The 72,089-nt window shown below is 40.0% G+C and overlaps 1 protein-coding gene and 1 long non-coding RNA gene across 2 annotated transcripts; one reads left to right on the top strand and one right to left on the bottom strand.

Annotated features, from left to right (window-relative positions):
- The first annotated feature begins 14,509 nt into the window (after positions 1–14,509).
- Positions 14,510–46,662, top strand: LOC133477303 (uncharacterized). The gene is made up of 4 exons (XR_009788288.1): positions 14,510–14,642; positions 20,916–21,019; positions 46,282–46,355; positions 46,528–46,662. It is a non-coding gene; the product is annotated as an uncharacterized LOC133477303 (long non-coding RNA).
- Positions 46,663–56,278: 9,616 nt separating this feature from the next.
- Positions 56,279–59,093, bottom strand: pou4f2 (POU class 4 homeobox 2). Its single transcript, XM_061770931.1, has 2 exons — positions 58,778–59,093; positions 56,279–58,564 (listed from the first exon to the last, which is right to left on the bottom strand). The coding sequence occupies exons 1-2, from the start codon at positions 59,042–59,044 to the stop codon at positions 57,524–57,526; spliced, it is 1,308 nt and encodes a 435-aa protein (XP_061626915.1). The 5' UTR covers positions 59,045–59,093; the 3' UTR covers positions 56,279–57,523.
- Positions 59,094–72,089: the final 12,996 nt, after the last annotated feature.

Raw genomic sequence — 72,089 nt, 5'->3', positions numbered from 1 at the left:
GCATGCATACAAGTTGATGTAATACTCCGATTTGGCCAACAGGTGCTGCTGCACACTTACAAAAACTGCCATTTTTTCCCTGAACACTTGTCTTATTTTTGTGTCTGTGTCTGTTAAACATTTATCATAGTATTCTTCCCCATAATCCTACATCAAATAGTCATGCATCGGTATAAGATTTTCACTATTTTGGCAATAAGTAACTGCCTGTATTAAAGTATTGATTGACGTGTTTAGAATTATAATGTGTGGCCAATCATTTTTGCCGTTAATTAAACAAGTGGGATGCATGGGGAAACTGTCACACTTGTTGAATTGTCCTAGAAACGTACAAAATTAAAAATAACTTTACATGACATTAAAAATGAGAATAGAGCCTGACTGACTGACAAATGTCACGTTTGCAATATTGTAGCAGAGTTGGACGCACATTTATTACTTTATTTTATTTAGTTTTACTGTATGATTTTTTTTTTGGTCTTAACCATTGATTTCTTATGATTATTATCTTTTTTTTCATTTTTACTCTATGGTTTTATAGTATTGACTGTATTTATTTTATATATATATTTTTTTCCCATATGGTTGAATGTTAATAACCATATTTATTTTCCATACAATGTATATACTTTTACCACTTTTGTTCTTAACGATATTTAGGTTTTACTATTATTATTTTTTGGCTATATGCTTTTTGTATTAGTCATATTTATTTATATTTTTTAACAACATGGTTTTAGCGTATTACTCCTTATTCGTTTATCTACTGTATATTTATTTCTATGGTTATATCTTTTTAAAGTATCTTTTTGGTATTTACCATATTTTTATTTATTTTACCATATGATCCTAAACCATATTTATTACAGTATTGTTTATTTTTTACTATATGATATTATGGTAACGATTTTTTAATTCCTTATACATTTTATTTAAGCTATTTTAAAAGGAGTGGGAGAAGAAAGCATTCCATTTTATAGCGTGTATTAATATACTTCGAAGAAAATGATAAATTCTGCACATTTTCCGTTGTTCCTGTTAGTGCATACTTTACATCATTATGTTTAACTTTGCATGTCGAATGAACATCAACTCCATACTTGAGAACATAGGGAACAAGTAAAACATATTTGTGTTCCGTTAAAGAAAAATATATATTTTGCAGTTTGTGCAAGAAGTTTAGTCGGATTTTGCACAAGTAATGTATCTCTGTTTTGAGTGCAACGCTATTTGTTCACACACTCGCACTCTGGTGTACTTGAGCATGTAAGTGAGACCCCCCCCCCATGGGAGCAGCCCTGGCACATAAATAAACATACACAAATGAGATAATGAGGTAGCCCACAACAAGACCTCGCAAGCTCTTTGATAGCGAAGTGCCGTGCTTCAGAGGGTTCTAATAGGGCAGCTCCCTTCTTGTTCTTGCTCCTGCTCCTGCGCTGCCATCTGGTCCACGGAGCGGTGTTTGCCCCTCGAGGCCTGCAAATAATGACTTTCCGGGGTTCCGGCAGCGGCGGCTACGTGACACGTTTGCGTCCCAAGCGTTTGGAGGGCGGAGCGAGGCGTGGGTGGGGAGGAAAGACAAGAGGGGATTGGACCTCGTTGTGCAGGAGGCAGGAACAGGGACTGAGAACAAATTAGGTGGTATTAAGAGGCTGCTTTGACTGGTAGCAACTGTTGGCTTATTTTGCCTTTAGTCAGTGCCGTATCTATCGACCAAAAGACCAAAAAGTTACATACAGTAGACAAACAAGACTCTTGTTCCTGCTCCTGTGTGACTTGTTGCTTGGCAGAATTCATGAAGCCCAATCACATGTGCCCTTTAAACAAAAACCACATCAATCACACCCACTAGACTGTTTGAATGACAAGGTAGGGGCAGATGGTGATGTGCCCCTTGACAGAGGGTCAGCAGGAACAGGAATTAAGTTGGTGTTTGGACAACAGAGTGAGGCATGGGTGAGATGCAAGGCAGATGGGTATACCCCAAGGATGTTACAGGAATAAGGGATGAGAAAGAAAAATAGAGGGAGGAAGAGCGTCAATCCTCCTGCGCCATTTGCTGGAATGCAGAATTCATGGAGCGCAGTGATGAATGACCAGTGACTATAATCATACATCAGTGAAGCCCACTGGACTCTTTGAATAGAACAAGCAAGTCAGCAGGAACAGGAATTCAGCTTTTGTTTTTACTGCGGAGTAAGGCACAAGTGGGAATCAAAGGCAGAGCAGTATAGCTGAAGACAGTTGAAGGAACAAGGGCGGAAAAGGAAAAAGAAGGGAGAAAGCTTCTTGTTCCTGTTCCTGCTTCTGCACCACTTGTTGCTAGGCTTAAATTTGTGGAGCACAGTAACATGCTGAATAACAAAAATCAGTGAACAGACACTTTGAATGAAAGACTAGGGACAGATGGTGATGTGCCCTTCAACAGAGAGTCAGCTGGAACAGGAATTCCGTTGGTATTTAGTCCGCAGAGCGACGCGCAGGTGGGGATGAAAGGCAGTAATGTATAGCCGAAGGGTGTCGCAGGAACAGAATCGAGAAGGAAAAAGGAAGGAGGAAAAAGGAAGGAGTACCAGTTTATCTTTGGAGCATGAAGCGAGGCATATTGCAAGGAAGAGGAGTGTAGGAGGTGACAGGAACAAGGACTGAGATAGAATGTAGCTATGGCTTGATTGCCACTAAGCTCAGATTTTTGTTCCCGCTCCTGTGCCACTTGTTGCAAGGCAGAATCGACAAAAAATATTTAGCGCTCACGCCCACCTGGCTGTTTGCTTGACAAACTAGGGGCAGATGGCGATGTGCCCCTGGGCAGGGAGTCAGCAGGAACAGGAATTACGTTGGTGTTTGAACCACTGAGTGAGGCATGGGGTGAAAAGCTCGTTGTGCGCCGAAGGCACAAGGACTGAGACAGAACTAAAAGACCGCTTCACCTGCCACCAAGCTCAGATTCTAAAGCATGGTCATCTCTAGGACACAAAACCTGTGTCCTTCCTGAGCGGTATGATGGCTGGACATTCTAATGTTGTTTACACTTGCATATAATTGTTTGAGCAGATGAACGTGGCACCGTCAGGCATCTGGAAATTGCACCCAAGGATGAACCAGACTTGTGCCAGTCCACAATTCTCTTCCTGATTTCTTTTGACTTTCCCATGATGTTACACAAAGAAACAGTGTGTTTCAGGAGTGTCTCGTTGCTCTGCCTGCACCTTTTTCTACCAGGGAGAATTCCTGGAGCGCAGTCATCTTTTCCCAATAACAAAAATCATACATGAGTCACAATGACTACAATCTGCAGGAACAGGGAGAAAGAAGTAAAAAGCAGCTTTGAGTGTCACCAAGCTCAAACAGAGTCAGCAAGAACATGAATTTAGTTGTTTGGATGGAAAAAAATAAAAATAAAGCTCAAATTCTTGCTCCTGTGTCTTGAGAGTCAGCAGGAACAGGAATTCAAACATGACATAAATCACCTCAAAAACGGTAAATGATTTTTTTTGTGTGTGTGTGGATTAATCACATTTTGTTGCGTTTGAGTTGAACTTGAAGGCACTACCACTACTCTGTATTAACTATAAAACACATCTGTTTTGTCACGCTGTGGAAGGTTGTGGTGGAGTAACAAGGAGCAGTGTAATACATAACTCCATCGCGTCGTTTCCTTTCGCTGATCCAGGCGCGACTCGCCCCCGGGGGAGGCTGCAGGGCCTGGGTCAGCCATATGGTGGCAGAAGCCCCCACCAGACACGCACCCCCACCGAGTGACATCACAGGCCAATCAGTGACACTGAATGACTGACGTGTAGACCATCTTATTCTCGCACAAACGGAAAGCAGTACTTGAACAGAAGCGAAGAAGCTGACTGACGATTTTCCCAATAAATGTATTTTGTTCCTTCAATCACTGATTTGCAAACTTTTTTATAGGGTCCAAAAAGTGGACATGCCCTAAGAGTGGGATTAAAATGCATTGTGACGTGACTGTGTTGCTGACCTTTCTCATCAAAAAAAAGTATCTACTCAAGTTTGTTTTGTTTGTTTGTATTTTTAATGTATAATTTATCAACCTCGATGCGCATGCAAACTCCACACAGGCGGGGCCGGAATTTGAATCCCGGTCCTCAGAACTGTGAGGCAGATGTGCTAACCAGCCGCACACCGTGCCGCTGTGTTTCTGTATATCGTATGATATTTGTATTTAGATATACATGTTTTTAACGTTTGTCCGTGGTTATGCTCGTTAGCATAGCATACACAGGAAGTCAGCTACCTTGTCCGGTTTGGTCTCCTGACGTTCCGCATATTGCGCATTATGCATTTGTGCTGCTTTTTGCTGATTGGATATGGGAAATCACATGGTTTCAGTTACCAAATACGGCTCCTTGTGTGACCAAAGGCAAAACACTGCAATAATTCTGAAAATGGTTGAATTAGCTGTAGCTACACCTATTGTAGTAATTTGTCCTCGAAATGTGCGAATATTTGTCACATTATCTTAATTTTTGTCATTCAACCCAGTTATTTGGGTGTACATTTGAATTTAACCCCAGAAAACTCTCTTAAAATTAAAACAATTGTTTTAGGTGAATAAAAAGGAAGTTAGAAAAAAGACATTTGAAAATATGTTCCAAAATGTACTATTTTATGTATAATGTTTTCCCCTTATAGTTAATGATGCATTTTCTGGTTATTATCACTGCTTTTTGCTGATTGCCTTTCTGTCACCAAATATGGTTCCCTGCCTATAAATGCAGATACGTGAAGGATCTGATTATTTCTGCTTAACTCCAATTCAAACATCTTCTACGTTCTTTTCTTGGACATCCATGGCCATCTTAGTGAAGTTCCAATATATTTTTTTTTAAGTCAGCATTCATTACTTAAAATAATAATATTTTATATATACTATATATATACTGTAAACCCTCCTTAACAAATGTATTAGACCAATGGTGGGCAAAATATGGTCTTTCTTGTCCTTTCTTAAATTCGGCCCATCAAGTATTTACATTATCAAGAATCCTGTAACGCTGTATATGTTGAATCCATTTTCCTAAAATTGGTTGAGTGGAATGTATTTATTCATTGTTTTTGTTCATTTCTCATTATGTATTACTGTAAGTAGTAAAATAAAATTGAATTAATATACTATAATTAAATTCCTCAAGTTACTCAAAAAATGTCAGATTTCTCCCAACATTTTGATTTCATTTATAAAATATATGTAAAAATGTATTTTGTTATTCAAACTAGTAATTCACCTGTTGGATTATCTTAGTTAAATGTTTCTGTAATTTATTAAAATACATTTCAAAGTTAAAAAATATATAATTTTTAAAATTTTAAATTACGATAAATGTCCCCCTTTGTATTTAATTGTGCATTTGTCTCGATCACTGCACTTTACTGGTGTGAAATGACATGTTTTTGATTACCAAATATGGTTCCTTACACAAATAAAAAATGTCAGAGTTCTCATACATTAAAAAAAAAAAGCCCAAAAAGAATTGGCAAAAATCAGCCAAAAATTGGCCGATTTTCATCAGAATTTTATTGCCAAGTATCGGAATCGGGAACAGCCTCAAACGTTCCATATCAGTAGGGCCCGAAATAATATCTTTGGAGATTAGCATTAAATATATGAAATTATTAAAATATGTCCATGTCAATGTCCATTTTTCACGTTTTTGTTTGCGTCATCTACGATACAACCTGGTCCACCTGTCAGTTTTAAAAATCAAAACCCACCCCTGGTTTGGAACAGCAAGACTCGGTGAAGTGCTTTAATGCGGACTGCTTCGACTTCGGTGTCTAAATGCCACCCATCGTGCGTCTCTTCCTCTTCATCTCTAATAGAGGATGGCTCGCCTTTTTGTATTCTTAATGCGCACCTTCTTTGAGATTGTTACAGGTGGCCTTCCCCTCGATACAATATATGGATGTATTTATTTATATATGTGACATATGAGTTAATTATGTAGCAGGGGAAGGGGAAGTGGGGAGGAGGGTACGTGGGGGAGGCGGGGGGGTGGGTTGACCCTTCCTCACCCCCCTGCTAATTAATTAGCCGTGTTTACGCTCACCATTACAACCTTGACAGCTCGTTACCCCCTTCATCCTCGTCCCGCGACAAATTACCAGACGGAGGGAACTGACGCTGGAGGTGGCACATGTGTAAGTGTGTGTGTGTCGCCCCACGTCGGGGACCCCAAAAAATGAAAGCCCAGATGACTCGCTCGTCACAAGTGGTGTCGTTTCTCCGAGATATGAGATATTCAAATGAGACGCTAACGGAGAGGGACTGCGCCGTGCCTGATGGCTAATGTTAATGTTCTCATTTGAATATGAAAAGGAAAGCCTTGCCCCCGTGTGTGTGCGATCAAAAACGGCTCAAGTGTGTGTTCTTCAGGCATGACTGACAAGACAATGGAGACAAACAGCCAGGGCTATTATGGGATGGATGTAGGGCATATTACGCCATTGTCGTCGTGTAAGAGACAAAACAAGATGGCCGACTTTGTTGAAATAGTTCAAATAGGTGCTGGTGCCTTTCAACTCTCATCAGCCACTACGGTGGACATTTAGTCAAAAAGCTGTTCTCTTCTATTGTTGTGGGTAGGGACGGGCGAGTTACCGATAACCAGGTAACCGGCCTAATTTCAAGATATCGGGTACTCATGAAGGCTGCCGATACCTGCCACCGATACCTAAAGGCAAAAAAAATTCTGACATCGAATAAGTTGTCCTCGCAAATATTTTGTCACTGCTGCGGTTTGACACATCGGCGAATCATCGTGTGCGTCAGAAAGAAAGAGAGGTCTTTGTTCACCTTTATCTGTCATTGTGTTAATTGAAATTTTTGGATCAAAAGTACTAGTAGTATCAGTACTCTTAACCGTATCGGCGAGTACTAAAGACTGAATTCTTTTACTGGTATCAGTCTGAAAAAAAGTCGTATCGAACATACCAAGTTGTGGTTCTTGAGTTGGGAATCAGTCACTCCAGTGGTCAGCTATTCACTAGCTGTGCTCTTCTATATGCATGAGACTCAATGCCAAAGTAGTGCATCAGTCACTACAGTGTACATTTATTCAAAATCTGTTTTCTTTGACGTGCATGAGTCTTGATGTCCAATCGGTGTATTAGTCACTACGGTGGAAAACTATTCAAAAGGGTTTGTTCTTCTGTCGGCAGGAGGTGTAATGTCAAAGTTGCACATCAGTCACTACAGTGGACAGCTATTCACAAGCAGTTTTCTTCTGTATGCCTGTCGCTCCTTATCAAAGTTGCGCATCAGTCACTACAGTTGACAGCTTTTCAAAAACTGCCTTCGTCTGAGTCTTTATGTCAAAGTGTTGCATCAGTCACTACTGTGGGCAGGGAAGGTATTCAAAAGTGTTTTTTTTCTTGTCTTCATGTCACCATTGTGCATCGGTTACTTCAGTGGATATTGCTCATTTTGGTTTTGAGGACCAGCGGCTGGCATTGTATAGGATGACAGTATGCCATCAACAATAGTAAGGACTTGTGATTGTAGAAGAAAACAGTGTTAAATAGCTGTACACTGTAGGTACTGATGCCCAACTTTTATAGTGACTCACACATACAGAAGGAGACTACTTTTGAATAAATGCCCAACCTGGACATGAGACAAGAAGGGAGTCGTTTTTTGAATTTTGAATTTGTATTTTTTTTAAAGTCTTCTGTAGTGACTGATTTACAACCTTGACATACTCATGCAAACAGAAGGAAATATCTTTTAAAAAGAGGTGCACTGTAGTGACTGATGCACAACTTTTTCATCACTGTCATCCAATTGTTGTTCTATCAAGAGTGACAGTCAACTCACTTTTCTGGTTGGTTTGCATTGCTTTTATTTTGTTGTTGACATGATTTCCTGATGCACCTGAACGCAACACAAGGTCCCTCAAAGAGAACATAATTTTTCACGCTGCAGGGGTGGGCAGCGTCATGGCAACAGGTACAAGCATATGCCTTCCTCGCCCTCGCTGCTCAATATAATGTACTGAATATAATATCCATTCGACTGAAATAATCTAAATGTAATCTATTTACGTTAATTAGCTGACATGCGTCAGATTACCGACATCACTTTTTTGACTTCGATCTCTGCGGATCAGCCCCGTGAACGGAGAGGAGGTTAGTTAGTGAAAGCTTAAAACAATTAAGTGCCCCTGCTGCACCTTAATGTATGATTCAAAGATGGATTTTTGAATATATTTATTGCAAACTTTCCTTCAGGGGGCTGGTGTTGTGTTTGGAGGCTTGATTGACGGACGTTAGTAAAACAAAGCATCGGCTCGTTTTCAGTGGCCACGGGCTGCTTCTGATGAAGATTTAAAAGCGGGGGGGGAAGGTTGAACAGCATCTGTGAATCACATTTTTTTTTTTTATAACAGAGATTGACACATTGAAATAATTAGTGTGTACTCATAATGCCCCCTTTGCTGGGGGGGGGGGATGATGATATGCCGCAAAAACACCCGCAGCCATTGATGAACCTAATGAGCTTTCCACTAGTACTGGCCGCAGCATTAGGTACACCTGTGTAAGCTAATGAGATCCTGCATCTAAAATTCCTGCCTTGACAAATATACTATTGCTCACTTTTGATTGACACATTAACAATAGAGAGTGGAACCTTGATGGTCAAACACAATCCGTTTCCATAAAAAATAATAGCATTAGTCATTCGTTCAGTGGAGGCTTTTTAAAGTTATAGTTATACAGTATAAACAGTCATACAAGTGTAAATATGTAAAATTGGTGTGTTATATCAAGTGAGGATGTGTAGGGTGATGCTCGATTATAAATACATTTACAGGAATAAAGTCTTCATCTCATGATGAAAGTAGTAGCAGGACAAAAAAAAAAGTCAATTTTGCGAATATACAGCTAAAATATAAGTGATGCAGTGCAGTGGTTAGCACGTTTGCATGTTCTCACCTGGTTTTCTGTGGGTAATTGTTCCGAAATTCTTAGGTTTTCTGTGGGTAATTGTTCCGAAATTCTTAGTCTTAATTTTGCAATACTAAAGATGGACTATTCTAAAAATTATGTTGTTAGAGTCTTAAATTTACAGAAATAAAATTGAAATATTATGAGGGAAAAAAATCCCAAATCATGAAAATAAAGTAGCAATTTTACAATAAATAGGTTTGAAAGAGTACTAGACGAAAGCAATTATTTTGCAAGAATACGTTTGAAATATCATTTGGAATTTACAAGAATAAAACCATGTTTTTGCAATAATAAATTTGAAATATTATGATAATGAAGTTATAATTTTCCAAAAATGAACTTGAATTATTTTAATTATTGAGAAATCAATTGTCATTTTATAATTTCGCAAAATATTTCATTTTATGAAAAACAATATAATAAAGTTGAATTATGAGGATTTTATTTTTGAAATTATGAGGGGTTAGGGTTAGTTACTAGAAGAAAATTATAATTTTACATGCAAAAGGTCTTAATTTGGGGAAAATGTTGAGATTTAGATTAGTCATTATTTTGTGATTGTCATTTTGTGACAAAAGTCATAATTTTGCGATGGAGGATAAATACTGTTAGAAGACTGTTAGCAGAATGCAGTTGTAATTGTTTATGAAGAAAAAGTTTTGTTAGGAAAAAAAGTCGTGAGAATTTTTGAGTTTTTTTTATAATTTATTTTATTTACCGGGGGAAATCATTTGGAGTATTAATTTTACTCTTTCAAAGTTTAGAAAATATAAAATGTATGATGGAGTCCGAATGATTTGTGCTTTTGCTTATTTTGAAGAAGATTTTGGTCGGTTTTCAAATGGTTTGACAGGTGTTGAAGTTTGCGTTAAGAATTGCAACGTAAAAACAACAAACAAAAGCTTGTTTAATTAAATGGACGTGAGTGAGAAGGAAAAGGCAAAAGTTACATAAGAAACGTCTCACCAGAGAGTCAAGAGGAAAGGGAAAAGTCCTTCAAAGTCAACAGAGCAAACATTGACTCAACTGTTGAAACAATGCTGAGTTGAAGGCATTAATATTGAACCGTGCGTGGGGGGCGTCGTCGTCATCGCTTTCTCAATTACATCGTGTGACTGTTCAAGGGGCAAATTTTAAGATGTTATATGCGCTTTGTGCAAGCAAAGGGCCTCCGCTATGCTTGATGGAAAGCTCTTGAAAGCCGAGGGCGTCTTTAAGAATTGACACACCCTCTAAAACATACATCGCATGAAAACGATTTAAAGGGGGTCCCGGCTGGGGGGTGTAAAATAGCATTTTAGCGCAGGCGGGCAGCAGCGGGGGCGCCACAAAGCGAGCGTCTGAAAGAGAATATGGCGCTCACATCACATGTGAAAAGGCAAACACGCTGGCAGGCGAGCCTGATGGAGCGTGACGAAGACGACCAAGAAGAAGAAGAAGAAGAGGAGGAGGAGGAGTAAGTAAGGAAGAAGCTGGGAATCATCCCAAGCAGATTTCACCTTTTTGCATCACTTTGCTTTTTGGAGCATATGTCCGTTTGCACCAGATGGAGGCAGTGCCTTTTTTGGCATGAAAGTTGAGGTTTGATGAGTTCATCTAAGTAAATAACAAAAAAACCAAAAAAACCAAGATGAAGAAAAGCTCCATGACACGTCTCATTCATCAAATGGGCGAAACAACGAAGAAAGTGGAACAAAAGAACTCAAAACAGAAGTCATTCTCCTCCATTGCCCTGCTAGTTGAGCAGCTAACTTGAAGTTAGCTTTAGGCCCGCCACACAACGAGAGACTGAACTGGACAATTGCGCAAAAAAATATAGTCGACGAATCCCACTCACACACATTGACCTTCGTACATATACCAATTCCTTGTGTGTTTTTTGGACATACTTGGCAAATAAAGATGATTCTGAATATGATTCTGATTCGGAAATTGGTACAACTGAAAAACGGCGACCCCTCGTGTTTCTATCAGGAAACAACGTTTTGAGGAGTCACATATCAGTGGCAGCTGGTCAATAGCGGGCGCTCGGGCGCCGCCCCCACCACTGGCGTTTCGAATTTGACAAAAAATTGGAATTTCAGGAGAATTCAAATTGGGATTAAAAAGAGAAAATAAAGTTGGAATATTACAAGAATAAAGCTGTAATTTTATGAAAAATATTTTTTTTATTTACTAGTATAAAGTTGGAACATTACTAGAATAATAATAATTCTGTAATTTTGGAAGAAGTTTGTGTTTTTACGATAATAAATTAGCAATATTATCGGGAGAAATGTGTGATTACGAGGAAAAACGTTTTTAGCATAATAGTCATAATTCTTCAAGAATAAAGTTGTATTTTTACAAGAAAAGTCAGAATTTTGCAAGAAAAAAGTCATCTTTCAGGAGAACTAAAATCGTAATAAAAAGAAAATATCAAGTTGCAATAGTGCAAGAATACAGCTGACATTTTACGAGAAAAATAGTTGTTTTTTTCCTTTTTTTAGCACAGAGTTGGAATATTACTAGAATAGTCCAAATTTTACGAGAAAACTGACATTTTACGAGAATAAAAAAGCAATATTATCGGGTGGATTGTGGCAAAAGAATCTCTTAGGTGAATACACGATTAAAGTTGTAATGATGCAATAAAAAAGTTGTAATTTCAGAAGGAGAACAATCATAATAAAAAGAAAATACAGTAAAGTGGGAAAATTGGAGGAAACGGAGTGTTATGAAAAAAGAGTGAGAGTGAATATTTACAGTACTTTTGAAAAAAAAAAAAAAAAAAAAAAAGGCCTGCCCTAAAGCGTGCATTTCATAAACTTAAATAGAGACTCTATTGATGACAGCCATTAAGGTATTAGCAATTAGCAATTAGCAATTAGCAATTAGCAAGCCCAACAGGGACCCAGTGCTCAATTGATGGTGGAGGTGGAGGTGGGTCCTTCAGACTGTGGAGTACCAATAAATGAAGGCAGTCAAGTGCAGCTCAAGGTCATGTGGAAAACTCTCCTGAACTCCCGATCAGTCTTTAGAAGCATGTCGAGAAATAGAAGCAACACCTCTGGTTGGGAAATTAGAAATAATAAATCATAATGGTAATAACTCAGCACATAAAAAATCTGGAAACTTGGGCTACTATTTTATATTGTTCATTTAAAAAAAAATACTTGGGTGACTTGAGTACTTATTTATCATGTATGTAAAAGTTTATACTTCAACTTTATTCTTGTAAAATTATGACATAATCGTCACAAATGAGTATATTTTGCTTGTAAAATGACATCTTTATCCAAATGTTTTTTTCTTGTAAATTACAACTTTATTCAATTTATAACTTATGATACAGTATATCGCCTAGATTTTTTTTGTAATAAAGAACTTTATTCTGGTAAAAATACAATTTAATTCTCCTAATATTTAGTATTTGCTTATTTTTTTCTTGCACAATTACTACTTTTTTTGTGATATTTATACTTCCTCATTGCCAAATTTTCAGCTTCATTCTTGTAAATTCCGATTCCCCCCCCCCCTCAAAACATTTCAAATATATTCTCTCAAAATTAAGACTTTTTTTAAACTACTATTTAATTGTGAAATTACAACTATTTTTTTAAAATACTTTTTTTTCACCTTATTTCAACTTTTGCAAAATTATGACTATTTTAAATTCCGATTTTTTTTTTCCTTCTGAACTTTGCAACTTTTTTTGTAATATTGCTGTTTTTTTAATTGAGAAATTATGACTTCTCTTATTTCAAACTTCAGACTTTCAAACTTTATTCTCCTAATATTTTGTATTTTATCATGCAACATTACAACTTTTTTCCATAATATTTCTACTTCATCACAAAATGTTGAGCTTCATTATCGTAAATAATTTTTTTTCCCTTGTAAAATTTCAACTTCATGCTCCCAAATTTGTGCCTTTTTTTTAAGTATTGCTTTTTTATTCAACCGTGGAATTAGGAATATTCTCATATTTCAACTTGTATCGAAAAATATTCTTTTTATGTAAAATTACTCTTTTTTTCACATCATTTCAACTTTATTATTGCAAGATGACAACTTTATTTTTGTAAAGTCAGATTTTTACTCTGGTTAATACCTAGTTGAACTTTATTAATACAAAATTATAACTGTACTAAATTACTACTTTAAATTCCATCTTTAGGCTCATATTTCAACCTCTAGTGAAATTTTGACTTGATACTCAAGATTAGAATTTACCCTCATAAAATTACAACTCTCCTCACATTGTTTTTTTTTTTTGTAAAATTATGGTTTTTAATGTGAAATCACAACTATTCTCACATTCACCTTCTTGTGAGATTACAACTAGTAGAATTGCTTATAAAATATATATTTTTTCTTGTAAGATTACATCTTCATACTTGCAAAGTATTACTTTTTTCGTAAAATTCGGAACTTTAACTTTTTAAATCTTGAATTTTACACATAAATGCCGATTATTCTCGAAAGTGATGATTTTTTTTTTTTTTAAATCTCAGAAGAATGTTTTTTTTTAAACTACGTATTTGTTCTTGTCAAACTATAACTTTAGATTATTCTTGCTTTATTGTTATTCTCACAAAAAGACAACTTTTTTCCAACTTTATCTCTGTTACTTCTTTTGTCAAGCTAATATGCGAATTAGTGTCCGTCTCTGACTATTCCGCATACAACAACATTGCAGCCCTAACATTACATCATTTCAATGGGTTAGATGCATGCGTCACCATATTTTTTTCAGATCTTTTTTTGTTTTGTTTGAAGAAGTCCTTAGACCCTAATAATAATGAAACCAGAAAAATAGCTAGTTCACGTCGTTATCCCTGCCTCCTTGAACGTGTCCATTTTCACATGTGGAAGGCGTAGCGGTGGGCGCGCGGTGACTGATTTAAGGTTTGTGGGGATCTGATGGCCTCGGGCAAGTTATTCTAAGAGCCCCCTGATGTCAGTGGGACTGCCTGGCGGAATAAAAGGCGAGGCAATAAAGTGGGGGAGAAAGTAGCACACGCGCATTGAAAATGGGGGGCCTCCCTGAGGCGATGGCCCAACTGGCCCGTGGTTAAATCCTCCACTGAAAGTGTAATAATCACACCAGATCCCCACAGAGGTAACCAGTCTATGTGTGTGTGTGTGCGCGCGTGTGTGTGATGGGGGGTGTGAAGACGCAGAGACACCAAAACAAAAGCCGTTCTTCTCTGTCTTGTTCTTGTCGAGGTAAAACAGACCAGAATGTTGACACTAAGAAAGCGACATTACAGGGCTATGGGACGTCGACCAATCATAAAGTGTCCCTCGGTACGCTTTTAAACGTTGAATTATTGCGTTAGTCCTAGTTGAACCTTTTCAAAAGTATTTGTGCATTATTTTACTAACATTTAAAGAGTAAAACAGTAAGTAGGTACAGTAATTAACAAATGTATCAGACCGTACCAGCTAAAAAATAAAATAAAAAATTCTCTTCAAGTACCACTGTAGTGCCCCTGCGTATGTGCGCCAATCCTGTTTTGTACATCTTTACCTGTGGGGGGCACTGTGGTGCACGTGTTACGATGCACACTTGCATTGACATGGGGGAAGTAGAGGAAGAAACTCACAAGAAGAGACTCATGATCGAATTTCGTTAATATAACTCGTTTTTCGCTGGGTTTATAGAGTATATGCCTGTGAGTATCATTGTATTGCTTATCTGTATGTGTTGATACAGCATTTGTGTGCCAATGTTCATTGTTTTGAGAGCTATAATTGCCGCAAGTTTAATGCTAGTTTTGGTTAGCCCGTCAATGGTGTTTTCCATTGTAGCGAGCATTGTGCTGGCGATTTTTGGGAACAAAGGTTAAACAAAGTACAGTATTTGATTTATTTGAACCTACAGCAGGTTTAAGTCTTTGTTGTGTGTGTTTAGTTTTACAGTGAAACTCAACTGCAGTGTCAATAAACGCCTTAAATCCAGCAACATTGGACTCTTTTTGAGGAACTGTTCGCTAGCTGCCAAACTGCTCAGCACGCTTATGGAGGGCAGAATAACCACCAAGAAGGCCAACACTAAAATACAGAAGACCTGTTATATAAAAAATGAGGCTGAATTTTTATTTGATTTTTTTCAGTTTGAATATTAACCCTTCGCTCACATAAAGGAAATCAAAACACGCTACTTAACGTTTCAGTTCCCATTCTCTAGTGTAATGCAGTTTGTCATTACAGACACCGTCTCTATGTAACATATAAGTTCATCATGCAGTGGCGCCTTGAATTACAAGTTTAATTCTCCAAACACTCGCACCTCAAATCATCTTTCCCCATTGAAATGAATGGAATGTCATTATTCTGTTCCAGTCCCCCATTAAACGACAACACAAAAAATTGCAACATGTTTTTTTAATAAGACAAATAGCAATCCACAGTATTATACTTTATAAACACATATAGTAATAAAATAAATACAATGTTAAGAATGAAACAGTTTGTACAATACATTGTGTGGAGACTTAAGGTGTGCGCGTTGTGGCCACCAGGGAGCAGTACAATATATACATATGTGTATACATGAAGAAGACGTGACAACTGCTCAGTAAGCAGCAGTAATATATATATATATATATATATATATATATATATATATATATATATATATTGCGCATATTAGGAGAATTGAGTTGTAATTTTTACAACTATTTATATTGTTTGTCTACATGTGTTGCTGCACCATATGTGTCCACATATCCGTAGTTTAAAGGATTATAGCACTGCGACATCGATGCTAGTTTCGTTAGGCCATCAATGCCGTTTTGCTATGTGTTTTAGCAGTAAAAACAGTTTGTTCAACTACAGTATGAATCAATTTTATTTTAAAAGGGGTGTTGGTAACAAAAAATGCTTGCAATATCTCAATGTTTTTAAAAGTGAAGCCAATTTGCAATTTTGGTATTTTAGCAAGAAATACAAAGTCGATACACACTCTCGCGGGCCACATAAAATGACGTAGCGGTCCAGATCTGGCACCGGGGCCACCAGTTTGACATCTGTGGTCTAAATAGCCAAAATATGGGACCTTTAATAGATTATTATGGATAACTACATTGAAATATCGTATTGTGACAAGAAAGTGTATTGCAAATTGAAACACAATATATAGTATTATATTTTATTTGTAGATATGAATATTCCTAAATACTGTTGATGTATTAATAATAAAATAAAGGGGTAGGATCATGTAAATGATCAGTTGTGTGTAAGCAGGCAACTTATTAGCTGTTTGTGTTGGTTATTTCTATTATATTTTTGGAAGTACAGTATTGTGCTTTTTATTTTATATATGTTGAAAATATATTATAGATTATAAATGTCTATGCAAATGAATGCATCGTCTGATGGCGTTAATTAAAGGGACAGGAGCGCTTTTGTTCTTGCCGCTAGCCGGCGGGAGGTGCGCTAATCGTGGCGCCAAAGGTCAAACTAATTAGTGCGCCGCTTGAACCCACCGCTAAAAGTCGCACAAAAGATGTGACAGAGGGGAAATTAATCGAGCACGATAAAAACGGCGTGATTAGCTCAGAACAGGAAGAATCGGCTTTTACTTTGCAAAACACAAAAAGTGCTAAGAGAGGCTTTTATTTGTGTGGGTTAGCAAAAGGACATCCTCAATGAAAACGCTCACTGCTTCATTAAACGGGCACAATGGCATATAATGCTCTTTGTTTACATATGTTAAATAAAGCATATCATTACGCTCCACTGGCTGCTAAGTGGTGGCTTTTAAAAGACCATGAATTCAATTAGACTGTGTTAGGTGCCCCCCCTAGCCCCCCAAGTGTCGTTATGCACGTGATCAACAGTGAAGTGCTCTGTCCGCCATCTTGACGAGTTGTTACTAAGGTTTTGGTGAAGCTAATAATTTGTGCAACTTGACAAAACAAGCATTTTAAATGCTTGTAATACCTTTATTCCTTAAAATAAAATAATGAAATTCATGTAACATAACTTTTTCTTGTAATACTATGAATTTATTCACATATCACAATACCACTTTGATTTCTAGTAGTTTTATTACTTTTTATATTAATATTATGACTTTTCCTTTCAATATTATGTTTGTTTTCACTCCGTATTATGGCTGTATTTTTTTTTAGCATCACAACTTTTCTTAATATTATGACCTGTGAAATTCTCACCTTGAAAAATTAGGATTCTTGGAGAAAACTAAAAAAAATACCACAAAGGAAGACCCTGGACTGTTGGGCAACTCAAGTTGTACATCAAGGAAGAATGGGAAAAGAAATCCCCCTACAAAGCTTCAACAATTAGTGTCCTCAGTTCCTAAATGTTTATTGAGTGTTGTTAAAAGGAAAGGTGATGTAACACAGTGGTAAACATGCCACATCACAGCTTTTTGGAACATGTTGCAGGCATCAAATTCAAAATAAGTGAATATTTGCAAAAAACAACAACAGTCGATCAGTTTGGGCATTAAATATGTTGTCTTTGTCGTGTATTTGTGTTCTTGTCTTATCCCTGCTTTCACCAGCAGAGGGCTTGGATGCTTCCATACCAGTCTGTCATTAGAGTGTCGCCCGTTAGCTCAACTTTAGCGGGGAAATGCTAACGAGGGCCCCACTATGACTCCTCGGAGGCTCAGCTAAGTGCGGCGCGTGTAGTACTGTGAAGCTGGGGGGGTGGGAAGAGGACGGTGGGGATCTGCGTGCAATGGAGGGAGGAAGGGATTTTTTTTGTTGTTGTTGGGCGGGGGTGATGGTCCCAGTGGTTGTTTGCCTCTTTTCCATCAAGAGCCCTCATCTCCTTTATCCCCTTTGTGGCGGAGGCCCTCCTCGGGCACTTCCCTCTGAGGGGGGATCTAAAAAGAGCAGCTGCCGGGGAACCAGTGCCATTTCCTCCTGCTGTCACCCTCCCTCCTCCCTCCCTTTTCTTCCCTCCTCACACCCTTATTAATATGCATATGAACTTGTTTCTCTTAGTTCCGAACTCCAATGACAAAGTGGGAAAGCATATGCCTGAAATATTCATGACGGCGCACGGTAATTAAGCGGCGGCGAAGGCAACTCCATCAACTAGCTCACTTCCAGACTTTTTTTTTTTTTTTTTTTTAGGGTTTTTTGTGTCTAAAATTGCCTCTTTCTTTTTTTCTCTCGCCAGGACTAAATACAGAAACATGTTGCCTCTTTCCCCTAGCTCATTCTTAGAAATGAGACACTTGCAGAGGGAACATGCATTGACATCATTATCTTGTGTTGACAGTTAAAAGTTCGGTCTTTTTTAAAACATTTCTTCATTAACGCACATTGTCATTTAAAGATGGGTTTATTTGTTTTAGGGCTGTTTAGGGTTTTCGTTCAGTTTTTTTCTTGTAAAATTGCAAAAATTCCAACTATTTTGTTGTTTAAAAATAAAATATTGAAAATATATATATTAATCAGGTATGAACAGGGGAAATTGTTGAAACATTTCGTTGAGTAGCTTGAGTGTTGTAATGAAATTTTCTTGATTTAGTTTTTTTCATTTAATTTATTAAATTCTTTTTCTTAGGATTATTTCAATTTTTGGGGCCTTAAAGTTCTCTTGCTGAAGTTCTAGTTTTTCGTTTCCCTATTAGTGTATATATTTTACTTCACTTCCTTTTTCCACATTAATGGTTTCATCAGACCACAACATATTTTCCCGCATGCGTTTGGGAGATCTCAAGTGTGTTTTTTCAAAATTTTGAAACAAAGGTTGAACTTTTTGGCCATAATTCCAAAGGTGTTTCGTGCCAACACAACACTGCTCATCACCAAAGGAACACACCTACAGTGAAGCATGTTGGTGGCAACATCATGCTGTGGGTCTATTCCTCTTCAGCTGGAACTGGGGCCTGAGTCAAGGTGTAGGGAATTAGGAACATTTCTGAAAAGCAGTCAGTATGAGCACAAAACCATTCTGCCTTCTGCTAGAAAAGAAAAAAAAATAGGAAAAACCTACTAGAACATCTGAACATGATTTCGTGGTTAATCTGAAGCACTTCATTGGTGTCAGTTGTATGCTGTGTATGCAATTGGTTCATTCTGAACATGTTATGATAGGGTTTGCACACTTGTGACACCAGATTATCTCAATTGTTTATTTTTACTTCCGCTCTCAAAAAACAATATTTTTTTTCCACTGAAGTTGTACATGTTATAGGTCACATTAATGGTGGAAAAAAAGTTATGAATTTTTTTTTCTTGGTCTGATCACAAAAACCTGGCATTTGAAGAGGGGTATGTAGACTTTTTACATCCAAGATCGATAGAAATAAAATCAGTAAGTCAAGGAATCACTGTATACATAATACAATACAATAGCAGTGTGGTGTTATTTTGTGCTGTGAAGAGAGACATTGAAGTCAGAGGATGCAGCAGTAGAAAAATAAGCAAGGCCACCAGAGAGATGGATGGAGAGGTGGTAGTGGTGGTGGTGGTGGGGGGAGTCGGGGTACGGAAGGTGAGGAGAGAGGGGGGCCGGTGGTGGGCTACAGGGATACAGGGGGGGGGGGGGGGAGATGCGAGATGTTTGCCGATGCTTGACAGCGAGGTAGATTGTATCTGACGTGAGGCCTGCAGATCAAAGGAGAGCGGACAGCTGGCCCAGTGCACTCGGCACACTCCGACGCTCAGCTCGCCTGCGTCCTTATCCCCGCCCCCTCCTCCTCCTCCCCGCTTCCTTTCCTCGTGACGCCTCCTCACTTCACTCCTCGCCTCACCGCCACGCTGGCTTGTTTGGTCAATAAGCATTTATTAGCGGCTGTTACACGCGACCTCCCTGTTGCATCAATTATGGATGGACGATCGGACAGGAACATCTGCAAAGAGCCCGTTGCTCGAACTTGCATCCTGGCAGGAATTAGACGGGATTAAAGAGTGGGATTCATAGGATTCTCACCTTAAATACATTCTTAACATCTGTGGTCTAACTTGGAATGACTGTGTAGTACTAGTGTATGTTAGGGGCAACAGGGGTAGTGCCCTTGCATATCCATGTTGCTGTTAAGATTTTTACTCTTGAAAAATACGACTTTATTTACCTATCATTAAGACTTTGTTCTCTATGCCTGTAATATTAACATTCATAAAGCAGAACAGTTTTTCATGATACAGCGAACCCCCGTTTATCATGGGGGATACGTTTCAGCTTTATTGAACTTGCAGTAACCAGTATGTAAGAGTATGAGAGCAATAACACCAATATAACATACTTGCTTCCTAGTCACACCTGAGACCTTTTAATAGAAAAAGTCACATGACACCTGGGAGGTAAAATGGCTAATTGGGCCAAATTTGAACATTTTCACATAAGAGTGTAGTCACTTTTGTTGCCAGCAGTTTAGATATTAATGGCAGTGGGATGGGTTATTTTGAGGGGACAGAAAATTGACAGTTATACAAGGTGTACACTGACTACATGCTACGTGACTGACAGCCATTTCTTTGATATTGTCCGATAATAAAATATTTACATAGATATGAGTTGTGTACTCACTTTTGTGAGATACTGTACATGCTTTAACAGTCAGATTATAGTTGTGCTGACATTGGTACAAGCAACAGAAAGACAAGATCGTTTTTATTTTAAAATGAGATCATGGTTTTTCACTCAATAATTGTATATACTTGATGCTTTTATGTGCACAAGTGGACTGAACTTAGACCTGGTGTTTCTTCTTTGGAAGGAGCATCCCCGAATTGCAGCGGCCTTTTTATTTAAAAAAAAAACAATTTTCCTCCTCCCCCCTTGTCAAAGCCTCTCCCGGTTCACCTCGGAGGCATGTGCTCGCCTGTCAGCAACACTTGTCGAGCGCCGTTTCTGTGAAAATAAAGATATGCTGCTGCACTCTGTTAATGCGATGTAACCTCTGTCAAACAGGAAGTTTGTGAGGGTTTTTGTAAACCGCTCCTTCTTCTTCTTCACAGACTTTGAACAAAAGAGCTCCGCCTCTTGTGTGTACTCGAGAGCGGCGCAGGGCGGCGCGCATCCCCAAATATCAGCGACGGCAGGTTGAAAGGCGCAAAATAAGGTCAGTGTCACCGCGCTGCATTATTAATGGCCGACTGTTTATCGCCTCGCCCGTTGAATTGGCGCGGCCCCGCCATAAAATATTGATGCAATTTCCCCCGGCTTAAAACATAGAGGAAGCGACGGGATAAAGAAACGAGGTGTAACGCTGGGTGGCATGATGCCCGCTCGCGGCGTGTGTCAAACATGGCAAAGAAATTGCTGCTCAGGTGGGCTCGTTGAAGCGCTGGATGCATGATCATGTTAGCACTACTATTCTACTGCTGAAGTTTTACCTGCTGTGGCTATGAAGGGAGAAAAACTCAGGATGTGGCCACCATCGACCCTTGACTTCAACCCTATTGAGCAGCGTTTCCCAACTTTTATTGAGCCAAGGTACAACCCCAATTGCAGTGAAGTTGGGACGTTCTGTTAAACATAAATAAAAACACAATGTAATGATTTGCAAATCAACCTATATTTAATTGAATACACTACAAAGACAAGATGTTTTAATGTTCAAACTGATCAACTTTATTGTTTTTAGCAAATAATAATTAACTTATAATTATATGGCTGCAACACGTTCCAAAAAGCTGGGACAGGTGGCAAAAAAGACCGAGAAAGTTGAGGAATGCTCATCAAACACCTGTTTGGAACATCCCACAGGTGAACAGGCTAATTGGGAACAGGTGGGTGCCATGATTGGGTATGAAAGGAGCTTCCCTGAATTGTTCAGTCATTCACAAGCAAAGATGGGGTGAGGTTCAACTCTTTGTGAACAAGTGCGTGAGAAAATAGTCCAACAGTTTAAGGACAGTGTTCCTCAACGTACAATTGCAAGGAATTTAGGGATTTCATCATTTACGGTCCATAATACCATCAAAAGGTTCAGAGAATCTGGAGAAATCACTGTATGTAAGCGGCAAGGCCGAAAGCCAACATTGAATGCCAGTGACGTTCGATCCTTCAGGCGGCACTGCATAAAAAATCGACATCAATGTGTAAAGGATATCACTATGTGGGCTCAAGAACACTTCAGAAAACCAATGTCAGTAAATACAGTTTGGCGGTACATCCGTAAGTGCAACTTGAAACTCTACTATGCAAAGCAAAAGCCATTTATCAACAACACCAAGAAACGCTGCCGTCTTCTCTGGGCCCGAGCTCGTCTAAGATGGACTGATGTAAAGTGGAAAAGTGTTCTGTGATCTGACGAGTCCACATTTCAAATTGTTTTTGGAAACTGTGGGACGTCGTGTCCTCCGGGCCAAAGAGGAAAATAACTATCTGGACTTTTATGGACGCAAAGTTCAAAAGCCAGCATCTGTGATGGTATGGGGCTGTGTTAGTGCCAATGGCATGGGTAAATTACACACCTGTGAAGGCACCATTAATACTGAAAGCTACATACAGGTTTTGGAGAAAAATATGCTGCCATCCAAGCAATGTCTTTTTCATGGACGCCCCTGCTTATTTCAGCAAGACAATGCCAAACCACATTCTGCACGTGTTACAACAGCGTGGATTCGTATGTAAAAGAATGCGGGTACTAGACTGGCCTGCCTGCAGTCCAGACCTGTCCCCCATTGAAAATGTGTGCCGCATTATGAAGCGTAAACTACGACAAGGGAGATCCCGGACTGTTGAACAGCTGAAGCTGTACATCAAGCAAGAATGGGAAAGAATTCCACCTACAAAGCTTCAACAATTAGTGTCCTCGGTTCCCAAACGTTTATTGAATGTTGTTAAAAGAAAAAGTGATGTAACACAGTGGTAAACATGAACCTGTCCCAGCTTTTTTGGAACGTGTTGCAGCCATAAAATTCTAAGTTAATGATTATTTGCTAAAAACAATCAAGTTTATCAGTTTTAACATTAAATATCTTGTCTTTGTAGTGTATTCAATTAAATATAGCTTGAACATGATTTGCAAATCATTGTATTCTGTTTTTATTTATGTTTAACACAACGTCCCAACTTCATTGGAATTGGGGTTTTACATATTTTACCTTTTCACAACACACCACCAACCAAAAATGTTACAAAAGGTATATAACCTGTAAAGCATCCTTGAATATCCATGAAACAGTGTGTTGCAGTAATGAAAACAAAATTTGTTTATGAAGGAAAAAAAAATTCATGTGGCCACTATCATCCCCTGACCTCAACCCTATTGAGAACCGATGAAGCATCCTTGAGTATAATCCATACAACTCCATTTGAATGAAGAAAAAAACAAACAAACAAAAACATTTGGGTGAGAAGGGAGGAAATAGGAATTTTACATTACAAAAATCTCACAGCACATTACCAATGCAAAATGCCACAAATAGTATATAACCTGTGGAGCAACCTTGAATATTCATTAAATCATATTTTAATGATAATAAGATTCAAGAATGAATGGAGAATAACTCATGGTGTGCCACTATCGTCCGTTGACTTCACCCATATTGAGAACCTTTGGAGCATCCCCGAATAATAATAGTGTAGATTTGTTATTTTTGTCCAAAATTAAGGCTTTTATTATTAATACAAAATACAGATAATTATTGAAAGCTGTTTTTCAAAGTTAAAAAAAAAACAAAAACGTTTTTTTAGGGGGGTATAAAAATGCAAAGATTACCACAAAAAAAAAAACTAAATAAATAAATTGTGATATCACATTGAGCACGCACCGCCCCTTCCGAGCAGTTATATTTTTGTGGTCTACCACCATGCCTTTTTTTATACCATTTTAGTAGCAAGAAGCACATAAGATGTTTTGTTGAACAATTTTCATTATGGTACATAACCAGTAACATACAGTGGTCATGTTAATTTCGCACCTTTTTAAAGGCAGGTATCACAGAATATTTGCAGCGGAAACATACATATTATAATACAGCTACATCGCAATAAATTACAATTGTGTCGAAAAGCTCACTTTAGTTAGGTAGTTCCATTCAAAAAATGTAACTCATTATAGAAATGCATTTCACATACTCAGAGGGAAATATTTAATCAAGCTAATAATGTGTTACACTTATATAGTGCTTTTCTAGACACTCAAAGACGCTTTACAATTTCATGCAATATTCATTCACTCCTCAGTGACATGCGGTGGTGGTAAGCTATTCGTGTAGCCACAGCTGCCCTTGGGCAGCCTGACAGAAGTGTGGCTGCCATTCTGCGCCTACATGCCTGTGCCTATTCTTTGACCACCTCCAAACATCCAACCACACTCATTTGTAGGCAATGTGGGTTAAGTGTCTTGCCCAGGGACACAACAACGACGACGACATGCGCTCAGCAACCGTCCCGTTACAGGGCGTATGCTTCCCCTTATCGCCACGCCGTCCATTCATGATTTCTGTAAATATATATGCATTATTTGGTTGATTCTAGCATGCAGAAACCAAAAACCCAAAATTCACCATCACTAGAATCTACAATATTATGTAACAAATAATCAAGAAACAATGAAAATTATTTTTAATGTAGAAATTAGGCATGAATTTGCCCTCTAAAAAGTATGATTTCCAAGTGTTTAATGAATCTATATAATGTATGAATGCTGAAATAAATTGACTTTTCCACCAAATTCTAATTTATTGAGATGTACCTGTATTTCCTCATGGAGCCTTCAATTTACCGTTGCAGCAGGGGTACTCGCTGGTCGCCTTTTATTTTTTAATTTTTTTAACAAGCACAAGCTGTCTCCTCGTTGCCTTCTCTTTGTCGCTTTCATGTTAAAATCGCTTACTAATTAAGCCAAATGCCACCGCATCCAGTTGACACACACGCGCACGCACAAAACTCTCTAATGATGCACATGTGCCAGCATCTTTATTATCCACCCAGCCAGCCAGTGTGTATGTGTGTCTGAGCGTGTGCCGTTAAGTGATTGTAAATCACCCCACACCGTAATGGCGCAGATTAGCACGCTATCAAAAAGCTTTCTTCATGCACGATGCGCTATCATCTCGCAAGTCGTAAGTGTTTTTTATGCGAGAAACGAGAGGAGCCCATAATGGCCGCTCGCCTGTCACGCGCCGTTAAGGCCTTACCTCGTGTGATTAATGCTTGAAAAGCACAGAATGGCGACAAGGGGCTGTGGGGGGGAATGGCAGGTTGTCGTCACATTTGCGAATATGGCCGACTTTCTGCGACGGATGAGAGATGCTTTGATTTCCTCTTCCTGTTTTGGGAGAGCACCCCACCCCTCCCCTGCACAGCCACTACTGCCCCGCTCTTACTTCCTTCCCCCAGCTTGCACTGCCTGCTATTGTGACCCATGAATTATTGATTAACCTGGGTAATAGAAAAGATATAACTGTAGCGTGCTTTTGACCTGCCTCTTCTGCAGTGGATCAGTGGGAACACAGGCGTATTATGCATGCAAATGAGGACATAAAATGTGGGTATAAATTCACCCAATGTGCCGTTTCGCGCTGTGACGTCACGCGGGTGAGGAAGGGGAATTTCTATGTGGGGAAAATAAAAGATTGACCACTGATTTGGGCAGGAGTGGGGGGGGGGGGGGGGGCAGCTAACATATTCTCTTTTACTCTGTTTCTCCTCTGGCAAAAATTTTCATAAAAGCTAAATATACTTGAACATAAAACTGAATTTAAACTGCCAAGCTTTTTTTTTTTTTTTCTCTGTGCATGATCACTTGTTGCTAGGCCATGTGTTCAAAGGGCTCAATCATAACTGCCCCACAAGATTTACCATATGGTTGTCATACTTTGAATGAAAAATAACTTTAAATGAAATAAAAGTTTTCAGCATTCATCTCTTTTGCAGATTTCTTTAAACATGTTGTATGTCAAAAATAATAATAATAATTTGTTTCAGTATTTCAGTATTGCTTTGGCATCTTGGTGCCAAGGCAACAATTTGAAGTGAGTTCAGGTGCTTCATTTAGACAGTCATTCACAAAGTCATTTGCTGCTATTTTGTGGCAATTACTCACAGATTTTCACTTTTCACTGTAGGGCTTGGGGCCTATCTTTTGCAAATAGTGGGGGTTATGAGGCAGGTTTATGATTTTGAAGTTGACTCTCACTGGTCTGTGTTAAATGAAAATATAATAGAATGTCTAAGGTGGAATACAACCTTTTCCAGGATGGTGTTTGACCTCCAATTTGTTCGGTGAATGGGCCAAAAATGAAGCTCAACAATCATTCTGTTTTTTTCGTTTCCTGAAAGTGAGGGTTTCAGAAATGCAAGGTTTCCACCCGAAACACCAGCGATATGTATTTTCACTCTGCAGGGACTTTAATGCTCGTTAAAGTGCTCTTGAGAGATTTGTTGATTCTCTAACTTTAGATGTGTTTCTTCATGAAAATTGTCTTGTTTGCAGTGACCTAAAATTGTGCAAAAACAGCCAAAATGGAAAGAAGTGGCATTTTTTAATATGCCCATGTTTTAAGGCTGGACCATCTTGGAAGTTATTCCGCGGGGCGACAATCTATGTGATGATCTGTCTTTTTCAACCCAATCACATTTTGCAGCTGTGGGTTCATTTTTTTCTTTTTGCACTCAACAGGCTGTTCCGTGTGAGTAGAAATATACAATTAAACGCCCCAGTAACCTGCGTGTTTTCATTAGAAAAGGCACCTTAAAGGAGGTGACCAACGGCGGTAATTGCATGGGACTGTGTTTACATTTATTCATGAAACCACCTTTTCTCATCCCCATTTCCACCTGTCACCCTTTCCATTTGAGACCCCCACCGCCACACCCCATCAAACTTGGCCCTGCGCTCCCTAATCAGGGCCCCCCCCTACCCCCCACCCCCACGCCACAACTCTTTGCTTGTTCACCACCGAGTGATTTTCATGCATTCGGTCCCCCCGAAATCTGTGTGCACTCAGCCACATCCTTTAGTGATTGCTCGCAATGCAAACAGTAAGGCCCGGTGTCATATACATAATTGGACAGTTGTCAGGGGAGGTGAATTTGCTGATAACCAGCATCTTATTTCCACCCCCCGATGGATGCATGCTGTATGTGTGTGTGTATAAAAAATTATACCAGGATAATTTGTATACAATTTTTTTTAAATAACCTGTACAACTCAATTGAAATAATAAAAAAAAAAAATTGAGAGGGGAAGTACAAATAAACAATTGAGATAAGTGTGCACACCATTTTATAATTGGGATGGGCCTGTGTTAAGTATTAACCAATCACATCCAAACTCATGGTAAATGGGTGTCTGCACACAGCTGTCATCAATTAAAGTGCCTCTGACCCCAAATAAGGTGGATGGAAAATGGATTTGCTTCCCCCAGCTAAAAGATTTAAAACTTTTTCAATTGAGTTGTATGTCACATTAATGGTGGAAAAAAGTTTGGAAATTATTCATCTTGGTCTCATTTTTTTATATCACAAAAACCTGGATTTGAACAGGGGTGTCAAGACCTTTTATTTCCACTATATGGTGAATAAGGGAGATTGCTCGTCACATTGCTCGACAGTTGAAACCAGACTTTTACATACACTATATAAAAAGATGCGCTTTTTTTTCCTCACTGACATGAAATCAAGAAAAACCTTTCCGGTCTCAGGTCAATTAGCATTACCAAAATAATTTCTATTTGCTAATTGTCAATATAATGAGAGAAGGATATTTTAAATAAAATTTTCCATTACTTTTTTCAAAGTCTGAAGTTTACATACAGTAAGATTACTATGCCTCTAAACAGTTTGGGAATTATTAGATTATCAGATTATGATGTCGTTTCTTTGGAAGTTTCTTAAAGGTTTGTTGACAACATTTGAGTTAATTGGGGGGACACCTCTGGGGATGTATTTGAACTTGGTAACCTAAAACACACTGCTTCTTTGTGTAACATCATGGGAAAGTCATAAGAAATAAGCCAAGATATCAGGAAGAGAATTGTGGGTTTGCATAAGTGTGGTTCATCCTTGGGTGCAATTTCCAGGTAAATGAAAGTGCAAAGTTCATCTGTTCAAACAACTCTACGCAAGTATAAACACTATGGGAATGTCTAACCATTATACCACTCAGGAAGAAGATGGGTTCTGTGTCCCAGAGATGAGCATGCTTTGGTCAAAAAATCTGTATACCAACCCAAGAACAAAACAAAAGACCATGTGAAGATGCTGGCTGAAGCTAGTAAGAGTGTGTAATTATCCACAGTGAAACAAGTACTGTACTGACATGGGCTGAAAGTCCGCTTTACCAGGAAGAAGTCATTACTTCAAAAGATCCATAAAAATGCCAGATTACACTTCGCAAATGCAGACATTGACAAAACCCTAATTTTTGGAAGCATGTGCTGTGGTCTGACAAAATTGAAATTGAAGTGTTTGGCCATAATGAGCATCGTTACGTTTGGAGGTCCACTTCACAAAATAGATACCATCATAAGGAAAGACAATTATGTGGAAATACTGAAGCAACATCTGACGACATCAGCCAGGAGGTTAAAGCTTGGGTGCAAATGTGTCTTCCAAATGGACAATGACCCAAAAAGCATACAGTCAAACTGGTTACAAAGTGACTTAATGATAACAAAGTCAATGTTTTGGCGTGGCCATCACAAAGCTCTGAGCTCAACCCTATTATAAATTTATGGGCAGACCTGAGAAGGCCTGTCCAAACAAGGTGGCCTACAAACTTGGCTCAGTTACACCAGTTCTGTCAAGAGGAATGGGCCAAAATTCCTGACAACTATTGTGAGGAGCTTGTGGAACAATATCCATGTTTGACCCAAGTCATACCATTTGAAGGCAGTGGTACCAAATAGCGTATTTTCTCGTGTATAATGCGCACCCATGTATAATACGCACCCACAAAATGACCTCAAAATTCTGGAAAACCCTTCTACCATGATTTTGCTTCTACCCATATGATCAAAACATGAAATATTATCTGTATTTTCTGAGTTTCTTTCAAAGAATTATTCTGAAGTTAAGCACTTTATTTGAACACGCAAGACTTTCTTTTTATTTACTTGCTCTTATTTTGAAATTCACAGCCCTACTTTTATTTGGTCAATGAGAAAACACGCAGTTGTGCTCATATGTTTGATTACCCAGGCAGAATTTATAAGATGGGTACAATTCTTTAAAGAAAACTTGAAGGGCTGGGCGAAACACATTTAATTTTATTTTAATGGGATTCAAATTAAACTGTCGACCATTTCAGAAAAGCATTATCATTCAACAAAACATAACCATAAAGAAATTAATGATGGTTTTTATTCAGTCATCAGTCGTATTTAAAAAAATATATTTATAATATAATATTTCACAAATTCTGCCATGGTATGTAAACTTGTGAGCACGACTGTACATATATGCAAGTGGAGGCTACACCTTTTCATAACCTCTAGGTGGCGATGGCATATTAGAATGAAAGTGTACAGCTTTTTCATAACCTCTAGATGCCGGCATACATTTATATAATGTGTATGTTCTTTTTTATTTCCCCCAATATCTATGTATAATGCGCACTATTGACTTTTGACAATTTTTTGGGGTAGAAATATGTATTATAAACAAGGAATTGGTAGTAATGGTAGTAATGAAATGTATGTACACTTCTGACTTTGAAGAAAGTAATAAAACATTGTCTTCAAAAATCTGTCTGTCATTATTCTGGCATTTAGCGAATAGAAATAACTTTCGTCATCCTAAATTGACATAAAACAGTATTCACTGTATAAATATAGCTAAATATGTTTGCCGACATGAGAAAATTGTGAATCATATTTTATCATAAATTGTAATTAGAATAAATTGTATAACGATTGAAATGTATCAGATTGTTAGTAATTGAAGTGCTTCCCATTATTACTTGTAATTATAGTGTATCATCTTGGATTTAATCGTATCGTTAGTCATAATTGGAGTCAATCGCATGACAATGTTAGTCGCAACTGGAGTGAATCGTATCGTTATTTGAGTGAGACATTAAATGTCTCTTATTTGAAGTGAAATCATAATTTGAGTGAATCAGTCGGATTTGGTGTGACTCATAATCAATGTTTAGTTCTAATTGGAATGATATGTTTCACAATTAGAGTGAATGGTCTTGTAATAGAGTAAATCGTATTGTACAGTACTATTATTCAGAATTGGAATTAATCGTATTACGATGTTAGTCATTATTGAAGTGAATCATATTGTAATTCAAGTGAATTGTATTGTAATTGAGGGGGGGGGGGGGGGGGGGAATCCTATTGTATCGTTATTTGCAACTGAAGTGAAGTGTATGGCATTGATGCACATCCCTGCTCTCAGGATGTGTGTAGTGTGTCACCGGAACCCAATCCGATTTAGTCCTGTGCCTTTAAGGAAAAGGACAATGATACCAAATAAATACACATTACACACACAATACCAGAAGAACACATCGGTCCATCTGTGTTTGTGGGACGAAAGACAGCCTGTAGAATTACATTTTGAGAGACACGGTAGAAATAATAACACCTTAATCGTTGCTAAAGTCAACACCATTCTGTCTCGGGGAAGAAGAAGAAAAAAAGAAGACTTCTTTAAAGTTTGTAGTTTAGTAATGAAAAGCACACAGTGACTGCTGCAATTACCTGACCCGTGACACCGAGGTGATGAGACGTCCTGGCAGAATCCCAGCTTAGCCCCGCCGCCTGCCCGGCGGATAATAGATTCAGGCGCACAAATGCTGGAGCAGCCGTGTGTAATAACTCTATCAAACTCACGTCTCCCGTGTGTGTTCACCGGGTTAGACACACACGGCCGAGACACCCGCTGGAATTTCCCATTTTACTCCTCTTCGGCCTTTTCATTCCTTTCCTTTCCATTCCCCGGGAATCATTGGCTTGCGGTGGGTGGGGTGGGGGTGAGTCGAGGTTACAACCACTGTTTGTCTTGTGTGCTGCTGGGAGTCAGAGCGCATCCGAGGAGGCTTCGCCTTACGGAAACATCCACTTACAAGGATTGGCACGCGGAGAAGGACGGGGAGGCAAATGAAGCGGCACCCAAACACCATTCATATTTAATACTGTGTAGTCTGCATAGGAGGGGAGACTCTTTTCACTGGGCCAAACAGCTGGTGCTAAAACGGGCATGATGGAATGATTTTTTTTTGTGTATTGATTGTTAAGAACGTTTTCTATCATATTGATATTAATCAATCGGTACGTCATGAAATTTATTAACAACCAGCAGAGGGTGCGATTAATTCAGGCCCAACTAGTTTGTTGCCTGAACAGGTTGCAGCAAAAAAAGTCTTTCTTACTGGAGGAAAATTTGGAAAGCAAAAAACTGCTGTGGTTTTTTAAAGTGTTCTATGAATAATGTTGAGTTGAGTAAACAAAGTGGAGTGGGAGTTAAATCAATTTGAGATGTTATTTTGTATAATTCATTCATTCATTCATTCGGGAAACAGCAGAAACAGTCGTTCAACATGAATAGAGCAAAATTTGGTGTTGGGCCATTTTCAACTACATGTGACAAAATTGTAAATAATTGTCAATTGTGTAATTTAATCAATACAAGCGGCTAAAATGGGCATGGTACAATAAGCTACTGTTTATTGATGCTTAAGAATGTTTTCACTCACATGGAATTTAAGAAGTTATATCGTACAGACGCTGGCTCGCCACGTCGTGAAACTTGGTAACAATCTGCAGAGGGTGCAATTCAATCAGACCCAACTAGCTTGTTGCTGCAGAAGAACAAGTTGCTTAAAAGTAATAGAATACAATTTGGAATACGATTTTGACAGAAACTGTGTATATTTTATTCTTCAGAATTTGTCAATCTGGTGGAATTTAATTGACATTCGCATTATACGCTGCGAAAACGGGCATGATAGAATGATCTATTCTTTATTGGTTTAGAATTTATGTCAATTATGGGAACATTGTCAAACAGCACAGGGTGCAACTAGTTTGTTGCCTAAACATGCTGCTGCAGTAAGAAACTGAAAACAAATAAATGAAACCAAATTAGTGTCTATTTATCATTAAGAATTTTGTCAATCATTGGGAATTTAATGGATATAAGCGTCACGTGCTGCTAAAACGGGCATGGTAGAATGATCTATGGAATGAATTTGATTCTACGGCAGTCGAAAAATGTGCACTTGACATAAAACATTATTTTGTAAATCGGTGTCTGATACAGTAGCATGGCACCCAGCTGTCACAGCATACATTACGTACACTACCTGCTGCCTGCCTGAATTGGAATTGTGCCTCAAGTGGAAGTGACATGCTCAGTGATCCGAAACCGTGCAGAAAGTCACCGCTGCTCTTTCCTTTACTCCCTTCAAAGGTGGCTGCTTGGTTCCATTATCTGCTTGAAAAACATCACTGTGGGCCATAACAAGGATATTTTTTTACACTTGAGACAAGAACAATGGTTAGCTGCTGCTTTAAGTTGACTTAAAATACAACAAGGCACTAGTGTACCAATCTGGTGATGATTTAAATCATTGGTGTCAAACTCAAGGCCCGGGGCCCAGATCCGGCCCGCCACATGATTTTCTGGAGCAAATAATTTGCGTCAACTCATGGAAGTTGACGCAACGTATTGCTCAAATCTGTACTGAAATTTCAAATTGTCATCTGTAATAAACAGTCGACATATTGCATTTTTGTAACTGAACCCCTTTTTACATTAACTTGAACAATAGTTGCACAAACTATTATCCTTGTTTTCTGATTACAAAGTTAGTTCTCAGTTTGTTCCGTATATGTAAAAATATTATGAGGCGATGAAACATTTATGGTTTCACTGTCTTAATGGCGCTCTGCGGGAAATCGTAACTACAGTGTGGCCCCCCATCAAAAATGAGTTTGACACCCATTTTAAATCATACCCCAGGAGTAAAGAACAAATAATTTCAAAAACATTTCCATCATTATCGTGACCTCCAACCTGTACACAAAAATAATATAAAAAGAGAATCTTTTCCACCGAGGAAGTAAAAATAAACAGCTGAGATAATGTGGTTGCAAAAATGACACACCCCCTTATGTTATTAATTGATGGATGTAATTAACAAAAAACATTCAAACTCATGTTAAATAGGAGTCGATACACATCTGCCACCATTTGAAGTGCCAACTCTCCAAAAATTTCAGATGCTCCATTAGGCTCTTCCTGACATTTTTTTTGTCAAATCTCCCAGCACAAGCCATAGTCTGCAGCTAGCTTCGACAGCATCACAGGGATCTCATTGCTCAGTCAGAAGGGTATAAAATAATTTCCAATACATTAAATATACCACGAAAGACAGTGAAATCATCAAGTGGAGAAAATACGACAACACTGATAGAAAGAAGAGCGGAAACTGGTCAGGGAGGCTGCCAAGAGGCCAACAGTCAGGCATTGACGGACTTGCAGGAATTTCTGACAAGCACTGGCTTTTTAGTTCATGTGACAACAATCTCCTGTCTTCTTCATATTTCTGCGCTATGGGGCAAGGTGACCTTATCTTACAAAGAAAGTCAACCCAGCATTATCCCACCTTCCCTGTGTTCTGTGTAAAAGGCAAAGGTGGATAAATGCTGGGTCCTCTGATGCAGCAATTTTGCTGGATGTCTGTTTAAAAGAAGCTAAATATAAGCCTTCCCCAGTTGGAGTTGACCCAGCAACATTACACCTTCTCTTAGGTCTGTGTCAAATACAGGTATAAAGGTAGATAAATGCTGAGGCTTCTGTTACGATTTGGCTGCAGCAATTTTGCTGGATTGTCTAAACATAAATCCGTTTCACACTGTCCGCAAAAGTTGCCATTATTCTGTCTTTTTTTTCAGCAATTGAAGTCGCATTTTGTAACATTTTGTGTTATGGCTCTGATGCTGCAATTTCTGCTGGATCTCTGTATGAAAGAGGCACACAAAAAGGTCTTTCCTGCATTGTGCTGTCGGCCGAGAGGTGTTGCAGGGGGGGGGGGAAAGCTGGGGGGCCTACTGTGGGTTGTGGGGTCTCAGCTAGTGCTGTAGTGCAGCCGGCTCCTCGCGATGAGTTGCAAGTGTCAGTTTATTTGATCTCCCGCTTTTCATCATCCTGCCAGAGCCTGCACAGGCTGAAGAGGAAGGAGGAGGAAGACAAATCCACCTGAGAGTCTCTGGAATGCGGCGGTTTGGTTCAACAAGTCGTTAGCCGAGACCGGAGAGGGGTGCCTCGTGTCCTACCCCCCTTTAACCATTGACATAATGATTGACAGCCAAACTGGGCTTTGATGGGGTCATCATTACGGCGTCCGTGACACATGCTTGGAGATGACCAAGGAATAAGGCAAAGGCCACTAACACACGAACCCCAGAGAATGCAAAGGCTCCAAATCATACCGAAACGTCTATCGTAGCTATCTCGGCCTATTTCACGCAGTCACTGCATGACGCAATCCGATAATTACGAATAATAATAATGTCATCTTACCTGTCTGTTGTGACGTACAGTATAAAATAGTTTTGAACACTTCGGTTTTCTACATTAGAGCCGTAGAGGTAGTCCTGTCATTTAGTTGCCACAGGACTCAGTGATTTCCCGTGGAGATCACCACAACTGCTTTCAACAGAACTAAGGAGAAGTGACTGTCGGATTTTAGACTTCAGTCTTCTCGCCTTTCTGGCATCCTCTTGCATACAGTACCCAATGTTCCATTATGGCTCGTCCCGTTATCACACATGGAAATTTACAGGGTTGACTTCATGCCCGCAATTCTGTGTCACTATTGTTTATATCATTGATGTCCAGGCTAAGGCTCGGGTGCAATTTACGGCCCATTGTCCATTTTTTTGAGCCGCCACGACATACTACTAAAGTTCACATTGGACATGGCCCGCGAGGCTAGCTGGCAAACATTTGGTGTGTTTGTTTCACCTTCTGTATGCTAAATGCCAGTGTAAAGGGCTAGCTTGTATATTTTAACTAGAAAAGTTGTTTTTTGAGTTATGATTTTATTACTAATATTTTTAATGACATGTACAGCACATTATTCTAGCTGCGGTTGTTGTTACAATGCTACAGAAATAGATTTATTAGAGTAAGTATCGTGATGTTGGGGCGTGTTGCGATATAAATGAAGTTGTCGTTGTCTCACAGATGTTGTCCGCACATTACATTTTGATGACGGGGATAGAGCCTAACTTCGTGCTGCTGTCCTCGTTTCTTTCCGCAAGTCCCGTGGCCTCACTTGTTTGAACCTTTTAAAACTAGCGGCGATTGCAATAGTCAAAGCTAGCGAGGCTAACCGCTACTCTCATCCACCACCAGTTCAATTTCGTACTCACGGAACTGCACAGGCATTCACTGTTCCACAGAGTGTTATAGTCCAGCGACAGAGTCGGAAGTCCTCTGTAAATTGGCCAATTGGAAGACAAGATGCCAAAATCATGATTGCAGCGATTAGTCAACTTCAAGCTTTAAATAACAATGATCCAAGTGGCCGCCATCTTTGTGGAATTAACAAAAACAAAAAAAAATAAGAATGAGCAGTTCAAAAGCCTCTAAAATCCTCCATAACAAATGCATTGCGGAAAAAAAACAACTGGTTATTAAAATGCAACCTGTTCTACTAACCAGGCTGCCCTTCTCACGAGTTTCATTTGCTCTATTTAAGTTGAGTTTTTAGGGGAAATGACTCCATTTGAAACATCGCAGTTATTTTGAAACGTTGACTTGAAGAACCCCTCGGAATTTCGGCCCGTACAAGCTTATTAGTGGATATTTTTAACTGTAAGGCAATTAGAGAAGAGGTTCCCAAGTAGAACACAAAATGAAAGTGTCAAGGAGATAGGTTGAGAAATAATGAAGTTCTACTGTTTTACAGTAATTTGAAGCCATCTTTTCGTCAGATTTTCTGTAAGCATTGCAGCATCACACAAAAATGTTCCTCCAAAAAGGGCATTTTTTTCCATCACAAAAAACAAAATTCATGCATCATCCAATTTAAAAATGTTTTGGTGCGTTGTATTCCAACTAGACATTTTTGTGAAATCTTGTCACATTGACACTTTTAACATTGATGCAGAGTTGCAAAGTTGACTAATTGGTTCAACCTCTAATATATAGACCAGAGGTGCTCAATGTGTCGATCGCGGTCGACTGGTAGTATTGGTAGATCGCATGACATCGCGTGACATAAAAAAAAAAAGACATCAGCCTATCATCCATCCCGTTGCTTGATTGATATACATATGTAATCGATGATGCATTTTTCTGACACTTAGGTCACGCACATGCGCAAACAACGCTGCTAAAATGTAACTGCAGATTCGCAAACAACAGCGCCAAGTGTGTCAAAACTAACAAGCTAGTCAGTGAGTTACCTCCAATTTTTATCTCTCGGTGTTTTCTCTTAAACGTAAGAAAGGGTATAAAAATGAGTGGGGGAGCTGGACCAAGTAAGAAGACAAAAACTTACCACTTTCATACGGAATGGGACGAGGAGTATTTTTTTCACGATGACATTTTCGAAATGCGCATTACCAAAGAACGGAAATGTGGAGCGGCATTTTAGGACTGTGCATGGAAAATACGATACTGACTACGCATCCCTGGCTGATTCACTTCAGTGCAAGTCATCGGAGTAAACTCGGGTAATGAAAAAAAAAAATTACATTTTTAATTATGTTGTGTTGGGCAAGATTGGCTCATGCGGTGAATGCAAGGTACAGCAACATACATTGGTGCTGAGCTGTGTCGGCGGCCCAGAATTTTAGGTAGCGCTCTGCGCACTCAAACCGGAGACATGGTCGCGGCCTCCACCCCGCCAAAAAAAGGTAGATCGCGGGAGGTTGGCTGCTTGAAAAGTAGATCTTGGGGCAAAAATGTTTGGGAACCCCTGATATAGACAATATATAATTACTTGATGGATTTTTTTTTGTTTTGCATGTTTAATGAATTAAAGTCAAATAATGTCAAAGTGGCCCTTGTCTCCTTCCATTTTTCTGGCCCCTCTGAGATTTGGACACCCCTGGTTTACACAGAACAGTGACCTGGAAAAAATGTGAAAAAAATGCTGTCTTTACAGCTTGTGTTTTTCTTCTGCCTGTAGAGGGTGGACCCTCATTACAGCCCTTTCCCGCCTTTATTTCACTCCATTAGGCACCCCACTCCTCTCCCTCTCTCTCTCTCTCTCTCTCTCTCTCTCTCTCTCTCTCTCTCCCTCTCTCTCTCTCTCTCTCTCTCTCTCGCCTCCACATATGACACAGTCCAATCAATACACTCCCACTGGCTCCCTCAGCAGGTGCCTCCAATAAATAGATTGCGGTGGAACATTAATTGAATTGTGCAGCGTGTGGAGCGCAGTAGCACACCTCTTATATTGGACAAACACAAATATGGTCTAATAATGCCTCAAACCACCAACTATCCACACAATCTTTTTTTTTTGTTTTATTCTCTCCCTCCCAAACATGAGGTAGTTTGCCCTCTTATGCGTTTCATCACTTAGCCTCATCCCACTAAGGTTGATGTTAGCACCTCAGGCCTTTTCTGGCTGGTGGCCGAGGGGGTGCACCCATGGGTGGTGGGGGGGCTGACAGATGCTTCAGTGGTGGTGGATTGATGGACAGCAGCTTAAGCCCCCTTTTACGCCTCCTTTCAAAGTCGTCTATTTTCCGCCTTTTTTTCCAGGTAGCTGTTCTGTGTGAATGGGAACAAAGTGGAATGGAGGTTACAAATGTGACCTGAAGGCAGTATTAGAGCTGTAACGGGCGGCACGGCATCTGTGTGAAAGGGTATGGTACCTGGTTGTGAAGTTTATTTATTTATTTATTTATTTCAGTATGTTTAGATCCGTAACAGATGCAGGATGACACTTGTAACAGATGCAGGATGACACTTGTGTGGAAACAAATTCCACAATGCTGGGAGAGGGGTGTGAATTACAAACCTGACCATCACTGCTGCTGCTACGTTGTGTTGAAACAATCGTCACTGTCAGACAAGTTATTGTTCTATACTTATTTATAATTACTTATATTGTATATGTAATTTTCTACAGTCGCACTAGAAGCTGACATAATCGAAATGGCACCGCACACCAACATCAAAACCTTGATGTTGGCGTGCGTTGCAAAATCAGGGCCTGGACAGCTTACTATCATCAGTGGAAAAATGAATGCACAAGTTTATCAAGATACTGTATTTTGCAGAAGAAATTAAGGCCATCTGTCCAACAGTAGAAGCTCAAAAGAGGATGAGTGTTACAACAGGAAAAGGATCCAAAGCAAAAGCAAATCAACAACAGACTCGCGTCAGTAGAAAATACTTGTAAAAAAATAAAATAAAATACCACTCCAGTCTGGAATGGCCCAGTCAAAGTCCTGACCTCAACCCGATTAAGATGCAGTGGTATGACATCAAGAGGGCTGTTCATACCAGACATCCCAGGAATGTTGCTGCATTGCAACAGTTTTGTAAAGAGGATTGGTCCAAAATTCATTCTGATCATTGTGCACGTCACATTTGGTTGAGGTTATTGCTGCCAGAGGAGGGTCAACCAGTTATTGAATCCAAGGATTCACTTACTTTTTCCTCCTTGTCCTGTGAATGTTTACGTTAGTTAAAATTTGTTTTAAATGAAAACACATACGTTACTTTTTTTCAACCAACCCCTAAAAAAAAACCCACTCAAAATTATGCAGTTTAAAGATTTTGGTGGAGTTTAAACGTTTGACGATGTGTGATGCTCATCTTTACGATGGCATGCATATCAGTACCACTGCAGCCGTTCCCGAGTCACTTACCACGGCGGCTCCAAGCAGGTGCCAAGGCAAATATTTAGCTCATTATTAATATTTAATAGCATTCCTGCACTGGTCCCCCTTTTTTTCTTTTTATCCTAAGGTCCAGTGGCTACGTACTATTAAATCTCCCCACTCTCCCATAGATATATGACACGTAATAATGGCGTGAATATAAAAGAGATTAATAATTTAGAGTGAGCCAACAAATTAGGACCATCATTAAAATAAGCAGGGCTCGGGAAGCGTTTTGCATAAAAGCGCGGGCGCCTGGTTCAAGGTAATGCCGCGGCTCATCTTTCTAAAGAATTACAACATTAATTCAGCCGACGCTGAACTCATTGCTCCGACATCCCCGGAGCATTTCCCATGGTCGTCAAATGAAATGATGGCACAGACTGAGGTGCTTATTTCCATTTTTTACCCATCATACCTTGACAGAGTTTTCACTGCCAGGGTGTGTAGTTCACCGCCTCCCCCCCCCCGCCCCCCTCCTCTCCTTCATACAGATTACTCCTTCCCCTGGGGCTTGGCTGGGTGGACACCAGTGGTCCTCAGTATGTTCAATGCACCCCCGCCCCCACGCAAACACTGTGACCTCTGTGAGTCAGTGTTAGAATCACAGACACATGCGAGCCTTTTGATGCGACAGCTTGACAGAAGTCCTAATTGACTCTCTAAACCGTATCAAGTGAATATGATCAACAGGACCCTCTCTATAAGGATTAAAAAATGCAAATATGCCATTGTTATTCATCGACAACAGTAGTATGTCACTGTTACTGCAATAGAGAACATTTAAAGGCAGAGAATTTTCTGAAAAAAAATTACACTTTAGCACCAAAACCTAAGGTGTTAACAGTGATTAATTACATTTTTAAAAAGGCAACGCGTGGAGAACAGCATTTATATATTTTTTGTATTATTTATTTACTATTAGCATTTTTTTGTTACAATGGTCTCTTTCATACGGCACGGTGGACGACTGGTTAGCACATCTGCCTCACAGTTCTGAGGACCGGGTTTCAAATCCCGGCCTCGCCTGTGTGGAGTTTGCATGTTCTTCCCGTGCCTGCGTGGGTCTTCTGATTTCCTCCCACATACCAAAAACATGCATGGTAGGTTAATTGAAGACTCAAAATTGCACATAGATGTAAATGTGAGTGAGAATGATTGTTTGTTTATATGTGCCTTGCGATTGGCCGGCGATCAGTTCAAGGGTCACCCAGAGTCAGCAGGGATAGGCGCCAGCACCCCCGCAAACCTAGTGAGGATAAGCAGTATGGAAAATGGATGACCTCTTTGATGCAAATATGTTGCAACAATGTTGTTAGCATTTGCAGCAAAAAGGTGTAATTTACAAGAATAAAATCATGACCACACTAAAGTTGGACTCTAAGTTGGAATAAAATGATGGTATCAGGCACATTAAAATTCCACCAACATTGATCAATCACGGTAGTGTTTTATGTAAGTAAATATTCCAAAGATTAAAATTGTGCAGCTAAAATAGCCATTAGTTTATAAAGGATCGTGACTCTGTGCTAATTCCCACCCTGTCCTATCCCACGCTGTTCCATCCTGTCTTTTCCTGCATAAACCAGTCCTGCCCGGTCTTGTCTTGTCGCGTCCTGTCTTGTTCTGACCTGTACTGTCCTGCTCTGTTGTCGCTGATTGGTCCCCACAATCATATCAGTTTGTGAGATTCCGCAATTCCAGATGGCTTTTGCGCAATCCTATCACCTCCGTAATTGTTAGTTGAACCCAGGTGACAGACACACAGTAGGCTTCACTCCTACCTACGCTTGTGTTGTTGTGTTTTTGCCCTGAAAGCGTGCGCCTTCAACGCAGCCGATCCCGATCCCCGCTGAGCAAACACGTCACCTCGCACAGCAAACTCTCGTTTCAAGGCACGCGTCGCTGGAGGCGGCGTGTGATACCGCCGTTTACCCGCCGTTTTGAATTCTTAGTTGAGCTGGGATGAAAAGGTAACAGCAAAAAAGGCTGGCAGAGACGTCTTAACCTGCTTCCACGTTTCCCCAGTTTTACAGAGATGCCTTAATGACGCTACGCTGACATTTTTGCCTGCCGGGACTAACATGCTTTGAGACGGCGTTTTTATTTCCCACCCCCAAGGGTGCATGCAGCGCCCTCTGATGCCGAGCGCAGTCTTGCACTAGGTGTCTCGTTGATGATGAAGGGCTTTGAGGTGCAGGTGGCTTTACATAGCTGTTTATAGGAAGACGAGAATGTCATGTGACTGTCAATCATACTGTACGCTGACATATTTTTAATGTGCCAACATGGTTGGCTTACTTGGGGTGATTGGCACTGCATAGCCACCTCCACCACACTACCTGGCTCACTGATCCTCTCCAATCCTGCCCCATTACATCCAATTATTTTCTTTTGCTGTCCTTCCCTGTCCCATCATATTCCGTCCTGTCCGGTCCCGCCCAGTGCCGTCCTGTTTCGGCCTGTCCTTTGCAGTCCTGCCCTATCCTGTCCTTTCCTGCCCTGTCCTATGCTGTCCTGTCCTTTCCTGCTGCGTTCTTCCCTGTACACTCCTTTCCTGTCCTGGTCGGTTCCATCCCATCCTATCCCAAGCCACTTTTGCTTAATTTTTTTGTTTTAGTTGTATTTGCTTATCACTCGCTCATCTGTACAGCGAACCATCCTCCCATTTACATTCTTGAGAAGCAAAGACTTTTTTTTTTGTCTGAGCAAGCTGCCCGTCAAATACACCCCCCACCCCCTGTCTTTCTCCAAATCAGAATTCACGTGCCGTTCATGCACACCTGAAGGCAAAGCGGCTCCACTCAATTTAGCGGCTCTGATAAATCACCATTAATTAGCTAATAAAAGCCAGCAGGTGGTTCGCAGCCCAAAGACATCCACTCCACCATCGTTAATAATGCATATTAAATTGGGGGGTGGGAGTATGAGGGGCCGCCATTCAAGTGTTGCGATTCCACTATCCCCCCCCAAAGGATTGTAAGTGGAAATGACCTCAACTTGTGAAGAGCATGTTTGTGCATGTATTGTTCATGATTGATGGCCAAACAGTGAATTATTCAAACTTCAGGCTATTATTATTATTTTTTTTTAATTTACTTTTGATTATTATTACCGGGTGGCACGGTGACCGACTGGTTAGCACATCTGCCTCACAGTTTTGAGGACCGGGTTTCAAATCCCGGCCTCGTCTGTGTGGAGTTTGCATGTTCTCCCCGTGCCTGCGTGGGTTTTCTCCGGGTACTCTGGTTTCCTCCCACATCCCAAAAACATGCATGGTATGGTAATTGAAACAGTTCAGGGTGTACCCCGCCTCTCACCCAGAGTAAGCTGAGATAGGCACGCGCGCGACCCAAGTGAGAATAAATGGCACGGAAACTGAATGAATGATGGGATGGATTATTATTGCCAGCCAACCAGCTAACTAACAAAAACCAAAGCAACAAGATGGTCAAATGATAAAGACATTATGTCAATGCATGCACTCCATATTATTAGGTCCTATGCTAGTGCTAACACAAACCCGCAAATCTTATATTCCAGTGAAACTGGCTGTCCGGATGTTATTGAAATAAACTAACACAATAATTAAGTAGCTAGATTTATATATAAAAAAAAAAACACAACAGCAAGTAATCTGAACTGTATATTAACTCTTAAACTAGTCCTAACGCAACATGTCCTGGCTTGACACAGAGTAAACATGCGTTTGTTCACTTTAAAAGACGTGGTCCGAAACTAAAGCTAAGGTCATGAAATTCATACTTTTTTTGTTCGTGTTCCTGATCATTTATAATAGTTAATTAACTTTGTAGCTAGCCTGTGTTGAATATCAATATGTATCAAAAACGACAGTAGTTAGCAAACTAGCTAACTCACTAGCTAATCTGCCAGCTAACCAACTAACCAGCTAACTCACAAAAAATCAACCAACAACAGGATGTCAAGTCTTCTGACTGTACCATGAATGGAAATATTAGCTCCCGCACCAGTGCTAACGCAACATATGAGGTGTTCTGCTGGTCCACGAATTTTGCAGACAACTAAAGTTGGTCTTGCTATTATTGACAGTATATAAAGTTGGCAATCCGGATGCTACAGATGCTATGCTATAGTTGTCATTGCAAACCAGTTTAGCAACATAGCTCAGGAGCTTCAAGTTATTTTAAGGTACCGATTGCATGCTATTGTTTCTTTAAAGTCACACCGACGAAGCAAATGGTGGTCCTTATTAACAGATATATCATTTTTCAGCTCTCCCTCTAAAAATGGCTTGTGAGAAAGTAATCCAACACAAAGGTCTGTGACAGTCGTTAACATTTCTTTATGTTGGCATTGAATCACGCTGACTTTTTTCTTTTCTTTTTTTTTTTTACTTTGTACATCCTCGCTGCTCGTCTTCATTACGAGCAATAATAGCCCCGAGCCAGCGGGGCTGAAATATAACCGCGGCAAAGACACACCAAGTGCCGATTGAGAAGACATTTGCGTGGCCGCATCGTGTGACTTTCGGGCCATTTGACAATAGCCTACATGTACTCGCCATATACGGCTTACCATGCAATTCTAGAAACTAATAAATCCTCAAATGAACCAACAATAAAACCACAATACATAATAACAAACACTGGTGCTTTACAAGTACAGGCCACATGCATGTTCGCTCAACATGATACCAAACTTTTTTTTTCTCACCCATAGCTCTCTAGATTTCTTGTTGGTTATACCTAACTAGTATAAATGTGGGTGGCTGAAATAAATCGGAAACTGACAGTTTGTGTCCTATTAAAGCGAGGATTCCACATGAAATAGTATGAGTGTTAAGTAAACATTTGAAGTCACAATAAGTCATATCGTATTTTCACGACCATAAGGCGCACTTAAAATTTTAAAATTTTCTCCAAAATCGACGGAGCGCCTTATAATGCCTTATGTGTGCACCGAGTTCCAAAATCTGTAAATGTTGTTGTGTGACTTTGATGTGCGCTCCGCTTGACTGACTGGGAGCACTTCCTGCCGACACGCTGCTTATATAGAGCAAGGCGAACGTGACTGAGGACAGCATGCGGACGTTAAAGGGGGAAGGGTGCGCCTGAAAGAGGACGCTAAAGGCACGCCTCCAGTAGGTATATATTGGCGAAGGACACCCGAAAATGGCACCTACGAAGAGACACGGTTACGAAGCACAGTTTAAACTGCAAGCTATCAGTTACGCGGAGGAACATGGGAATCGTTCGCAAGTGGATGCCTGGGCTAAGGTATCTGCTTTGACTGTTGTCCGAGCTTTCGCCAAAGCCGGCATCATTGCTGAACAGCCCCCCGGCAACGAGACTGACTCCGACGAGTACGAGAGGGAACCCGGCATGTTTGATGGCGAAATTGCCCAGCTGTTCATTTCGGATAAAGAAGATGAGGACTTTGATGGATTTGTGGATGAGGATTGATAAAAAAAAATAACGTGAGTACATTGTTAAATACTTCAATAAAGTACAACCGAACTCAGTTTTGCTTCCGCTGCGTAGCGTATGTTTTAGCGTGCATGCAGGCTACCGTATGTTTTAAGCTAGCGTATGTTTTACCATGCCTGCGTCCAATAATACGGTGCGCCTTATGTATGTGTTAAATAGAAATATGAAATAGAAAACAGAAATAGACCCGTAACTGAGACTGCGCCTTTTAATACGGTGCGCCTTATGGTCGTGAAAATACGGTAATTTTACCCTACAGTAAGAGCATAAAGCATTACTGTACATTGATGCTACACATACTTGCTGTTGGAAAAATGGCATCTCTATTAACAATGGTGACACTTAATGTGTTCTTAGTTTTAACAAAGATGTTTTAGCTGTTAGCATTTAGCATGCACATTGACTCCAGACCAGTAGAATACAAATAGCCCTCTGATTTTGTGTACAAAAAAAAACCAAACTAATTTGAATAAATAAAGATACTACGTGTAATGATTTAGACCTATTTTAAAAGCTTACAAGCCCGTGTTGGTGCTATCCCAGTCACATGCTGTGTTAGTGTGTGTGTGTGATAGTATATGCGCTAATGTTCAGAGTGGTTTGCGGCACTTCTACGAACTTTGGCTCTCGCTAAAATGATCGGAGGATGTCAAAATGGGAAGTTAGCTGTTAGCGTTTAGCGCGTGCATTGACACCTGACCAGCAGAATACCCAAGCAAGGACACAAACTTGTGGCCCATGTATGTTATGTCAATAAATATTTTGTTGTTGTTGTTGTTGTTTTGTCTTTTTTAAGCCATAATTTAACTGCTTTAAAAAAAATCAAGTTGGTGCTAAACTACATTGCAATATGAAGAATAGCATCCCTGTCGAGACCCTGGCCTGGATGAACTACTTTTAACAGTCTCTAATTTCAGTGTGAAATGTTTGTACAAAATTGAGAATGTCAAAACAGGAAGTTAGCGTTTAGCTGATAGGCTAACATTCACACCTGACCTGTGAAATACCTTTTAAAGCATGGATGGAGCAAAGTGAGTCTCCATTTGAGTGTGTGATAATGTTGTAAAAAAAATATAATAATAATTAAAGCAACCCTATGTAATTTAGCTTCATTTTAACGTCTTAAAAAACATGATGGTGCTACACCAGCTTGTCATATCCTGTCATGGCCTGGGAGAAACTATTTCTAGCAGTCTGTAAGTTCAGCAGACCAGCCAGGACACCCTATTTGGTTGTGTTAGCACTAGCATATGTGCTTACGTGAGTGGTGGCACGTTTTGCCGCACACTAACAAGATCAGACAATGTCAAAAGAGGACGTTAGCTGTTAGTATTTAGCACACTCATTCATTCTTAACATTGTAAGGTGAGTGAAAATGAGCTCTGTGAGTATTGTGTGATAAGTGATGTGTTTAACAAAAATAAATACAAGTAATTATAAAAGAAAGTATGTAAGAGGGGAATTTGCATCTCTAGTTTGACTCTGGATGAGCTACTTTTAGAAGTCTCTCAATTTTGTGGACCAGCCATGACACATATGTCCTGTGAACGTAGGTTCCAACACGACTGAGTCTGCATGACTTGATCACGGTTGTTTGCTCACGTTGATAGCGTCGTTAACCCTCAAAGCCCAACGTGAGTACGTTCGCCACCTATGTCATTAGGAAAAGTTGAGTCGTTTACGAACGACCCGCCTTGTTAAATGTGACCGCACGCTCATCGTTGATGTATTTTTAATCATACAAATATTTTAATTAGCCCCAGACCACCTCCCCATCTCTCGCTCCCTCATTCCCTTTCTCGCTGCGCATGCAATCTCAAGAGTATTATATTTAATATGACGTCTGCACACACATACTCACACACACACTCATTGACTCTTCACTCTTTATTTCAGATTAAGAATATTTTTTACCATGGAAAATAATTGTGAAATAATTCCTCCCAAGGTCACTATCATTCAACATTAAAAGGGAGTTATTATGTAAAACTGATTTTTGTTATATTTGTATACAAATAAAATTGTGCTCATTGTGATGACACAATTTGACTAATTTACATAATTATTGGGTTTCTCCTCTTATGACTTGGAAGCTTGGCTGGGTGAAGATGCACCAACTGACGGCCGTACTACACTGTCCGAAACACTATCATGTCAAACTCAAAAGGTAAGCAGAGCTGCATTGAGACAAACAGCACGTCCTTCCTTGATTACTCAGTGAAGTTGTCGTCGTGGTGGGGGTTATTCTTATTTGGTGATCTGTCCAAGTGCCACATACACACAGTGTCGTCTATAAAGTCGTACCTCCAAGAGTAAAAATGGTTGTATTGTCTACACAGGTGCTCACTATTTCCCCTCCATTTTGGGCTCTGCTTCCGCAAGTTGCAACACCCGCGAACCAGGGATGTACTTGTTTTGACATGTGTGCATGGAATCATTCAGAGAATAAAAACCTTTTTGCTGTATGAAGTTCATTATGTGTAATGTTGCATTATTATTATTGATCAAAGTAGCTCAAGTAGCTTGAAATAATGGTAAAGAAAATATCTACCGATTACCAAGAAGGTGAAGCTAGAGCGTAGCGATGAGGCAAGTGGCTCCTCAAGGTTTCCAACTTTGTCGCTATATTTAGTGACTTTTCTGACCTCTCTAGCGTCTATTTCTCAAAAACAGTGATTACAACAACAAATTAAGTGAATTTCATACCATACACCCCCACCGTAAAGATTTGATTGTATATTTCTTTGTGGACGCAGCATGTCTTCACCAAACCACTGATAGACACTTGGTCAAATATTGTAGCATGTAATGCATGCTGTAGACACGTCGCCAAACATGCATGTGAAACATAGAAGAGGCTGGGTTGTCTCCTGGGGCTGCTTTTCCACATCTGGTACTGGTTGTCTTGAATCTGTGCTGGGTACAATGAAATATCAAGACTATCAAGACATTATGGAGTGATATGTTGTGGAACCTACAGTGAAACACGGAAAGCGGCTGTTATGTTCTGGGGCTGCTTTGTTAAATCTGCCACTGGATGTCTTGAATCTTTGCAGTGAGTGTTCAAGGAACTCTCAAGACTGTCAAGGAGTTGGATAGCTGGGGCCACGCAACCCCCAATTTGCATGCCACTGATTCTGTGTAGTCCTGCTTGAAAATGGCAGATCATGGCCAAGTCATGGGGCAGAAAAAATAGTTGTGGTGGCAGGATTATTTGAATTTGCTGAATTATGACATCACAATAACTGTTTAACCTATAGTTAGGCGTTATGTAATTCTATAGAAGGATTGAAGTTCATTGGGGTGTGAGTGTTTGTGTGTGTGTGTGTGTCTCGACATAGCTGCAGGGCCTTTTTTCTTTTTTTTCTTTTTTGATGAGAGCATGCGAGTCTGTGACCTCGGCGCCTCATCCCTCACCACTGTCTCATTCCCTTTATTTACATCTGTCTTTAGCATTCTAATTACTCCTTTTATTGCTTTGGCCTGGAGGAAGCTGTTACATCGCACTGAGGGGAGGAGCTGTAAAATGTAGTCGGGGGGGCTAAGAATGCTGCAGTTGTAACCAATAACAAAGCTTCTAAACTCGAGACGTGAAAAGAACAGCATGGCATGAAAGTGGATCTTCATGTGCGTCTTTGGAAGCATGGTGCTGGAAAATAAACATTTAAAGATTAGTATGTAATAACTGAGCCTGATCGTAGCTTCTCAAGCACGTTGACCCTACACCAGCTTGTATAGCATCACCGTTGTTAGCCTAGATTACCTATATTTTCCCCGTTTTTTTTTTTTAAAGCTGCTTCAATTGCATTTTAGGACATTTTATGATGAAATATTTTGTTTTGATAGAGTAGAGGTCAATTTTTGGACCAAATCTATTGTTCGTGTTACAATGTTTACATACAGGTAGATCGAGACAATGCTTGCAAGGCTTCTCTCAATTTCCCCCAAAAAGTTAAACAACAGCTTTGAAATACATTGTCCTCTCCCATGTGGATATATTTTCTCTTCTAAAATGGCATGGCAAAGGGAACACCCTAGCCTTTTTAATGAGCTCTCAACTTTAAAGACTTGAAGGATATTAACAAGCCGCTTGACAAATGGCACTTAGAAGCACATTAAAGACACAGCTAATGGCGCGCATAATGACGGCTAATTTTCGATCAGATATAAATTAGAGCCCCCAACAGTTATTTGCCTTAAGGACTTTATGTAAATGATCCCACTCTGTATAAACTGTGTGTGTGTGTGTGTGAGAGAGAGAGAGAGAGAGAGAGAGAGAGAGAGCGCAGCACACACAATGGTGTTGATTAATAGATCTGCAACAGAACCTGCCTGTCCAAGCTACACGCACACACGCGTACACACATGGCAATTTACCACTTGGCCCCCATCTCTCACGCCCAACCCCAAGAACACGGGCGAGTGTGAGTGGGGTTCTGACCCCTTTGTCGTTAAATATTTGATGGCCGAGCTGCGCTTTGTGACGGCGACTTTATGGTGGGCGAAGTCACAACGCGTCTACTGTGTGACGAGCTCGTCAGCCATGTTTGTTGTCAGAGCGTGCGTGGCCTGCTTTGATATGCTAAACTAACGGGATTAGCCGCGAAATTACCTCCTACGCATGAATCGGTACAATGTTACCCTTTCAAAACAAAAGCACGTACAGTGGATATGAAGAGAGGGGAAATCAAAATAAACAACTGAGATAATGTTTCTCATAACTTGGGATGTGGCTGTGTTCATAATTAACCAGTCACAGTCAAACTTATGTTAAATGGGAGTCAGCACACACCTGCCATTATTTTAAGTGTGTCTGGTTAACCCCAAATACATTTCAGCTGTTCTTGGAGGCTTCTCCTGACTTTTTTATTTTTATTATTTTTATTTTTTTTACATATGTATTTCTTGTCAGCACATTGACGCAATGTAACACAAATCTTACTCCAGGACTGCATTGTAAAAACCATCACTGATTTTCTATTCGCGGTCGGGCCCAGGCACACTCACAAAGGAGCTGCTGTTGACCGCAGCTCTCACCCAGACACTCACATGTAGACTCATCGACATCACACGCTACCCAACCAGGCACTGCCTCTTAAAGGCACATGTATGTACAGTACACAGACAATACAATACATACAGTATTTTCTATACTTTATTGTATTCAATACAATGTGTTTAAAAAGGGTGATTTAACAAGTTAATAAGTCACAAAATGTGTGTTTTTTTTAATATATATGGTCCCCGACCGACTATAGCAGATTTTCACTTATTGCGGAGTGGGTCTGGAAACTGGAACATATCCGGCGCAATAAACGTCCAACTTGTTTCATTTTTAATTGGAAGAAGATGAATGATTTTGTTCTTTTGCTAAAAATAATTGCAAACAAAAAGATTTCAGTAAAAAAAAAACTAACTGATTTTTTTAATTTTTAAATTTTTTGTATTTTTTTTATTGAAACAATTTTTGGGTGATGATACGACATGGTTTCAAAGATCCTTCAACATGTCCAACATGCTAGCTAACACGATGAGGATTGAATCATTGTCCTGTGCAGTAAACGTTACAATATTAGCCTCACAAAACAATTACGGACATATCTGCTTTCCAATGTAACTTTTATGTTGTCGCTGACCAATGGAAAATATGAAAAGCCTGTCCATTTCTTCATTTGTTTGACATGCTAAGCTAACGAGATTAGCAATGAATGTATTTACACCCCCCCAAAAATGTTGATTTTCGACTAAATATTATTATTATTATCCTTATTATTGCTATAATTATTATTATTATTTTCATTTTATTGAATGTATTTATAAAATGTTATTGGTCTCCCTTTTTTTTTTTATTTAAACGCAGCTAGCCCGAAAATGGGAATATTCTTTTAAAAATGGACAATAATTACTAACAATGGAAATTACACAAGAATTATATCATATAGTTTCCTTAGATGTTTTCCAAAATGGACCAAAAGGCTCATGGGAAAAGGTAAAACATTTTTAAAATATATATATATTCCGTTCAGATCATTATTTTTGTGAGCACGTGTCAGTGGTGACGTCACTGCATTTATATAACCTCTAATCTCGCCCTTCGGCTGTTATACTTATGAAGGCTCAGCTATAGCATCCATTCCATTTTCCACAATTTAATAATAATAATAATTCCACCCATTTTCTCTATGTTTTTTCTCTGATTTTTATTATTTTTTTTAATATATGGGAAAAGGCTTACACGTGTGATTTCTTTCGTGTGTTTAAAAGCATTGAACTCATTAAAGTTTAATGCAGAGGAGTCAGCTCTCGTCTGCGCATGTGTGAGCAGGTGGTCACATACGGTTATTGTTTTAAAAAAAAAAAATTTGGGGGGGGGATCCATGATACAGGATAAGAAGGGATGGATGTTTTGGGGAGATTTCAGAATCTAAAGAAATGTTAATAATTCATTAAAAATGTCTTTCTCCTTTCAGTACATAAACGAATTGTAATAAATAAATACAAATTTAAAAACAAATATTCCTGGCTTCTCGTTTTTAGAGTTCTCGTTTTTTAAATATATATTTCATATTAAACAAATGTTATTTACTTAATGTCAATTCACACTCAAAAAAATATATATATTATTTTTAGCATTCAAATGGGGAGGCCTGCTTTTATAAGAACGTGGCTGGCACGTATTCCCCTCTTCTTCTTTTTTTTTTTAAACAATTCCATCATCGATACGTTTGTATGTGTGGGAAAATAACAAACACTAACAGATGCATTAACATTAACGCTGTTGTTAATATTTCACCACAAAAACGGTAACAACTGCGGCGGCCACGTGTTCACGTTTGACAAATCAAGTTTCCTTTAATATTATTATTATTATTACCATGACGGCGACGTCTAATTCCTGCGACGACTTTTGTCTTTTTTTTTTTTTTTTTTTTTTTGAAAGGCAGACACTTGGCGTAAATGTACAGTTAAAATATTCCACTCGCGGGTCCCCAGGCGGAGCTCCGACAGTCCCTGACTTCATTAAAATTTCATCACTAGCCCCTGCAATGTGTGTGCGAGGGAGGGAGAGGGTTATATTGTGTCAAAAAGAGTAAAAAAAAAAAAAAAAAAAAAAAAAAAAAAAACTAAACTAAAAAAAAAAAAAAAAGAAAAGTAAAACAGAAGGTGTAATTATGACCAAAGGAAGCATTGCTCCCGCTCCTTGTTTATTTTGATATAGTACCTATTCGACTCATGTTCGCCGTGCGCATGCGTCGAAGCTTATCTACACGTGTGGAAGAAAAATAGATTTTTTTTCCCCCCCTTTTTTCCACGTGTGTGTGTGTGTGTGTGTGTGTGTGTGTGTGTGTGTGTGTATTATGGCGAATGAAATAAAAACATACAGCTATATATCCAAAAATATGAGGACAATGACAGGTGTTTGTTTATTATTATTTTTTCCCTATGTGGCTTGATATTAGCCAATAAAATAACATAATGATGTCCACTTTCACTTGCATTAATATCATATTGGTAGCACAATGCTCAACACCTCACATGTATGTGTTTTATTTGTTTTGAAGTAAAGAATATATCATCTTCAAGCCTGAAATGGAAGTTCCCAAAGTGGCTGTGATTCCTAAATGGTAAATGTCAAATTAGTGTGTAGCGTCTTGAATAAAAACGGAAAGTCAACCCACTGTAATCACATCCTGATTGGTTAGTTTACAAATTTACGACGGTGGCGTAAAAGGCAGAAATCATCAAATCTCACTGTCTATATACTTCTGAACCTAGCAATAGAAAGCGAGAGTGATGTGTTCTATGTGAATGTTATAAATCTGAGTTGTGTTATTTGATGAGTTGATGACAAAGCGTGTGTTTTTTTTTTTTTAGATATATAAAGATAAAGTGAATGCATTTGGGATATTTTGGATAGATGGATAAAGAAGGAGAGCAAAACTTTTTGGAGAGATGGATAGTCGTAGATGGAAGGAGAAAAATGTGTGGATGGATGGATGGACGATAGGTAGATGGACAGAGAGATGCAATATAGTCTATATTATCATGGTGTGCAGTCTACAACCAAATTGCGGCTTTGCAGAAAGGTTCTCTCAAGGCGACGGCATGATGTACAGTGGGTACGGAAAGTTTTAAGACCCCCTTAAATCTTTCACTCTTTCTTTATATTGCAGCCATTTGTTAAAATCATTTAAGTTCATTCCCCCCCCCCCCCCCCCCCCATTAATGTACACACAGCACCCCACATTAACAGGAAAAAAACGGAATTGTTGACATTTTTGCTGATTTATTAAAAAAGGAAAAACTGAAATATCACACAGGCGGAAGTATTCAGACCCTTTGCCGTGACGCTCATATATTTAACTCGGGTGCTGTCCATTTCTTCTGATCATCCTTGAGATGGTTGTACACCTTCATTGGAGTCCAGCTGTGTTTGATTATACTGATTGGACTTGATTAGGAAAGCCAAACACCTGTCTATATAAGACCTTACAGCTCAGAGTGCATGTCAGGGCATATGAGAATCATGAGGTCAAAGGAACTGCCTGAAGAGCTCAGAGACAGAATTGTGGCAAGGCACAGATCTGGCCAAGATTACAAAAAAAATTCTGCTGCACTTAAGGTTCCTTAGAGCACAGTGGCCTCCATAATCCTGAAATGGAAGACGTTTGGGACCATCAGAACCCTTCCTAGAGCTGGCCGTCCGGCCAAACGGAGCAATTGGGGGAGAAGTGGCAGAGTGGCCCGACGGAAGCCTCTCCTCAGTGCAAGACACATGAAAGCCCGCATGGAGTTTGCTAAAAAAAAACAAAAAAAAACACCTGAAGGACTCCAAGATGGTGAGAAATAAGATTCTCTGGTCTGATGAGACCGAGATAGAAATTGTTGGCCTTAATTCTAAGTGGCATGTGTGGAGAAAAGCAGGCACTGCTCATCACCTGTCCAATACAGTCCCAACAGTGAAGCATGGTGGTGGCAGCATCATGCTGTGGGTGTGTTTTTCAGCTGCAGGGACAGGACGACCGGTTGCAATCGAAGGAAAGATGAATGCGGCCAAGTACAGGGATATCCTGGACCAAAACCTTCTCCAGAGTGCTCAGAACCTCAGACTGGGCCGAAGGTTCACCTTCAAAAAAGACAATGACCCTAAGCACACAGCTAAAATACCAAAGGAGTGGCTAGCTTGTCGTCTTTTTAGGAAAGTGCAAAATCAGTCGCTCATCTTCTTTCTAAGAAAGTGCAAGGTCAATAGTTTGTCTTCTTTTTATAAAAGTGCAACATCATGAGCTTCTCTTCTGTTTTTAGGAAAGTCCAACACCAAATGGTTCGTCTTGTTTTTTTAGGAAAGTGCAACATCATTACTTGCTCTTATTTTTAGGAAAGTGCAAAATCAGTGCTTTTATCTCCTTTTAAAGAAAGTGCAACGTTAATAGTTTGTCTTCTTTTTGGGAAAGTGCACCTGTAACACATTGAACAGTCTGAATGATGTTGCTTTAAAAACACCTATGCTATGTTCGTGTGAATTGTCATAGTGTATATCTCCATAATATATTACAATGCCTGTGTGGTGTTTTGTAGTGAAAGTGTGAGTCGAATGTGAGCATTTTCTTTCAGCGCCAAACGCGGTATTTTGATTCTTTTCCTTAATGAGACAGGGAAAGTGTGCGTAGGGTGTGTGTGTGTGTGTGTGTGTGTGTGTGTGTGTGTGTCATCGATTCGAGCCTCTCACGCGGGAGCCAAAGCAGCAAGCGTGCAGCTTGTCATCGTTGTTAATTTCCTGTCCCGATGAGACCCTCTTTCTCACACACACCCTGACCAGCAGTAATTAACCGCCGCGGCTAATGACTCCTTAAGTGGCGCTTCATAATGATCTTCTTTTCATAATTCCATGTGTAATTTAATAATTGCGCCCTTATTAGCGTATTAAGTGAGCGGCTCGTTTAGGGAAGGGGATAAGGACCAGGAGCATCTTTTAATTGACGCCTGTCTGCTTAACGAAGTTGATGACATCACTAATGTGTCAATTATGAGGGCAACCAAACCTGTTTAAAACCATAAGATTGTTTTAGGTTTATGATGTGTGTAGGTTTGTACATTTAAGATAAGGAATTTAATTTTGCCTTTGCAAAGTTAGTAATGGAGTGAAATATGTTTATTGTTTAGTCATTTAGTTGCACTGCGTCATATACTGAGCGACACTTTGGCGACCTTAAAAGATGAAAATATTACACAACGGCTCTCGGTGTGCGACGTTGCGACGTACTGCCACCACAGCAAACCTCGCTTTCCAGTGAAAAGCATATATATATGTTTTTTTTTTTGCTTTCCCCCCCCCCCCCATGTTCTTGTTTGTGTTTAGTATTTTTATAAGGTGCTCAAAATTTGAAAACACTTCCCCTGGACAGTGACCATAATTTTGCTTGTGAAAGGCAGATTTTTGGCCACAGATCTTGGATTGGATTAGATTAAATTGTGAGTATGCATTGTACAGGTATGTAGTATGGTAAAGAATATATAGTGCCACATCTGTCCACATTTCCCCCCCGAAAAGCATTTCAAAAAATGTCTTAAATGATCTTGAATAGACAAATTAGTTGCAGGTGTACCTAATGTTATGTCCGGTGATTTTTTGTTTTTATTATATATTTTTAGCATTATTACCTAAGTCATTTTTTTAACTTACTGTCACAATTTCAATAAACAATGCCAATGTGTTTGCAATTTTTTTATTTTAATTTTTTTTTTTTTTACCCTCAACATCTGTGTAGATTCTCAGTCAGCCAGGTCATGGTAATCCGCAATCGAGGCAACTCTTGTTTGTTGAATTTATTTTATGTTTTTCCTTCCATTAAAAAAAAATAAGAATAATAAGATACGTGGTATACGAGGAAAGAATATAGCACTGAATCGCTCCACAAATGCATTTCAGAAGTCTTAAACATTCTTAAATGCAAAAATTTTACGCTGATGTGCCTAATGGTATATGCAATAAGTGCATGTGTATCATATATTGTACTGTACACATATATAAATTATGTAAAATAAAATATCTAAGTAAATGATATAGCATCGAATCGCTGCAAATGTCCCACAGTAAAGCATTTCAAGAGCTCTTTTAAATGATCTTAAATGTAAAAATTAGATTCTGTGCGGATATAGGTACGGTTGAGTAAATAGCACAAATGATCTCCGATTTGTTCCGGGGGGGGGGAAGGGGGGGGGGTAGCATTTCTGGAGAAATTACTTTTAAAAATATCCATAGTTTGCCCAAGGAAATTAGGATGTGCAAGTGTACCTAATGTTGTGACTACAGAGTGTGCATTATAAATACATGGTGCCCATGTATTTCCCCCCCCCCCCCCCCCCCAATAAAAAATAAAAAAATAAGGGAAAAAAACCCTCCATAGTGAAATCACAGTATAGCTACGACAGGTGTACCTAATGTTATGGCCTGAAAGTGCATCAAATGCTGCAAATACGAGCCGTTCAAAATGGTCCCTTTCTCATATTGGGACCCTCTCCATTGGCTTGACAAGGTGACCAGGTGTACCTAATATTTTGTCCGGTGTAACCCCATGGAAAGTGGCTGTAATAGCTTTTGCAGGACATGTTTAGTCGCTATCCGTGGCGTTGAAACTCCTTCATGAATCCCTTCAAAGGGTGGATTTAAACAGAGAAAGGTGCTGGTTCTGTGGTGGTGGGCGGGGGGTTGGGGGGGGGGGGTATGGTCTCGTTGGCAGCCGAGCTGTTTTTCTGGCGGGTTGACATCTGGCAAGCCCCCCCAAATTCCCCCCCCCCCCCCCCCCCCCCCAAGCGCTCCAGGGAGCCTTCCAGGCCTCCGTAGAACCCCTGATTAAGCCTCTAATAGAATATTAGCATTTGCTCTCAGGTAAGCATAAGCTGTGGGCCAGCCGTCAGTCACGTGATGCTCCAACTCTTCAGTACAAATTGACACTTCAAAAAAAAAAAACAATTATAATAAAAAATAAAAACAAAAAATATATATACATATATATATATATATATATATGTATGCATACAATACGAGCTGCAGTTTAATAACAAAAATGGCAGCATTTGAGAGGCAGCCCAATTATGTATTTGTTTATTTTATATTAAGAGTTGTGCATGCACACACTGCTCTGTTGCTATAAAGCGTTTTCCCCCTCCTACCTTATCAATAAATAAACAGATGAATTCATAAATAATCCAAAATAACATTAGCATGTCTGGATGTGGGTTTTTTTTTTTTTCTTAACCTTCCAAATGGCAAAGTTTGTTCTTTAATGAAACACACATTGCAATTGTTAAATAAAAAGCCATGAATAAATAATACGGAAGGGGCGGGGGGGATAATAATTTAACCAGGTGTTTTTTTTGTGTGTGTTTTTTTGTTTTGTTTTAAATAAATAAACATATACAGAAAATACCTCCGCTGAAACAGCAAATAAAGGGGGGAACCTGTACGAATAGAATAAAATGTGCAATGATGACATTGTTATTTACATTTCGGTTTCCCACTTCCACGAAGCGATCAGTTCAAAGTAATCAAAGGAAGTGATTCGTACAAGCAAAACGACGCGTATATTTATACAAATAAATAAATAGGGGGTGAAATAATATCTATATATATATTTATATCGATTGTACCACCTTAAATGTTAGGGGGGGGGGGGATGGGGGGAAACGTGTAAATTTGTACGATTTGCTCAAAAAACAACAACAAGAAGAAGAAGAAGGGGGGGAGGGGGGGGGGGGGTGATTGAGGGGAATCCCAATAAATATGTAATGAAGTAAACATGACCTCACTCCATAAATAGTTCATAAGGAGCAGGCCCACGCTGGATTGTAAACACTTCAAATTATTTTCTCAATTTCCCACCCCCCAATAAAATAAAAACGAATAAATTGCACGTTTAGACACGAAAACGAAGGTGTAAATGATGCATTTACAAAGAGGAATTATTTGGCAGTCATCATAATTATGATCATCGTTATTATTACATCTCTCGCGGACCCTGCAAATGAATGACTCCGAAATAAAGCAAGTGCTCTCAGTTGCTCGTTTTTTTTTTTGTTTGTTTCCACGTTCTGTTGTGTTCACGTCAAGTGAGGTGAGTCTTACTTGCACGCTCCACGCGGGCTCCTTCTCCCCCTCTCCTTTTCTTTTTTTTGTCCTTCTTATGCACAAAGAAATGAAAAAAAAGGTGTTGTTTTTTTAAGTGTTTTTTTTTGTTGTTGATTTTTTTTTGTTTGTTTGTTTTCGTTTTTGTTTGTTTTTTGTTAAATAGGAAACGATGATACAAAGCGTCCGAGTTCGGCGTCGCGTGGAATTCAAACGCAGGCCGAGTACTTCATGCGTTTCTGTTTCTGCCGCTGGTTGCAAAACCACACGCGCACCACGTTCTTCTTCAGGTCCAGCTTCTCGGCGATGGCCGCGATCTTCTCCGACGAGGGCCTGGGCTGGATGGCGAAGTAGGCCTCCAGCGAGCGCTTCTCCGGCGCGGCGATGGACGTGCGCTTGCGCTTCTTCTCGGCGCCGTTGAACAGCTCGGGCTTGTTGAGCTTCTCCCGGTGCGACTTCTCGGCCTCCTCCAGCCACGCCTGCAGGATGGGCTTGAGCGCGATCATGTTGTTGTGCGACAGCGTGAGGGACTCGAACCTGCAGATGGTGCTCTGGCTCAGCGAGCCCACGCCGGGGATCTTGAGGGAGGCCAGCGCCGAGCCCACGTCCGCCTGCGTCACGCCGAGCTTGATGCGCCGCTGCTTGAAGCGCTCGGCGAAGGCCTCCAGGTCGCGCGGGTCCGCGTCCACGTCGCTCATGCCCATGTGAGGCGGCAGCCCGTGGGCGTGCGCCATGCTCAGCGCCGCCTGGTGCATGTGGTTCATGCCGGCCATGTGCGCCGGGTGGCCGGGCGTGGACACCACCGAGCCGTCCGGGCCCGCCATGGCCCCCAGCGCCAGGCCCGGAGTGATGTGCTCCAGGAGGTCGCCCTCCAGACCCTGGTGCGGCTGGTGGTGGTGGTGGTGGTGGTGATGGTGGTGGTGGTGGCCGTGGCCGTGGCCGTGGCCGTGGCCGTGGCCGTGGCTGTGGCCCTGGCCCTGGCCGCCGCCGCCGCCGCCGCCGCCGCCGCCGCCGCCACCGCCTCCCCCGAGCGCGGACGGGTGCGAGATGGGCACCGAGGAGGCGGACGACGACGAGGTGCACGGCAGCGTGTTCATGGTGTGGTAGGTGGCGTCCGGCTTGAAGGGGCTGTGGTGCGGCGGCGGGTGGTGGTGGTGGAGGTGGCTCTTGCTCTGCGAGACGATGTCCACCGCGGCGAGCGCCTCAGCCCGGGCCAGCAGACTCTCGTCCAAGCCGCCGAATATATTGCTCTGCAATTGCAAATGGAACGCACACATGACGGCTGTCAGCTGGGAATTGGCAACCCCCTTCTTCCACTCCACTTTAGAACATTTCCACCCCAAAAAAAAAAAACGGTCATCCAAATTCATTCAAACATCACACGGGGAGGGGGGGGCGTGGAGGGGGGGGTGGAGGGGTCTGGGTTTAAACGCTTCATCGCGTTGATGATAATATATACGTACCGGTGGTGTGGGGAGGCACGCGCGCCGCATCGCCTCCGAGCTGGTGCTGATGATGCTGCTGTGGCGGGAGGAGATGCACGAGGACGCCGAGGAGGAGGACGACGAGGACGACGAGGACGAGGATACCGCGTTGGAGGTGGCGGACGACGAGGACGACGTGTTGTTGGTGCCGCCCGAGTGCAGCGAGGAGTACTTGGCCTCGGCGTGCAGGGTGGCGTGCGCCATGGCGGAGAAGGGCTGCTTGCTGCTCAGAGACATCATCATCATGTTGCCGGCGCGTCCGAGCGAGCGGCCGCGCGTGCTCCTCTTTTTAACAAAAAAAAAAAAAAAAAAAAAAAAAAACCGAGGGGGAATAGGGACGACTCCGCCTCCTCCTCCTTTTCTTCTTGTTTCTTTGGGACTTCAATCAATGCAAAAAAAAAAAAAAAGTTATCACAAGTCTATTTTTTTCAAGTCGAACGCAGCTCGCTTTTCCATGCGTAAACAAACAAACAAAAAAATAATCCCCCCTAAAATATTATTCCAAAATATTCTTTTTTTTTTTTTTTGAGTTGACTCCTTGTCGATGAAAAAAAAAAAAAAATATGCCAGCAAAAATATGAGTTGCTGTTCGTTTGCCAGGATGTTTTTTTAATGCAATAAAAAGTTTCCAGATTCCCAGGTTCGGTTCGGCGGCTCCACCACGATGCCGAATGCTGCTGGGACCCGAAGTGGCGACGCTCTGAGGCGGAGGGCAGACTGACTCTGCGGGCCCCGCCCACTTTCTCTCCCTCACACACTCTCTCTCTCTTTCTCTCTCCATCACACACACACGCACACACACTTGTTCCAGCCCCCCCCCCTTTTTTTCATGATTTATTATTCTTCATTAGGCACCGCATCGTTGACGCCACGGGGGTGAAGGGGGGGACTGCGCATGCGCACGGAAGCTTGACTCAATGTTCGAGTCCAACATTTTTCAACACTCGAGGTTTGAAGTTCTGGTATATCGGTGTGATTTATTTTTATTTTATATAAATATTTCGTTTATTTGTTTGCCCTGAAAAAATCCAGTGAAACAATTTTAATTCTCTCTCTTGTCCCAGACTATATATATATATATATATATATATATATATATATATATATAGCAATATCTATATATAGATATATATATATATATATAGATAGATAGATATGTATGAGTGTGTGTGTGTATGTGTTGAGATAAATGGATGTTATTAATAATTCAAAGGCTCAGCTGCACTTACTGCAATAAGCAAGCAAAAATAAATAAATAAATCAATAAAACACCACGTCGCTATTATTAAAGAGATTTTTTTTTAAAGAAAAAATGTTGTGTAATAATTTTGGGAGTGCAGGATAAAATGTGGAATAAGTAAAAAAAAAAAAAAAAAAAAATCATGTTCTTGTGCCATATCTAATGTGATGCTTTATTATTAGTAGTAGATTGGTCATGAATCCAAAAATAAATAGATGGAAGTGTATAAAAGGAAAATTGGTCGATAAAACAATGCATGTGACAGACGGCTGTCATTTTGTCAAATAATGACGTTATGAATATTGAGCTCATTTAAAAAAATATATATACATCGTATATATATAGAAGTAGCGTCCATCTCTGGGATTGGTGAACGTGTGTTTTGATGCAACAACATAGGAGGTGTGTGTGTGTGTGTGTGTGCGCGCCATGTTGCATCCCCCGGTGAGGCAGGGGGCGCTGCAGGCGTCGCCCTCCCATCCTGACCGATGAGGTGTGATCCCACTCAGGAGAGAGTCAAGCCATTCCAATCAGAGTCTACTCACATGTATTTATATGTACACCCGCCTAACTGATGAAACTTTAAAGAAAGGATTCATATTTCACCACCGCTAAATCGCCCCCGTATAAAATTTTGATCCGCGTATGAGCCAGATTTCAAAAATAAAAACAATAAAAACTACACTTAATACATTGGGCTTCTGGTCCGATTTTGGGAACATTTGTTTTCTTTTGTTTTTTGACCTTAGCTGAGGTGGTGGACTAACAGCAAATCATGTTGTGCAGCAGTCGGGCAAATTGTCTTTATGAATACGCAACAGCATGGAGTCGATTCCCAAGAGGATTTAGTTGGATTTTGCACACCAAAAAAAAAAAAAAAAAAAAAAAAAAAGTGATTTTTAGAAAACAGACTTGAATACACAGAATCTAACGAATAGATGTGATGGAAACAGTATATCTTGTACAGGAATTGTATTGACTAATGGATAATCTGATCTGATTCCAGAGAGGATTTAGTATGATTTTGCACAAGAAAGATTTAACAAAAAAAAAACGTTAGCTGTGAAGCTAATATATACTAGCAGCTAATTGCTGAATAAATGTCCAAAATTGAGCATTTTCACTGATTTTAGAAGGATTTTTCACCTCCAAAAAAGAAGTTGTGGAAAATAAAAAAAGATTTGTGACTTGAAAACACATCTGATAATAAATAGATGTTATGAAATAATATGGCTTGGCCTGAATAATACATAACCCTATGTGGAGTCAATTCCCTAGAGGATTTAGTACCATTTTGCACGAAAAACAAAAGGGATTCATAGAAAGCACACTTGAAAACATGTAATCTTCTAATAGTAGGTGTTGTTGTCCTGATTAATAGATAATTTCAGACCCATTCCCAAGACGATTTAGTAAGATTTTGGAGCAAGAATAGCAATTCATAGAAAACTATAAGTTAAGGTTCTGACGATATTACCCTAATACTAATTGTTTAACGATTAACTTTTTTTTTTTGTTAAAAAATATCATTTGGTGGAAACATTTCTTGACAATGAGTAGGTGTTATGAAATAATATAGCTTGTACAGGGATTGGCTTGAATAATACATAACATTATGGAGTCGATTCCCAAAAGGATTTAGTAGGATTTTGCACACAAAAAAAGGGGGGGGGGGGGGGGGGGGATTCATAGACAACATACTTGAAAACACATCATCTTGTAATGAATGGGCATTATGAAAATAATATAGCTTTTACAGGATTTGTCTTGACTAAAAGCTCAACTCAGGCCCATTCCCAAGAGGGTTTAGTAAAATTTTGCACACAAAAAAGTGAGTCATTGAAAAACAAAAAATCTTCTGACTTAAAAATGATAATAAACCCTAGCTATAATACTAAATGCTTTACAAATTCACAAAATTCAGCATTTTCACTGAATATAGTGTATTTTACACACAAAAAATGACTTTTTACATGACATTCAAAAAATAGTTTAAAATAATACAGTGTACGGGAATTGTCTAGACTAATAGATAAGCTCAGGACTCGTCACAAAAAGATTTAGTAGGATTCTTCACGAGTAAAAAACAAAACAAAAAAAATAAAACAAAACAATGGCCTTTAAAATTTGGTAACTAAATGAATATTATGAAAATAAAACACCCGGACCATAATATTATAATACTCACTGTTTTAGAAAATGGCAAATGTTTGCATTTATTTATTTTTTTTTGCTGTTGATGATGATGATGCTGAATCAAATTAATATTTTTTTTTGCGACTCGAATGAGTGTAAAAGAAAAACAATATATATTATTTACATTTAGAGGAATAATACAGAACACTATAGATGCTATTCCCAGGCACACTTAGTAGAACTGAGTATAAAAAAAGTGATGAGTAGAAAACATGTTTTTATTATTATTATTTTTTTTTTTAACAAATGGATGTTATCAACATATACTATAGTGCAAGCTGTTGTGCAAAATATTAGTATAATCATAGCAAAATAGCAGAGGAATTCAGTAGGATTTTGCAAACCAAAGTGATTAGAAGAAAACTGATTTTTGTGACTTAAAAATACGTAATTTTGCACATACATACTTATAAGGAATGGGTGTTATGAACATGCTATAGCATGTACATGAAATGTCATGCTATAGCATACATACAGAAAGCAAGCTAGGACCACTTAGAAATTCCTCAACTGTAATTTATTAAACATGCAAAGATTAATTAATCACAAAATTATTTATTGGTTATATGAAGTAATATGTCCAAGCTTTCTGTTAAAGGTGATAAAACAAAGAGTTTAGGATTTTTTGGGGTGGCTAGCAGCCCTGTATCCCACTAGAATAGATCCGCCCCTGCACTGAAAAGCAGTCGAATCCCATCTCCACATTCAGAACCAAAACAAGGGAAATATGTCATAAATTGGACATTTTAGATCAGTTACTTGAGGATCATTAAAATGATACATTAAAAATTGGACCTCGACACAGAGCAGAAAGTGGAGGAAACCATTTTTGCTTCATCTTTATTCACCACAGTGTTATGAAGAGAAATACTGTAGTTTATTTGCATGTCTAGAAAAGTGCTACTGTATATTAAACCAATTTATTAGTCGTAGTCCCCATCAACCACACCCCCCCCCCCCCCCCCCCCAATGGGATGTGGGTGTTGCAACACCCACCCACGCCCGCAGCAGATTTTTGACACGCGCACCTCTCACACTGCCCACTTCCACCCTTTGTTTTTTTAACTGGCATTGTGGGTCAATGTCAAATGTCATTTTTAGTATATGCAGCAGGCCGCTGAGAAATGGACAGCGGGCCGCAAAGGGCCCCCGGGCCGTAGTTTGGACAACCTTGCTATAGATCATATTTCCAAGACGATTTAGTAGGATTTTGTACAAAAAAAGTAATTACTGGAAAACATTGGTTTTTTTTTTGGGGGGGGGGGGGGGGGGGGACTACATTATAGAAGAATTTTTGCACGAGAAAAGTGATTTGTCAAAAACCTCCCTTTTTGTGTGACCTAAATGCTTCATTCAACGGATTACTTTTATTTAAAAAATGAACCATAATCCTCGTATTTATTTCAAATAGTAGCAGAATGTAGCATTTGTTAGCCTTTTAGTGGTTGGTTTCACCATTTTCAAATAGTCTGCATGCATGAAGTGGAAAAATATCAATATCTATATTATTTTAAAGCATGTATTGAACTTATCTTATTTGTTATTCAAATGTAAACTATTCACATTATTTAATTAAATTTATTTCAGCGTTATTTCAAACAAAGGATAGTATTTTTTGAGGAAACTAAATTCAAATAATGACGAAGGCCTCATAAACGCGTACTGCAGTTGTTCCTTCACATCTGCGCAATCATCTTAGAGGTGTCGTCACACATGTACAGTAATTGGAAGTATAATGTTTTTTTGTTTGTTTTTTTTTTTTTTTGCGAGGTGAGCAGTCTTACCTTCCTTTAGATAAAAAAAAACAAAACATAAAACACTTTTTTTTTTTTTAGAAAGCACAACCTCAGTGGAATTCAGCATAGAGAAAGAAGAAAAGTACACAGCGCTCACTTCAAGGCTCTCTGGCAGCGGAAAAGTGCAGCATGTGAAAACAAAAGTAAAACGAAGCGAGCGCAAGCAGCTAAGCTACAACTCAGGTGACTTGTTTGCTTTTTTAAAAACAATTTTTTTTTGCTTCTTACTCTCTCTCACTGCTGTATGCTTTACACAAAGAGGCTTGTCGACTACTACTCCACTCCCCCTCCACCACCATCATCATCGTCGTGTCCCCCAGGAGCTCTCCATGTTAACAATCCCAATTACACACGAGACCACCAGAGACAGCTGTTTTTATTACCGAAGCGCCGCTCGGCTCACCGAGGAAGAGGGAGGGAGAGAAAGGAAAGAGGATGAAGTCTCCCGGCTGCTTCCGAGCTCTCTCCTCCCAACTTGTAGTCTTACAAGTGGGACCGGGAGGTCAGGAAACATTGGCTTTATTTATATTTGATCATGTGCTCTATACCTGGGACGGCAATAACACCTCCGAGGCTTTAATGTGCTGTTTAAATGCATTGGATGAAAAAGAAGGGATTGGCTAAAAGTCGCGGGGCCCCTCACGAGCGGTTGGCCGTTGCACATAATGATGCAACAAATCACTACGAAGAGCTTGAAGAAAGTGTCGGAGCTGTCTTGTCATGTTAGCGGTATAGCTTACGTACACCTTTTTCCATCATCGTGAAAAACGTGAGCACTAGTGGTACGCGGGCTCCCTCTAGTGGTATGTGAAAGAATCACAGCCAAGTTCAGTTGTCTTTAACTTTTTAGTCCACACATTTGCATTGAATCTTTATGAACAGTTTGTTTTTAAACTGTGATTTAGGTAAAAAAGAAAATGTAACTTTTATGAGCGATGCGTGGTAATTGAATCATTGTTGCAATACCCCCGCATATTCGTAGTTCGGTATTCGTGATTTTTTTTGGAACACGGCAAAAAGTCTGCAAATTATTTGTTTTAGTTTCTTGGCAAAATGCTGCCTATAGCATGTATGGTATTTATTGTACCGTCGTCTATCTTTCATTGAGACAACAAACGGTTACTGTCGGTCATAATGACCTGCAAAAAAAAAAAAAAACAGGCAACTATTTGTCTGCTCAACCAAATTTTCCATCTAAAAACACCCTCACTCACTTGCACACATCCGATCACAAATCTAACAGCAGTTGGTTGGTTGGTTAGTTTCTGTGGCCCGAAACGTCCCCGAGTCCAGTGTGGTGCGTGCCTACAGGCTGCGGGTGCAGCAGATGATAAGGTCAAGTCTCATAATAGTGTCATATAGCTGTAGGTAGTACGGATCAATATGGAGGGGAAGGAGGCGTATAATACCTGACGGACACTCAAATAAAAACCTGTCTGGAAAAAAAAAGACAAAATTAAATCTTTTCTTTTACTCTCTCTCTGCTTTTGGTGGCAGTCATATTGCCTTTTTGAGATATGGGAGTCACTATGCAATATAAAATCGCGCATGTCTGCTTAATGGCATGAACACTATCTAAATAACCAATGAAAGCTTATTTTATTACATGTTTTTAATATCGCCATTGTCTCTAACACATAGGTTATTGGGTAGGTGGTGTGTGTGTGCCGATAGTGTCCCTGGATTTTTAAAAAAAATATTCTTTTTAATTCAGCCCGCGAAGCCAGTTTCACCTAGGATCATGAAATGTGGTAGACACGTCTATCACAAGTAGATCCATAAAAAGGGCTTAAGAACCTATGATCAGAAAGACACAGGAAATTAAGTCATTTGCAAGACAGACTAGTCCCAGAGAGTTTCTGTGATTGCAACCAATTTTAAACCACATATAGTAGGACATACGGGCGACACTAAATTACGTGGAATTTGATCATGGCAGTGCTTGGCAGTGCAGTTTGATGAATTGCCACCCACCCATGAAGTCAGTTTGGTAGGCATGTATATTATTGGTTAATCTAAAAAAAAATATCAAGAAAAAAAACTCGAATAACTCGGCTAAGTCGACTTCAAAAATAGGTCGACGCAAAATGTATGCCCCGAAGCTCCACCGGAAACAAACAAACAAAATCCAAAAAGGTCCGACGGAACCTGCGCCGCCGGGACCCATGTTTCACACGGACATTTATTGCAGAGGCACGCCGTTTTGGACCGGAGAAAATATTGCCAATAACGACAGAGGAACGTCTGTAAGTATTTTTAAAGACGCTGTTAGATGTGTAATGTGCATATAACATGATGTATGAGTGAGCTGAATAGTGGTTAGCGTTTTTGACCGAAAATGGTAATCGCTCGCAAGCTAATGCTAATCGCGATTGCTAACCGTTACGGGTGGCCGACTGGTTAGAGCGTCAGCCTTACAGTTCTGAGGACCCGGGATTCAATAACCGGCCCCGCCTGTGTGGAGTTTGCATGTTCTCCCCGTGCCTGCGTGGGTTTTCTCCGGCCACTCCGGTTTCCTCCCACATCCCAAAAACATGCATTAATTGGAGACTCTAAATTGCCCGGAGGGTTGTTTCTTTGTATGTGCCCTGCGATTGGTTGGCAAGCAGTTCAGGGTGTACCCCGCCTCCTGCCCGATGACAGCTGGGATAGGCTCCAGCACGCCCGCGACCCTAGTGAGGAGAAGCGGCTCAGAAAATGGATGGATGGATGGATAACCGTTTAGCATTGAGCATTTAGTCTGTACACTAAATTTATACCATAACCTCAGTACCAATTTATGCAATTTAAGCACCGGAGTCCATCCATCATAAATGAGAATAAAATGTGTGTTAGTAGTTAAGAAATAATAATAATAATAATAGTGTGTGTGTGTCGGGGCGGCGGCGATTATTATTCGTTGATTTGATCAATAGGAGAATAGATTCTAAAAGATCCGGTAGTGACAGCCCTAGTCTGATTGCTACCCAATTTGAAAAAGGTGTAATGAGAACCACAAAAAAGGCCTCAAAAACCCATACCTGAAAAGACAGGAAGTTTGCCATTATGGTTAATATTTGCTATTTTCAGGCAATTTTGACCATTTTTTAGGGGTCATTCAAAAACAAAACTGTCCTTGACATTTTCAACCACGCGTACTAGACAGATGGTCCACACTAAATTGAGAGGGATTGGAGGTTATTTTTTTGTCATTGCGTGTAGGTGTAGTGTGGCAGCCGAAGCTGACAGGGGTTATAAGTGTCGATAGGTTCCCCGGGAATGTTTTGAAAATTCAGCCCCCAAAGTCAGTTTTCCTCAGGAACATGAAATTTGGAAGGTACAGTTTGTCTATCATAAGTAGACACACAAAAAGTCTCATGAACCCTTGCCTGACAACTAGGCTTTACACGATCAGGATTTTTGGGGCCGATCAGCGAGTTTAACAAAACAATAACCGATCACAGAGCCGATCACAAGATGGAGGAATATGTCTATTTAAATGACCTGTTCATTTACTGTATATACTTGTGTACTTAATTGTTAAAAAAAAATATTTACAATAAATAATGTATGTTTGTTCATTTTTATGCCAGTGAGGCATTGTTGCAGGCAGAACAAATGAATGGTCTTCTATTAGATGGCAGGAAGTAAATACAGTAATTCATGTTTCCACTTTTTGTGACATTTTGTTTGTTGATGTGCCGTGAGATTTTTCAATTGTAAAATATGTTCCTTGGCTCCATACATGTTGGAAATCACTGCTCTAGTTAGATCGTGTATTCTAATCAGTCAGGTCAAACCAATATTACAACATGACAGAAATAATGGGTACTAACTTACTGTAATTAAATTACTTAATTGTAATTAAATTACTTCACCCACACCGAAACTTTAGAGCATGATTCGACAGAACGACGGCATGTTTACGTACAGCCATCAGTGCTAGCAGTAGCTTGCTAGGCTATATAACGTTTTTGTTGCCTGCTTGCGAGCCGTATCGTATTAAAAGTACGCGAACATACCTCAAGCAAGGCTTAAACGAACGTCCTCTCCAGTCCTGAGCACCGGTGACCATTTTGTCCTTAGAATACAGTCGGCGTGATCCACTCTTGTTGTCGTCGCCACGGTAACGAGTGTATCCGGTCGCATTTGAGTTGACAAGATAAAGCCCAATGATCGTAAAAGACGGGATGACGGAATAGTCTGACATAGTGCAATCCTGAAAGAGCGAATTTGTCTTGTAGTCTGATCCGGGCATCATGTGTGGTCTGTCCCACACCGCTGCCGTTTTTTTTTTTTTTTCTTTCTTTTTTTTAAAAAATAACTTCATTGTCCATCAGATATTTAACGTACTACGTCAAAAGACACGTGACAAGGCTAAAAATAAACAAGCTTTTGGATTCAAATATACTGTGCACGATGGCGACCCGGAGTAAATGTCTTTTGCGGAGCCGATCAATGACACCATTGATCGGATCGGCGAATTATGACATTTAAGCTGATCAGCCGATCAGCATAAAATGCTAATTATCGGCCGATACAGATCAGGCTGATAAAATCGGTGTAGTCTACTGACAACACACCAAGTCTTCCATTTTTGTTTCAAGGTTTTGAGGCTAACATTCTATCGGATAATTGTTAACATTTTCAGTGGTCAGTAACAATGGAACTACTCCTAGAGATTTTTCTCCATTGCTACCAAATTTGGAAAGAAAACTCTTGCTAGACAGGTGGCTAATGCTAAATGGGTAAGAATAAAATTATTTGTCATTGCATAACACGCAAAACTCAAAAAGGGCAGAATATTTATGTGCACTGTCGAGCGCGTCATGCCGTGAACTGCATTAAATGGCGCTTGGAAGCGAGGGATAACACGTTCCTTTGAGTGAACCTGACCTCGTACGACAACACGCGCTATGGCGAGGGGAAAGGCGCCCTGTGGGGGAGTAACACCTTCTCTTACATAGAGCATGTCAAGTGCCATGCGAAGTGATTAATGCTGCGCAGGAGTCGGGCTGAGACCGGGACGAACATCCCTCATTAGTTTGACTGTCCCGCTCTGTAATACATTGCTTGTCAGCGGTGTGATGCTAATTGACCTCCTTTCCTCCTTTCTTCTGCACAAATGAAAAGATTTCCTCCGCCCTGTGATGGCGCGTGTCACGATGTGATCCGACAAATTAAAAAGCTCTCGCCTGTCACGCTGTCATCGCCGCCTCATCAGCTATAATGATCATTTTTCTTCCATTGCAAGCGAGTGTCTCTCGCACAGCCGAGTGTCGCCGCTGTTCAGCTTCACACTTACCTGCGTTTGTTTATTGTCTATCAAAGATGATGAAGCATTGTTAGCCTGATAGGATCGAAAGCGTCACTATTCTTCTGTCTGTTTACATTCATTCAGAGCGGTGTACGTCCCTCAGGGTGTACGATTCGGAATTCGTCCTACATATTTTTGGGAAAATACACCTCAAACTGGTTAAACATAGCAGCACGCAACATTCCAGTATATTTCTGTAGAAAGTCTTCCCAGAAGAGTTGAAGCAACTTCGAATTTTCATCCATTTTTACTTGCTGTTGGTGTAATCTTTACCTGTCCGAATACTTTTGACCATATAGACCAAACTCAAGGCCCAGGGGCCAGATGCGGCCCGCCACATCATTTTATGTGGCCCGGAAAGCAAATCATGCTCGTCAACTTCTGTGATTTTTGCTAAAATCTGTACCCAAATTCCAAATTGGCATAATAATAAACAATAACGTTGAGATATTGCATTTTTCTGTTACCAAACCCTTCTTCTACAGTAACTTAACCAATACTTGAACAAACTATTATCCTTTTCTTCTGATTTAAAAACTAGTTATCCCTCAATTTGTTGTGTAATGGTAATAATGTGTTTTGGTGATTAAACATTTATATGGTTTCACTGTTCTAATGGCCCTCTGAGGGAAATCATAACTACAATGCGGCCTGAGACGAAAAAGAGTTTGACACCCCTGATATAGAGTATATGATTTTGCATGACGTCGACACTAGCATCCTTCCAGGATTTTTCAAGTGGAGTTCTTCATGAATATCCATTCCTTTATCTATGAAGGTTTTGAACCATTTTTGTTCATAATAGTAAGGATATTAAGTAATAATCCATAAGGGTTCACTTGTCCCAAAACTTTTGATCATGTAGTTTACATCACATACCTGTGAATGGTTTTGAATTAAGTTGAAAGGGACATCCAACCAAAATAACAACAGCCAGTCAGAAATAGTTTTGAGTGGCGTCCCTCAGGGAAATGTATTGCATCCTTTCATTTTCTTTCAAGGTTCTCCTTCAGTTCTTACTGTTATAGCTGTATGGGAGGGACGAACTCCACATTTTCTTTCATCTTCATTTCCTGTAGTCCTCGGTGGCCATAGGCTAAGCACGCTAACATCACGCGTGCACTACCTGCTAACTCTGTAAGCGTAACATTATTTTAATGGATGCGGGATACAGCCGGCAGTGTTGACACGCGGTGATCAAAGCGAGCCGTTTAGGTGGTTGGACAGGGCCACGAAGACGGAGGCCTGTAATGCTAACGATGTTCAAACGCTCCGCTAGTTCACTGGGAAAGAGTAATCTCCCCACCACCCCCTTGTGTCCTCCACTCCAGAAGGTAATGGTGCATGGTTGTTTGGGTGACATGTGTCAAGTGGACCCTCCTTAAAACATTCATCTCGCTGAGAGCAAAAGACGACTTTTGTTTTTAGCCTTTGTTTGTTGATGCCATGTTTACTGTAAATAGTTTATCATTAGCTCATTGTTCAACCTTCATGACATGTCATCACATATTGGTCACATTTTTTCATTTATTAAAATGATGATGGTGGTAGACATTGCAAAAAGGATGCAAATGGCTGTACTGAACACTTTTTTCCAGAAGAGGCAGGAACATAGGGTGACCTACAAGAGTGGATGGAGAAGCACGCAGGTGGATTACATCTTGTGGAGATGATGTAATCTGAAGAGGTTACCGACTGCAAGGTTGTGGTAGGGGAGAGTGTGGCTAGACAGCATAGGATGGTGGTGTGTAAGATGACTCTGGTGGTGGGGAGGAAGATTAGGAAGACAAAGGCAGAGCAGAGAACCATGTGGTGGAAGCTGAGACAGGATGAGCGTTGTGCAGCTTTTCGGGAAGAGGTGAGACAGGCTCTCGGTGGACACGAGGAGCTTCCAGAAGACTGGGCCACTGCAGCCAAGATGATCAGAGCGGCAGGCAGGAGAGTACTTGGTGTATCTTCTGGCAGGAGACCTGGTGGTCGAACCTCACAGTACAGGAAATCATACAAGGAAAAGGGTTAGCTAAGAAGAAGTGGGGCACTGAGAGGACCGAGGAGAGGCGAAAGGAATACATTGTGATGCGACACAGGGCAAAGGTAGAGGTGGCAAAGGCCAAACAAGAGGCATATGATGATATGTATGGCAGGTTGGACACTAAAGAAGGAGAACATGATCTATACAGGTTGGCCAGACAGAAGGATAGAGATGGGAAGGATGTGCAGCAGGTTAGGGTGATTAAGGATAGAGATGGAAATATGTTGACTGGTGCCATCAGTGTGCTAGCTAGATGGAAAGAATACTTCGAGGAGTTGATGAATGAGGAAAATGAGAGAGAAGGGAGAGTAAAATAGGCAAGTGTGGTGGACCAGGAAGTGGCAATGATTAGTAAGGGGGAATTTAGAAAGGCATTAAAGAGAATGAAAAATGGAAAGGCAGTTGGTCCTGATGACATTCCTGTGGAGGTATGGAAGCATCTAGGAGAGGTGGCTGTGGAGTTTTTGACCAGCTTGTTCAATAGAATTCTAGCGCGTGAGAAGATGCCTGAGGAATGGAGGAAAAGTGTGCTGGTGCCCATTTTTAAGAACAAGGGTGATGTGCAGAGCTGTGGGAACTACAGAGGAATAAATATGATGAGCCACACAATGAAGTTATGGGAAAGAGTAGTGGAGGCTAGACTCAGGACAGAAGTGAGTATTTGTGAGCAACAGTATGGTTTCATGCCTAGAAAGAGTACCACAGATGCATTATTTGCCTTGAGGATGTTG

Source organism: Phyllopteryx taeniolatus, chromosome 4 (genome assembly GCF_024500385.1).
Source record: "Phyllopteryx taeniolatus isolate TA_2022b chromosome 4, UOR_Ptae_1.2, whole genome shotgun sequence".
Classification (NCBI taxonomy): domain Eukaryota; kingdom Metazoa; phylum Chordata; class Actinopteri; order Syngnathiformes; family Syngnathidae; genus Phyllopteryx; species Phyllopteryx taeniolatus.
This window is presented reverse-complemented; position numbering and strand designations above follow the sequence as displayed.

Excerpts from the sequence above, each read along its gene's own strand:
- pou4f2 (XM_061770931.1), bottom strand. The coding sequence starts at position 59,044 with ATGATGATGATGTCTCTGAGCAGCAAGCAGCCCTTCTCCGCCATGGCG. Across the intron at positions 58,565-58,777 it reads CGTGCCTCCCCACACCACCG|AGCAATATATTCGGCGGCTT; the intron begins GTACGTATATAT and ends TTGCAATTGCAG.